Source organism: Brassica napus, chromosome C3, assembly GCF_020379485.1.
Source record: "Brassica napus cultivar Da-Ae chromosome C3, Da-Ae, whole genome shotgun sequence".
In the NCBI taxonomy this organism is placed as follows: domain Eukaryota; kingdom Viridiplantae; phylum Streptophyta; class Magnoliopsida; order Brassicales; family Brassicaceae; genus Brassica; species Brassica napus.
Window position 1 is genome coordinate 11046882 of NC_063446.1, and position 57593 is coordinate 11104474.

At 34.7% G+C, this 57593-nt stretch overlaps 8 protein-coding genes and 2 long non-coding RNA genes across 12 annotated transcripts; 5 read left to right on the forward strand and 5 right to left on the reverse strand.

Annotated features, from left to right (window-relative positions):
- Window positions 1–856: 856 nt before the first annotated feature.
- On the forward strand, window positions 857–7086 carry LOC106405549. The gene is made up of 9 exons (XM_013846069.3): window positions 857–1033; window positions 1645–4664; window positions 4759–4818; window positions 5167–5319; window positions 5773–5933; window positions 6018–6165; window positions 6250–6372; window positions 6489–6576; window positions 6682–7086. Exons 2-9 carry the CDS (start codon window positions 1794–1796, stop codon window positions 6873–6875), a joined length of 3798 nt encoding a protein of 1265 aa, XP_013701523.2. The 5' UTR covers window positions 857–1033; window positions 1645–1793; the 3' UTR covers window positions 6876–7086.
- A 6177-nt stretch (window positions 7087–13263) lies between these two features.
- LOC106405538 (probable arabinosyltransferase ARAD1) lies at window positions 13264–15335 on the reverse strand. Its single transcript, XM_013846057.3, has 3 exons — window positions 14456–15335; window positions 13857–14222; window positions 13264–13777 (listed from the first exon to the last, which is right to left on the reverse strand). Exons 1-3 carry the CDS (start codon window positions 15215–15217, stop codon window positions 13589–13591), a joined length of 1317 nt encoding a protein of 438 aa, XP_013701511.2. The 5' UTR covers window positions 15218–15335; the 3' UTR covers window positions 13264–13588.
- A 755-nt stretch (window positions 15336–16090) lies between these two features.
- LOC125584267 lies at window positions 16091–19508 on the forward strand. The gene is made up of 2 exons (XR_007321242.1): window positions 16091–18766; window positions 19146–19508. It is a non-coding gene; the product is annotated as an uncharacterized LOC125584267 (long non-coding RNA).
- A 2262-nt stretch (window positions 19509–21770) lies between these two features.
- LOC106404197 (glycine cleavage system H protein 2, mitochondrial-like) lies at window positions 21771–23172 on the reverse strand. Its single transcript, XM_048752486.1, has 3 exons — window positions 22828–23172; window positions 22286–22548; window positions 21771–22100 (listed from the first exon to the last, which is right to left on the reverse strand). The coding sequence occupies exons 1-3, from the start codon at window positions 22904–22906 to the stop codon at window positions 21972–21974; spliced, it is 471 nt and encodes a 156-aa protein (XP_048608443.1). The 5' UTR covers window positions 22907–23172; the 3' UTR covers window positions 21771–21971.
- A 204-nt stretch (window positions 23173–23376) lies between these two features.
- Window positions 23377–26737, reverse strand: LOC106405540 (protein NARROW LEAF 1). 2 transcript variants are annotated; one of them, XM_013846061.3, is made up of 6 exons: window positions 26482–26737; window positions 25227–25766; window positions 25003–25146; window positions 24691–24931; window positions 23991–24491; window positions 23377–23913 (listed from the first exon to the last, which is right to left on the reverse strand). In XM_013846061.3, the coding sequence occupies exons 2-6, from the start codon at window positions 25725–25727 to the stop codon at window positions 23564–23566; spliced, it is 1737 nt and encodes a 578-aa protein (XP_013701515.2). In that variant the 5' UTR covers window positions 25728–25766; window positions 26482–26737; the 3' UTR covers window positions 23377–23563. The 2 variants fall into 2 exon arrangements, with proteins under 2 accessions (XP_013701515.2, XP_013701514.2); XM_013846060.3 differs by having other exon boundaries at window positions 23377–23916.
- Window positions 26738–30228: 3491 nt separating this feature from the next.
- LOC106405541 (novel plant SNARE 11) lies at window positions 30229–32584 on the forward strand. 2 transcript variants are annotated; one of them, XR_007321243.1, is made up of 11 exons: window positions 30262–30641; window positions 30722–30814; window positions 30900–30993; window positions 31070–31107; window positions 31195–31289; window positions 31378–31457; window positions 31552–31608; window positions 31702–31794; window positions 31896–31970; window positions 32209–32386; window positions 32457–32584. XR_007321243.1 is itself a non-coding variant. In XM_013846062.3 (10 exons), the coding sequence occupies exons 1-10, from the start codon at window positions 30568–30570 to the stop codon at window positions 32296–32298; spliced, it is 789 nt and encodes a 262-aa protein (XP_013701516.2). In that variant the 5' UTR covers window positions 30229–30567; the 3' UTR covers window positions 32299–32584. The 2 variants fall into 2 exon arrangements, 1 of the variants encoding a protein (XP_013701516.2); XM_013846062.3 differs by having other exon boundaries at window positions 30229–30641; window positions 32209–32584.
- Window positions 32585–39197: 6613 nt separating this feature from the next.
- On the forward strand, window positions 39198–42266 carry LOC106405542 (protein HAIKU1-like). The gene has a single exon (XM_013846063.3). It carries the CDS (start codon window positions 40602–40604, stop codon window positions 41919–41921), a length of 1320 nt encoding a protein of 439 aa, XP_013701517.2. The 5' UTR covers window positions 39198–40601; the 3' UTR covers window positions 41922–42266.
- Window positions 42267–43638: 1372 nt separating this feature from the next.
- LOC106405543 (multiple organellar RNA editing factor 6, mitochondrial-like) lies at window positions 43639–45201 on the reverse strand. The gene is made up of 4 exons (XM_013846064.3): window positions 44448–45201; window positions 44281–44378; window positions 44131–44196; window positions 43639–43860 (listed from the first exon to the last, which is right to left on the reverse strand). Exons 1-4 carry the CDS (start codon window positions 44849–44851, stop codon window positions 43727–43729), a joined length of 702 nt encoding a protein of 233 aa, XP_013701518.2. The 5' UTR covers window positions 44852–45201; the 3' UTR covers window positions 43639–43726.
- A 191-nt stretch (window positions 45202–45392) lies between these two features.
- Window positions 45393–47810, forward strand: LOC106405544. Its single transcript, XM_013846065.2, has 9 exons — window positions 45393–45881; window positions 45983–46134; window positions 46204–46299; window positions 46366–46428; window positions 46510–46578; window positions 46669–46771; window positions 46850–46915; window positions 47229–47317; window positions 47421–47810. The coding sequence occupies exons 1-9, from the start codon at window positions 45536–45538 to the stop codon at window positions 47562–47564; spliced, it is 1128 nt and encodes a 375-aa protein (XP_013701519.2). The 5' UTR covers window positions 45393–45535; the 3' UTR covers window positions 47565–47810.
- LOC125584268 lies at window positions 47586–49279 on the reverse strand. Its single transcript, XR_007321244.1, has 2 exons — window positions 48803–49279; window positions 47586–48505 (listed from the first exon to the last, which is right to left on the reverse strand). It is a non-coding gene; the product is annotated as an uncharacterized LOC125584268 (long non-coding RNA).
- Between the last annotated feature and the right edge of the window lie 8314 nt (window positions 49280–57593).

Below are 57593 nucleotides of genomic sequence, written 5' to 3' on the forward strand. Positions count from 1 at the left end.
AAATTAACTAATGTCCAATGGCAGTGAGATGACGTAAGCTTTTTTTTTTCCGAACTGAAATTCATTCATAATCAAATTATCGATATTCATATACAAGCTGGCGGTAAAATGAAATAGTCCCAGAACCAAGAGTCCATAAGAAATGACAACTAGAACCCACACTAGAACGACTAAAATTCACATTGGGGTAACTTAAAAACAAACATAAAAAAAAAAACTAAATCAACACTAGCACTAAAAGCACGTTAGCATCCACGCAAGAGCCATATCAGAGCATTTAGCAGTTTTTAAAACAGAGTAAATGTCAATGGTCGGAAAATACTGCTGTTGCCTATAGTCCGCCATCCAGTACCCTCCACTTCTGCACCCAAACCACACTTATCGCTGTTGTCTCGCCCGCCAAACAATAAGACCAAAACCCGAGGACTTCAAAACTCGACAAGGGAACCCGCTGCTCGGTCCACACGCCTTGGATACATAGTCGCTTTACGATCAAAGAAAGAAGCTCACCCAACCACCAAAAAGATGAAGCCTTGCCAACCGAACCTCTCCAACAGTCACGGGAGAAGAACCAAATGACAGGCAACCAAACGACACATTACCCCTAGAACAAAGACTGCTAAGTCACAACCATCAAGACACTTACACTCATGGCCCAGAACGATCAAGACCTAAGCTTCTTACGTGTCTTTATGAATAAATCCTAAATTTGGGTAATGTACTAGAAAATTAGGCAAAATGAATTTCCGTCCAATAATTTGATTATGAATTTTTTTTTTTTTGTCAACATTTGATAAAGAATTTATTAATAGTTTTACATAAGTTTTGAATTTCGAATCGCAGATAAAATGATAGAAGCACAACGCAATTCTCATAAAATTAAAATTTTAAAAATATAATTACAGTACAGATAATAATATCTGGCAGAAGGCACAATATATTATTTTCTCAAAGGAAATTAGAGAAGAAATTAAAGGACTCGTCGTCGTCTCCTCCTCCAACTCATCGATCGTCAAACCCTCAGTCTCTCCTGGTAAAAAACCTTTCCTCACTCGCCTTCTGTTTTTGATCTTTTAGCTCTCGAAGATCTCTGGATCCGATGTTTTTTTCCGCTTGAATTTCGCGTGTATCTTCAAATGATACTCAGATCTTGCATTATTCGTAGTTTCAGCTGTTTTCATGCTTGATCGGCTTGGTTCTAGGTTCTTATCTCAAGTTTTGGTTTCATAAACGCCTATTTGAGGCCGTGATTGTGATTTTAGTTCGATCTGTTGATCAATCGATCGATTTCAGTTCAGCGATTCGAGCTACTTGTTGGTGCTTCGGTAGTCGAAGCTGATTCAGTTCTCTTTAATAGTTGGGTAGTCACTTAGATCATGATTAACCTCACTACTAAGAACCACTGTCTCTTAAAAATGTAAAAAAAAAAAATGTCTAATCATGAGTTAAGAGACGGGTCTAATCATGCACTTAGTTTCATGGTTGGAAGTGGATTTGCATGAGTAGGGCCCAAAATTTATTAAGAAAAATATATTAATTGATTATTTACTGTAAATCTCAAGGCTCTGTGCTTGAGTAGTGCCTTTTTTCCTGAAGAATATGTTTGATGCTCTAGTAAACTTACTACTCTTTCCTCCATTTCAGGCACATCAATGAGAGTCTGAGTTGTTCATGTTCCAAGTTCTATTCTGCAGCCAAAGCGCTGGATGTTTAACAAAGGATGCATATGCGAAGATTTTACTTGGGCTATGATATGTGGACTCCAAGCGTCTGTGAAGGAGCTGGTAAACTAGATGGATAAAGATAACATGGATCAAGCAAAGGGTTATGAACACGTTCGGTATACTGCCGCCCCTGACCCTAGGAGTGAGGGGATTGGATCTATGAATCAAAGGTTTTCTCAAGATTCTTCAACTAATGTTAACATGAATGTACGACCTCCAGATTATGCTATTCCCACCCCTGCTCGGCCAGTGCTGAACTACTCCATACAGACTGGTGAAGAATTTGCTTTTGAGTTTATGAGAGATAGGGTGATTATGAAACCGCAGTTCATACCCAATGTGTACGGTGAGCCGCCCAGTGGTATGCCTGTTTCTGTTAATTTAAGTGCTATGGGAATGGTTCTTCCGGTGTCAGAGAGTGGCTCTAACCCCACGGTGCTTAGCGCAGCAGAGAAACGCCATACCTTTGAGCAAGAGAGAAAACCTCCTGCTAGAAAGGAAGATAAGAGCTACCATGAGCTTGTCAAGTCAGACCCGGCTATTTCTTCAAGAAATGACACTGGCCAAAGGGTTCACAGTTTGGTTTCCTCTAGAGCTTCTGATAGCTCTTTGAACCAGGCAAAGTTCTTGTGTAGTTTTGGGGGTAGAATCATACCCCGCCCCAGAGATCAGAAACTTAGATATGTAGGCGGTGAAACGCGTATCATACGGATTAGCAAGGATATTTCTTTCCAAGAACTCATGCATAAAATGTCAGAAATGTTCCCTGAAGTACGTACCATAAAATATCAGCTGCCAGGCGAAGATCTTGATGCCTTAGTCTCTGTATCTTCTGATGAGGATTTACAAAACATGATGGAGGAATGTAACGTATTTGGTAATGGAGGATCTGAGAAGCCCAGGATGTTCTTGCTTTCAAGCAGTGATATAGAGGAGGGTCAGTTCGGTATGGAAGCTGCAGAGGGTGATTCTGAGGTTCAGTATGTTGTTGCTGTCAATGGGATGGATCTTGGTTCACGGAAAAGTTCCCTTGGTATAACTGCTCCAGGGAACAATTTGGATGAACTACTTCACAGTAATACTGACAGGGAGATCAGTCGAGCTGCCACAGAACCAGCCGTAGCTTCGGTTGCTCCCTTGGCTGGTAATGAGTCTTTATCAGCGGGCCAAACTTCTCAACCCGTGGCAGGTTTTTCTGCTGGAAATGAACCATTTTCACAGCCTTATCTAGGACAGCAAGTGCACTTCACCGGACTTGGTAACCACCAAGTTTACACATCAGCTCACATGGCAAGCATCGGCTATATAGATGAGAAGGGGTCTGCTCCGTTGCATGTTCAACCACAGCCTCATTTTATCCCTTATTCTGTGAATCCTGAAACGCCTCTTGAAGTTGTGGCGCCTCACTATCCACATAAACCAGATCAAGGAGTTTTGCATGATGAACAGATCTATCATGTACAAGATTCAGAAGCTTCAACAAAAGAGGCCAAAATGAGAAGAGATGACTCGTTTAAGAAGGTAACTGATCCTGCTAATGTATCTACTGTCGGGACCAGTCTTTCAGCAAAGGAACCAAAGATGAGGATAGAATCATCAACTCCAAGGGTCAGTGAGTACTCTGTTTCCTCTACGTCTGATTTGAAAGTCCCAGATCACGTCCTGAAGGAAGAAGCCCCGGTTTCCACACAAATATCCGATTCAACACCAAATCCAAGTACCTCAGCTTGTCCAGAGAAAAGTCGTAGAAAATCCCAGGATCATGTTGAGAATAATCTTTCAGCAAAGGAGCCAAAGATGAGAAAAGAACAGTCCACCACAAGGGCCAGTGAGTATTCCATCTCCTCTGTATCAAGTGATTCTATGGTCCCAGATCACACCCTCAAGGAAGAAGCTCCTGTTTCCATGCAAATATCCAACTCAACACCAAATCCAAGTTCCTTTTTTTACCCAGAAGGAAGTCTTAAAACACCTCAGGAATATGTTCCGAAAACGGCTGCCTTAGATACAGCAAATGAAGGCATAAAAATCCATCAGGACAACCAATTTTCTCTGCCTGGGAGAATCTCTGGATCGGGGCTTGTTACTTCAGATGGTGATTCATCGAATGTGAGTAATGTCGACCAGCAGATGCTTCATCAAAGGGTATTTCATTCTGAGCGCATTCCACGAGATATGGCAGAAAGTAAACGTTTGTCTAAATCTGATGATTCCCTTGGTTCCCAATTTGTAATGGCTAAGTCAACTTCAGATGCATTCCTACCTATTAGCGAATCAGCTGAAACTTTTCATGAAGCTAATATGGAGTCCCAGAATGTTCATTCTAGCGCACCAGTAAGACCAGCTCCTGAAAGTCTCTGGACAGCTGAGGGTAGTATCTCACAATCTGAAAAAAAGGACTTGGAACCTAACGCCCCAGAGCACGTAAGTCAGTCAGAGGCTTCAGTTAAGGCTGTTCCGCGAGGACACATAGAGAACGGGGATATAGTTGTTGATATTAATGATAGGTTTCCTCGTGATTTTCTTGCTGATATATTGAAAGTGAAAGAGTCTCTAAGCTTCCCTGGGTTAGGGCCATTGCATGGTGATGGAGCTGGAGTGAGTGTAAATGTTCAGAATCTTGACCCTAAAAATTGGTCGTATTTTCGAAATTTGGCGCAGGATGAGTTTGAGAGGAAGGATCTATCCCTTATGGATCAGGACCACCCTGGATTTCCCACTTCCCTTACTAATACCGACGGAGTTCCTATTGATTATAGCTACCCACCATTGCAATCTGAGAAAGTTGCTCCAACTCGGTCAAAACCACAAATCCACTTTGATGAGAATATCCAGCCGCATGTGTCCACTACTGTCGTGGCTGATTCGAGAACAGCAGACACACAAGAAGATTATGGTCAGTCACAGTTCAAAGGTGCTGAAACCACAGATGCAAATGTGGTACGCTTTTTTTTTTCAACCCAAATATGAAAAATCTAATAAAATTTAACTACCGGAAAAATACATGTTTCAACTAATATACTTGGATATGTAGAATACTGGAGTTCCCCTTATTGACCTTGCTGCTAAGGACAGTAGCCTCAGGTCTCTGCAGGTATGCCTTAGTTAGTTTATGGCTTAACATGTTTACTAGGTGTTGCATTTGCCGCTCTCTTTTTAACCATATAACATATTTACAACACAAGTACCAAAAGGATTTTATATTTTATCAACCAAGTTATGACTTTCCAATCAATGATTTAGCTGTCTTTCTATTTTTTGGTATTTGTGTGTTATTGTTTTAAGGAATTTTTTAGAAAGATCACAATGTACGCTGCTTATAGACTAGACTAGAGTAGTGCATGTCCCCATTGGCAGCTGAAACCATTGGAGCTTAGGAATTATATTGTCAATCTTGCTCCTGGTCTTCTCACTGATTGTATCCATTTTATTTCTGTTTCAGGTCATTAAAAATGACGACTTGGAAGAACTGAAGGAACTAGGTTCTGGTACCTTTGGAACTGTTTACCATGGAAAATGGAGGGGTACAGATGTTGCTATCAAGCGAATAAAAAGGAGCTGTTTCATTGGTCGTTCATCTGAACAAGAGAGACTGGTAAGTACATTTGCTATCCCGTGGTTCTCCCAAATTACATTATTTGTCTGCTTTATGGTCAATAGAGTACTGCTAGAAGACACCACTACTGTCCCCAGAACAGAGCCGTTTTGTTGTTCTTTTTTCTCTTGCATGAAGCGGCTGTTCGATGCTTGTTATAAGCACGAATTTGACATCATCCCCTGTATACTTTTACTAAATTTGTCCTCCACTGCAGAATAACGCTTCTTAATATCCATAAAACCGCATTAGTTTAACTGATTTTCATTTTCATAATAAAACCGCATTAGTTTAACGCTTCTTAATAACAAGCATGCTATTACATGCTTGTTAAGAGCAAGAAGTTGACATTCCCTGTAGAATTTTACTAAACTTTTCCTATTCTTACTTTCGGGACAGTTTCATTAGCTTAATTGATTTTCAGTTTCACTAACCAATGATTGAAAATTTCAGACCTCGGAGTTCTGGCATGAAGCTGAAATTCTTTCCAAGCTACATCATCCAAATGTTATGGCATTCTACGGCGTAGTGAGAGATGGGCCAGGAGGGACCTTAGCTACAGTGACAGAGTACATGGTCAATGGATCGCTCAGACATGTTCTGCTCAGCAACAGGTAACTATTTACACAGCTCTTTGGAATTCTTACTTCCTGAAAACAACTTTAGATGTATAACAGTTCACATTTTGGGAATTACAGGCAGATTGATCGACGTAAGCGACTCATCATTGCAATGGATGCAGCTTTTGGAATGGAGTATTTGCACTCAAAGAACATAGTGCATTTCGATTTGAAGTGTGACAACTTGCTTGTCAACTTAAAGGATCCCGCCCGTCCTATATGCAAGGTAATTTTCTCGGAGAGTTCGACATGTAACATTGCCATGCATGTTGTTTTGCTTATGTGATAAGAGGGATGATGGTTTATGCAGGTTGGTGATTTTGGTCTGTCAAAGATAAAAAGAAACACTTTGGTCACTGGTGGTGTAAGAGGAACCCTCCCTTGGATGGCTCCCGAACTACTTAGTGGCAGCAGCAGCAAAGTTTCTGAAAAGGTATGAAACCCAATGCTCTCACACTAGCGTTGGAAGATGAATTCAGTTTCTATTCATTTAGTTTCACTGCCCTTTAAATGATTTTCAAGTAATGTTTCGCCTTCATTTACAAACAGGTCGATGTGTTCTCTTTCGGAATAGTTTTGTGGGAAATTCTTACCGGTGAGGAACCCTACGCCAATATGCATTACGGAGCAATCATTGGTAAATTGCTGTCTCTTCTCTCGTTTACTCTCCGCGTTTCTTTTCTTACCAAACAAGGTTGAAGCTTAATCTGTTTTGGTTGTCTGAATCTTTTACCGGCTGTAGGAGGCATAGTGAACAATACACTGAGACCAACCGTGCCAAGCTACTGTGACCCGGAATGGAGGATGCTGATGGAGCAGTGTTGGGCTCCTGACCCATTTGTTCGGCCTTCCTTCCCAGAGATAGCCAGACGTCTCCGCACCATGTCCTCCACTGCGGCAAAAGCCCACGCCGCCAGTCACCAAGTCCACAAGTAATCTACTATATGTTCATTATTACCGGTACGTAATTCCTTCTTGTAAAAGTTTGTGTATAAAAAACATCGCTGCGTCTTCTTTCGGATTTGAGTGTTGATTTGTACAAGAATTCCTAAACATGTATCCATATTTGTATAGCCATTATTATTATTATTATTATTGAGTGTAAGTAAATTGGTTTTGGTACAATGGCATTACTCTTTTTCTGTAATTTTGAGTTTTTTTCTTCCAATGAAAAAGCAATCTAATATATGCATGATTTTTGGTATATTAGTTTTATACAAATATCTTAAGATTTTTTCATTTTACTGCATAAAACTAGTACACCATCAGCCATTTCTCCATTATTTAGTTTTTGTGTAATTTTGTGTAATCGAATATGAATTGGGAAAATCGCATAAAAAACCTTCAAGTTGGCAGCCACTTACACTTTAAACACTCAAAATATTTTACAAGCAGTTTAAACCTTCGAAGCGACACTTTTATCAAAAAAAACCTCCAACCTGGCATACTTGTCAAAACGGTAACCTGTACTATTCAAAATCGATAAACGTGTTAGCATTCTTTTTTTTTTGAATTTTTTTAAAAATTATTTTATTAATAAAATAAATATTAAAATAAAGAAAATATAAAAATTCATAAAAAAATTCACAAAAAAATCAAAATATTCACCAATTTTTTTAAAAAATTATTTTATTAATAAAAAAATATATAAACAATTCATAAAAAATTCAAAACAAATCATAAAAAGTCAATAAAATTCACAAAAACTCAAAAAATTCACAAAAAATGTTTAAATTATTTTATTATTATTAAAATAAATATAAAAATAATCATAAAATTTTACAAAAATAAAATATTCACAACAATATTTAAATATAAAATACAGAAAATATAAAAAATCATTAAAAAATCAAAACAAAACACAAAAATTCACAAAAAATCAAGAATATAATTATATGTGGTTTTACAAAAGCGACTAAGTAATAACGTGCATTGAGTGCTATAAACTGGCTATCCTCAAGCTATCATTAGTATACATTCTTGCCTTTAACAATCCTGAACTTTTCCAAATCCAACCAACACACACATAGAACATAACAGATTAAAAAAAAATCCAAAATAGCAGTCAGTCTCTGGGTTATGATTACTCTAATTCAGATTAGAAAAATTCATTATCTTCAAATGATTCTCGTGAATGATTTGTTTTAAAGTTTTTATGAATTTTTGTACTTTCTGTATTTTTATATTTATTTTATTAATAAAATAATTTAAAATATTCTTTGTGATTTTTTTTGAATTTTTGTGAATTTTATTGACTTTTTATGATTTGTTTTGAATTTTTTATATTTTTTGTATTTTTATATTTATTTTAGTAATAAAATAATTTATTTTTTTGGTGAATATTTTGATTTTTTGTGAATTTTTAGTGATTTTTATGATTTGTTTTGATTTTTTTTATGGATTTTTATATTTTATTTATTTTATACTTATTTTATTAATAAAATAATATAAATATTGTTGTGAATCTTTTATTTTTGTAAAATTTTATGATTATTTTTATCAATAAAATAATTTAAAATACTTTTTGTGAATTTTTTGAATTTTGTGAATTTATTGACTTTTTATGATTGGTTTTGATTTTTTTATAAATTTTTATATTTATTTTATTAATAAAATAATTTAAAAAAATTTGGTGAATATTTTGATTTTTTGTGAATTTTTAGTGATTTTTATGATTTTTTTTAATTTTCTTATGAATTTTTATCTTTTCTTTATTCTAATATTTATTTTATTGATAAAATGATTTTAAAAGAAATTAAAAAAAAAAAAAACCGACACGTCATCGATTTTGAACAGTACCGGTTATCGTTTTGACTTGATGTACAAGTAAGCCAGGTTGGAAATTTCTTCTGATAAAAGTGTCACTTTGAAGGTTTAAAGTGCTTGTGAAATACTCTCAGGGTTTAAAGTGTAAATGACTCCAGTTTGAATGTTTTTTATGCTATTTTCCCAATATATAGAATATATTATTTTTTATACAATGAAAATCTGACCAATAATCAAAAGGCTCTCTTGAGGAACATTGAAGATAACACTATGCTCTCTACAAATCTTTCTAAGAAACGCATACACATAGTCGATGGCTATCTTCTTGTAGAACCTAGCTTGCCTCCTCACTCGAATCACCGTGTTCCCCATTATGTGCACCACTCCCGCATCCCGGCACCTATTTATGAACTCCAGCTCGTCTACTCCACCGCTCATCTGGCTCGACGCTGTCACCGTGTGGCTCACCCGTTTCACCGGCGTAATGGACTCTATCGACTCAAATGTATCGCGGGTAAGAAACAGAACAATTTTTTCATTTTTTCATTAAAACAAGTTAAAGGTTCAATCGTGGGACGGATTACTTGGAATGATAATTGATTGTTTGTTTATGCTGTCGATGCGTTGTCGTGGCCCTCGTGGGTTCATTGGTTCGAAACTCTACAACGAAAAGTTTGCCGTAAAGACATATCCTGATGACCGATGTAAAGTTGGACAAATGTTTTCTCCTTTCCACCTTTCTTCTTTCAACAAATTAAATTAAATTAATAAAATCAGTTGATATTTCTATATAAAATCTTGATTTACATTTCAGTCGTTCTATAAGGTTAACGATAAAACAAATCTTGTTACTATGATATTTCAAGTTTCCTTTCCAATTTAATGATCTCATCATCAATTTAAAATATATTTTACGTTTTGATGATTCCACCATATCATCAAACTTTTTATGAAGCTATATTTTAATGGTGAAGAATAAAACAAAAGTAAGTAAAAAAAATTAAGAAGGAAATAAAATAAGTTGTGTTTTTACCTTTTACTTTAATGTTATGTAGCGTAAAATCGAAATCGAAATCTGCATTTCGATCCCCGTTAGCCACCAGATAATTTAACATTGTACTTATGGGATTCACGGAATAGTCGCTGGATACGGTAATTAATTCAAAAAAAATTCTTTGGCATGTGCATATATATACATTGAAAATATTTGATCTTTTCGTTTTTCTCGTTTGATTGGTACATTAGTAACATTATTAAAGGTAGTAAAGCGTATAACATTTTAATCCAATTTACTAGGTTAAGACTAGCGCTTTGTGCATGGTGAATGTATTTTAACGATAACAACATTACATATTAATAAATAGGTTGCAAAATATACAATTATAGATAAAGATCTACGTCTTGCGCAGGATGAATGTGTATATATAAAATAATAAAATTTAATTTATATTTTAATTTTTAATTTTTTATTATTGGACATTATAAAGAAAATTTAAAATATGTAAATTTTAATTATATACATATATTACATATAAAATGATTTGGGTTTTGAATTATATATTCAATTATCTTTATCTAAATATAGAGATGAGACATGTGGAACTTTGAAGATTAGATATGTTAATTAGTTGTTAAAAAAATGTTAATAATAAATGATGGGTTGATGAACTGTTTAAATAATCGTTGGACTTTAGCTATGTCAAGAGCTCACAGATTTAGTGGCTCTACTCTTTAAACTCATTTGGTGAAGTAACATATACTCGTATCTTGGTTGTTTTTATATAATTAGCTTAAGGTCTAATTTAAATATTAGATATTAAATATATAACTCTAAAATTCTGTTACATAATCATAACTGAAATTACCAAACGACATTCAAATAAGTTAAGAAAAGTGCTATAGGAGCAGAAAGTACTCTATAGTGTAATAAAAACTCATAATGTAACCCTGAACGTAAAAAAATCAAGAATATATCACATTCAAAAATGTGAACCGTGTGATGTTGTGTAAAGAATCGCCGCTGACCGCTAATATTAATAAATCAATATCATGAACACGGACGGAACATGACTTGACTGTTTGGTTTGAGAATTTAAATTTATATATCGAAGGTTTAATGGTATTTGTTAGACTATAAAAGGATTCTTTACGGGATTACTTCGGATTAGGCATGGGGGTTCGGTGGTCCGTTCGGTTTCGGTCCAGGTGATTCGGATTTTCGGTGGTATGCTTATAAGTTCCATTCGGTTTTTACTAACTATCGGATCATGTTCGGTTCGGTTCCTTCCGGGTTCGGTTCGGATCGGATTTAACCAATGTTTAAAATCGTACAAAAATATATTTTTAAAAACTTCGAAAATTGACCAAAAAAATTTCAAAATATATAAATTAGTTACAAATCTAATTAAAAATTAGTTAAACTATCTAATTTAACTAAAAAGTATTAAAAATAACAAATAAAACAAACGACAAAGACTAGTGCAATTAATGCTTCTTTAATTTGTTTAATTGTTTCTCGTTATCCTTGTAATAAATTTATTAATAAAAATTATATAAACAACACTAATGTTCTTACAAATATTATTATTATTAAAAAAATATAAATTATGTTTACATATAAAATTTAACAAAATCATATAAAAATATAAGTAAAAAGTAATAAAAATATAAGTAAAAAATATATAAAATTTAAGTAAAATATTTTTATAATGTGAGATTTTTTATTAACAATTGATTTTAGTAAATTGTGATTGATTATGGTGAAAATATTGGTGATGATATTAACAAATATTGCTATACACTTAATTTTATAAAATTATCTTTAATAACTATTAATGCATTTGAATTGGTTAAAAATTTAAAGTAATAATTTATATTATATATATATATATATATGTATATATATTTATATATGATTATTAAGAAAGAATATAAAAATATGTTGTTAAAAGTTTGGTTAGGGCATATAAACATGTTGGACCGAGTAGAAATGACAGTTAAAATGTTGATTGTAAGTAATTAAATATATCAGATGTTGAATTATTATTATTATTATTTATACACGTATGTAAAGGTATGCAGTAAACAAATTAACATGATTAATATGCAGAATCAAAACATCTGGGTTTGGTGGCTCGGAGTGATCCTTGACCACGGCATCGTAGAGCCCGTAGGATATTGGCCTGTAATACTTTTTAACCGCCTAAACGATTACGTAGAACGGGCGGAATGGGGCGGTGAAATCCTCAATCAGCAAAATCTCGGTCGGCATACCACGATCGAAATGGGATCCGGATATATGCCTGACAGCAGGCATGGGAAAGCCGCCTATATGCGGAACCTAGAAGTCGCATTGTCGGCAAATGTCTTCAAGCCGCTCGAAGACCTCTTCGTAAGATCTACTCACCCAGATTATTACCGATGAAAGAAGTCAAACAATTCTGCATCTGGGGCCAACTTCTATTACAGAAGTCCTAAACAACTCTTGCTCGCAGTCCATCTTAAGTTGCACTCGTCTCTTGTTTATATATGTTTCGCTGTGTGTTTTCTACTCTAGTTTCTTTTGGTTTGTTTGTTGTATTTTGTTGGGGAGTTAATATGTTATTTTGCTACATGCAAGAGTTTCTTATAGTATGAACGTCTAGACATATATTTTAACTCTGATGTAATGGTTTGTTACGTTTTAGTATGAACGTCTTACGCAAGCGGGCGGATATCGCTGTCCTTGACCTAACTTTTAAGTAGACATGCATGGTAACAGATTCATACGGAAGATATATTTTGAAATTCCATTAGTTTTATCGTACTTGATAGTATTAGTGTCAACTTATACGGACCCAACAGATATTCATTTTGAGCCCATTGTTACTCTATACATGTCATAAAAGTTTAACACACAGGCCTCAGTTGTTTGCTGCAGTGTTTGAGATAATGTCTTACTCTTTTTTAAAAAAAATTAAGCCTTGGTCACTGGTCAATTGTTCAATAGTTCATCAGCAAAATAATAATTGGAAATGGTCTAATTTCTGGAATGAACTTGACCAATCCAACACAGAAAAAAAAAAGAAACCGGTTTTGGAGACGCAACAAAGAAGATGAGAGGTTAACCCTGTTTGGTCCTCAATACCGGCGGATATTAACCGGTTTACTATATATGCAACTGTGTATAGAACCAACAAACCAAAACTAACTTAAATAACGGACAAAAAAACGTGACGGCAAGGCTCGGATCGGGAAGCTATCATGGTGGCAGAATGTGAATGTGTATATGTGAGTCAAATTGGTCTTGTGGATTTATCCATTCAGTAACTGAATAGAAACTCATTGGTGATTTCCAAATAAACCAAAGTTCTCTAATCCCTTCCGTTTCTTCTATTCAGTTAACTTGTATTCATCTCGCATATCTTTTCATCTAAACGTATGCTTAATTTCTTCTTTATCACTCTCTAAAAAGCATTTTAAATTATTATCTTGCAGTGATGAACTATCGAGCAGTTGAATAGTGACTAAGGCTTAAAATTTTACAAAGAGTAAGACACTATCTCAAACACTGGCAGAAAACAACTGAAGCCTGAGTTGTAATTCACTTTTTCTGACATGTGCATAGTAACAATGAGGTCAAAAAGAATAGCTGTTGGGTCCGTTTAAAGTGTGAAACTCTAATACTACCAAGTACGAGAAAACTAATGGAATCTACAAGCAAAGAAGTATTTCAAAATCTATCTTCCTTACGAATCTGTTACCAATGCGTGTTTACTTATCTGTTTCCCTACCGAAAAGGTTAGGCCACTTGAGGTGGATATCTCCTTCTGTAAGTCTCGGGGCCAAGAAGTTGAGAGAGTTCAAGCTCCTCCACAATCTGATGAGAGACGAAGCAAATTTGGTTATACGGAAGTGACTAGACCAGTTTGGTTTGTGCATAGACATGAGCAGTCTGGTTCAGTAGAATTTCTTAAGACAAGACGTTTTTCACGGTTACTCATTAGCTTGATGAGTGGCAGCTTCTGTGAGACTTGACGCCAGATCTCCTTCACTGCTCCATTTGGGTTATCATAATCAAAATACCGTCTTACCTGTATGCCCCATCATCATCCACGTGTGAGAAACGTCTACTTAAAAGAGGTTAGAAGTTGAATAAATAGAGAAATGTACCTGTTTCATCTCTCTTTGATACTCAAGAACCTTCTCGGTTCCTATTCTCCTCAGCATCCCAACCAAAAACCCTGGCTCCAGAGCTACACCGGCCTCGACGAAAATCGAAAACTTTCTGTAATCAATAACATCTTCGAAAGGTAACTCGATGCTATCGCTTACAATGACGGGCACACACAAGCTGACTATGGAGTCAAAGAGTCTGCATGCGGATGGAGTGTCACCCGCGGGGTTTAGACAGAACTTTGAAGTATGCATTCCTTTCGTAGCGGCTCGCCGGTTCTCTCTGGATTGAGTTCCATGTTTGATGGTTACATCTTCTTCCTTTTCAAGTACTTGGAATAGCAAATCACGAACTTTCCCGCCCTAAAGACAGCCCAAAAAAAAAAAAAAAACAGACAGAATCAAAGACTCTGGTTCCAAAAAAAAGACAGCAACTCATATTGTTCGTTTTGCTGACTAATCGCAAAACATTATATACATGGGTAAATATTTTAGCGATTTAAAATTAATTGTAACTAGTCCTGCTACGGACAAACAACATTTGATTGTAGATCGCAACGACATTCAAACCAACATGCCCATTGATTTAAACTTACATCTTTGCGGTATCGATTCCCCATGAAGAAGAGCAACGTGCTGCGAGCCTCCACGCCAATCTCTCCAGCGAAGAGATTGACCCTATGAGAGTAAGGTATCACCACATCTTTAACGAACGATCCTTGATCAGGCCTAAGCCTCCCAAAATCCGCCACCAGGAGAACCGCGTTCTTGACCCGGTCCAAGATCCGATACAGCGCGTTCGGATCACCCGCGGGAATCACGTGATCTCTCCCTTTGTTCCTCCTCCACCACTCTTGGCTCTCAAGCCAGTCCATCAACTCCTCCTGCATCTTCTCGTCGCTGTAACCCGACCCGGGATCCACGGGTCGACCCGCGTTCACGATTAAGCTGAGGGAAGAGAACACGGGGACGTAGAAGAGATCGGCGTCGGCAGGATCCGACACGCGGGTGATCGGAGACCCGGGTCGATCCGCCTCGGGTCGGTTTAGATCCGAGAAGAGGTACCACTCGTGCATATGCTGGTGACCCGGATACTTGAGCGTGGTGGGGTTCTTCAGCCCATTGCGGACGATTGCGTGCTGCTCGATTACACCGTGAGTGAATCTGTTGGGGAGATCGTACATGTAAACTTTAACTTTGGGATGAATCGGAGCACGTGGTTGTTCATCTTCTTCGCGGATGAGATCGGAGGAGGAAGGGAGGGAGGGGCTGACGGAGGCGTTGAGGATGACGTAGATGGCGATGACAGAGACGACGGCGATGGCTGCTCGTTTGAGGAGGGATGATTTACGCGCCATTGTTGGAAGCTTGTGTTAAGGGTTTTCAGGGGAGAAGAGATTGAAGAAATGTAACTTATTAGCAGCCCAAAGTCAAAGACTTATGAAGATGACTCGTCGTGATTTAGGTTCGGTCCAAATCTTCCATAACAGCTTATTTATTTATTTGTATCAATAGTTTTCATTTTAATATTAATTTATTTTTTCTATTAAAAATTGAAAAATTTTGGATAAATGCACTTCAATAAGAATATAATATAAAAAATACACCCTTGTTTAAAATTTTTAAAAAATACACTTATCTATATATAAATTTACCAAATTGTCCAATTTTAATAGTTATCAATTCCAATTAAACAATTTAAAAAAAAATTATTTAAAAAAAAAATCGTTAGAGTTAGGGAATTATTTGTGAATCCACTGTTCAGAATTTCTTCCAACTCTTTCATATACACATGAAAGTAATCTTTCGATAAGACTTCAATACAAACAACACCATATTTTTATGTGACTTTAAACTGTTAGTATGTGTTTGTTCTTCCTCTGCCTTTCTTTTTCCTTTACTTCCTTTTTGAATCTTGTACTCCATCTCTATATAAACAACATAAATTAAAAAATTTGTAAGATACACGAATCAAATCATTGGCTCAAACATATTTATTGGATTTTCATGACACGTGAAAAAAGAAGAACAAACCGATGAATAATAATCAGTGCAATTCTTTTTCATATTCAAAATAAAAAAAAACATATTCGAATACATCATATTAGCTAGAACTTACTTGGCTCCGGTAGAGAAGATGAAAATTTTGTAGAGACAAACTTGACTTGCTTTTCTTTTTTGACGAGATGACTTGTTTATGTAAGTTGGAGAAAATAAAATAAAGGGAAATCTGTATAAACATCATGATAAACATCTGTATAAAATCAAAACAAGTCATAATTCAAATGTTTATCTTTGTTATTGTAAAATTTAAATGGTAAAATAACATATTTATCTCATCACACATAATTATCTAATTTTAATGAAAGTATTTTATTAATTTCTATTTATATATTAATTTCGAATTATATCTTGGGTAAAAAGGTCAATTCATAATTAAGGAAGTGTATTTTTCAAAAGTTAAAATAGAAAATGCAATTATCAAATTTCAAATCATAAATAGGGTATTTTGCAAATTATCCCTTAAAAATATTCTACAAATATTTTTCTTAGACATTTATTTTTTTATTATGGACATTTACTTGTGATCATTTTACTTGTATGATTGTATCTAGTATGGGGCAAAAAAATCAAAACAAATACTCATTTTCTCTCCACGTCTGAACCTTATCTTAACGCGTGAACTCTGACGACCGGCGCGTGGTGGTTCGTTCAGCACCACCGCCAACCCCAGTCTCTGTATTTCTTCATCTTTGCTTAGTTCTAGTTCAGTTCGTGACTAAAACTCAGTTTTAAGAGATATGCTTTGGTCAAATCAATGAAACTTTGGATCAGTTGTAGACTTTTGATAAAAGCTCTGGATCTGATGATCCATGGTGTGGCTTAGCCACAAAGTTTTTGCTTAGAAATCTATGCCTAGATTTGGTGAGTTTTATTGTGTTGCATATCTTTGAGCTTCTTGTGTGGTACGCTCTTTATCTAAGTGGATGGAGTTTGTTGTGAATTCCTATGATCCATCTTTATGTCGTTCGTGGTATGTGTTCTTGGTGCTCCGGATTAGGTAGGCTTGGCTCCTAGTTTCTTGTTCAAATCTCCTGGAGATTTGATTTTGGTGTGGTTTCATTCTTTGGTGTTTCTCAGTCGTGTACGACTCTGCTGTTTCCGGGGTTGATTGAATCCGAAGGATTCTCCCTTACCGATTTGTGAAGCTTGTGTTACTTGGGTCCTGAGTTGTTGTCTCGTTGTACTAGGATGGAGTGGTTTACGGTTGTTTGGCCAGGGGCGTTCCCGTTTAACAGCTTTTATAGATTCTCTATCATTTAGATTTTTCTGTTTTGTTGGTGCTACCAGCGGTCCACGGGTCTTGCTTAGTTTAAAGTATTGGTCTATAAGTGTTAGTTTGTAATTGTTTGGGCTTCGGCTGCTCTTTATGGGTTTTAGGTTTCGCAGATATTGTGTTGTCTGTCGGTTTAGTGAACCACAGACGAAGATGGTCGTGTTTCAGGTTCATTATCGCAACCGAGCCAAATCCGAATGGATACCCGAGCATCCACCTCATATATTATAACAGAGATCATTTCTATATATGTAAAGAAAAATATATATAAATGTCAATATATATATATATATCCACATATTATATTACATAAAATAAAAAAGGCAAATTTGTCTATTATATATTGTATAATAGTTGTAAAAAAATTATTGTATAATATAATCTGAATTATTATAATGAAGATTTTGTAAAACAATGTATGCGCATAGTGCGGATATTTTCTACTATCAAAAAAGGCAGTAGAAGTAGAGAGTTTGAGGTGCGACAAATCAAATACAAGATTGACGAACAAAAGCTTTTAGAAAATGTTATGTGTTACTTTATTTTCTACTATTTAACTTTTTAGTTTATAACTAATATACTCAATTGTTTTTTTATTATTGATTTTATATGTTTATTATTTTCAAAGTAACAAATGTTTTATGGATTTTTAATTAATTAAAATATTATTATTTGTATCCAAGGTATTATATAAAATTATATAAAATGATTATACGTATCATTAAAGATAATTTCAGAGACTTTTATATATTTAAAATAATTTTATATAATATTATTTTTATGCTTTTTAAACTTATTTATTTGTATGCTATTTCAGTCACATATTAGTCAAATCACTTTTGGATTAATTTCAAAATATGGAAAAGAGTATTAATTATTGAACAATCAATGAGAGTTCGATAAATTAATATATCCCAATTATATTTTGGAAAATTAAAATAAATAGAAAATTGAAGTTTTTTTTTAACGTTGGTTCGTTATGATTTTACAATTATGAGAAATATTACATAGACGATCCGACAATCGACAATACTACCTGCCTTATAAGGATCTATGTCTAACTGCATCACCTGATCCGTCATACGAAGATCACGCCTGACTGAGTTTATTTGCACCATGTTGAAGATCCCTTGTAAGTCTTTCCTTCGTAATCTGCATAATTATTTAATAAATCGCCTTCTCCGAAAATTGAAACCTGAACCTGCTGGTGTAGAAGCATTAATGAACCCTTAGTCAAACCATTGGACTAAGGGGGCTTTCCAAACCAAAAAAAAATATTGAAGTTTTATGAGGTGAAAAATATATGGTGTCTATTAATTCTATTTTTGTTCTTTTAACAGTTTTGTAGGCATTTTATACGGACTCAATTTTCTATCTTTAGAAATAAAATTTAGCTATATACAATAACATGACTAGAGGTACATAAAAAATTCAAGCAATAAAGAATCAGTTAAAAAAATCAGTTTTTTTTTTAAAAAAAATCAGTTAAAAATAAAAGAAAACATGTCTAAGGGTGAAAATATTGTTTGTTTCATTATCTTCTTAGTGATATTTTTGGTGGTTTCAACAGGTAATTTTAACATAGTTTTTGAAGTCTCCCAAAAGCATGTCTTTGATTTCTAAGCATGATGTGTATTACATATGGGCATTCAGATTTTGGAACTAATTCAATTCGGTTTCTATCAGATCCGGAACTTTAGGTTTATAGATATTTGAAGTCAAATTGGAATTTATAAATTTTGTTTGGGTTTGGGTTCAGTTTCCACATTGTGTATTCTAATATTACAAGCTCTAACCTTTTGCATATAAAAGGTTTTTATTAGTCATCAATGTTTAACACAAAACAAAATTATTAAAAAAATTATAGATGCTAAGATGCGTTTGGTTTATGGTGTTTACAATGTAGAAAATTGATCTATATATGTTTTGTCATAATCACTTTCCAACAGAGAAAATAGCTGCTGAAAAACTGGACCGTGATTGTCGAGGACTGCCACTCCTTGTGGCACCGCCTAAGATTTGTGATAAACAGATTGAATGTGACCGTCATTGCAAGGCTCCACCGCTTAATTTTGTAAGAGGCGCATGTGTCATTCCCAAGAGGGCGAGTACAAAAGTTTGCACTTGCTATCGGAACCAGGCTGATTGCAAGGCACCACCACGCTGAAGAGAGCTACGGACTTGACAAGTGAACAGAAAAAAATATCTGCTTATAGTTTTCTAATAATTTACTTACTATTTTCTCTGTTTATAAATATTAATGTTTAAATATTTCACTCATATTAAGATGTAAAAATAAACTATTTTATTAATTATTCATTTTGGGAAATACACGGTCAAATCGGGTTATCAGGTAGAACGGATTTATCCAGATAGGAAGAGATCAACATTGTTGATTGGCCCCACAGTGAATATTCTGAAGGAGTTCTGTTGGAAGTTAAGGTGTCCATCAAAGTTAAAACATTTTCTATGGCAATTGGTGACAGGATGTATATCAGTAAGGAAGAATTTACAGGCAAGGGGGATTCAAGGGGATCTTTGCTGTGCAAGATGTGGAGCCCATGAGGAATCAATAAACCATGTGTTTTTTGAATGTCCTCCGGCACTCCAGGTCTGGGCTCTCTCGAAGATACCATCAAATCCAAATATTTTCTCAACAAGTTCTCTCTTCACAAATATGGATCATCTATTTTGGAGAGTTTTTCCGCAGCTGGAAGATCATCAGTTTGCATGGATACTATGGTACATCTGGAAAGCTAGGAATAATAAAGTCTTCAGTAATTTGGATATGGATCCCATGGATACACTTAAATTAGCGGAAACAGAATCAACACTGTGGACCGAAGCACAAATATTGAATGAACAGAGGATAATACCACAACAAGTGGATACGACATTGCCGTCAATTCCAGGAATATAGTGTTTCACAGATGGTTCATGGAAAGAGGGGGATATTTTTTCAGGACAAGGTTGGCTCAGCACCTTAGAAGGATTTGAGGGATTGTTGGGGGCAAGGAATGTGAGGGCTAGTATCTCTCCCCTTCATGCGGAGATGAAAGCGCTTCTTTGGGCAATGGAATGTATGAGGAATTTACGTCAGTTTCAGGTTACGTTTGCAACGGATTGTTCTCAATTGGTGAAGATGGTTTCGGAACCAGATGAATGGCCAGCTTTTGCAAATTACTTGGAGGATGTCAAGACCCTAAAAGAGAGCTTCACCATATCAGAGATCATCTATGTACCAATGACGTAAAATACAATGGCGGATAGACTAGCACGCAGTGCTAGGAAGCAACCGTCTTTTGTCGTTCACATGGATGCAGATCACCCGGTTTGGTTTACAGAGTCCATATGAATCTGTAATAGTTGACGATAAAAAAAATATTAATTATTCATTTTTATTTTATTTTTTCGTGACATGTAACTATCGTGTATACTAATATAAACCAAGAGTGACATGTAAAATTTTCGGAAAGTAAAATAAAAAGAGAATAAGTTTTTTTTTCTTTCTTTTAACACTACTGAAATACTTCGGGGGACCAAAAGGTAAAGGTTAGAGCATCTCCAACTCCTAACTATTTTCACCTCTATATGCTATAATAAAGGTAAAAGTGTTCACTTTCATCTCTATTTTCATCTCTAAAATAGAGATTACTATTTTTTCCTCTATTTATAGCGGAAAAAATAGCATTCATCTATCATACTTTTTTATTTTCAAAATAGTCTTTTGACTTTCAAATTTTTATAGTTTATAACCAAAATAATTATATTTATAGAGAAATACCGTTTTTATAGGAGTATAATAACATTTTTTGTTTACATAATAGTCTTTTAACAAAACTTTAGTTTTAAAAAATTCATAAGTTTATGAAAATATTTTAAAAGTTAAAAATAAATAGGGTTAGTTATCAACTTTTATAAACAAAATGTATCTTTTGTAAAATTAAAATAGAATTTTTTGAAAATATTCTTTTATAGAAGCAAAAATAAAATATATTGGAGAGAAACTCATCTATATTTTAGAGATTCCATATTTTAGAGATAAAAATAGGGGAATATGTTGGAGATGGTCATAGGGGAGTAAAACCCCAACGGAAAACATAAAAGCCAATACCAGCAGGCACCAGGAACAAAACGAACAAAGAATTGAGCACAGCAGAGGCTCTCCTGACAGAAGCAGAGAAAAAACAAATGCGCTTGTAGGGTGGTTGAAAGATAAGTTTCAGAGCTTTGACGAAATGAGGATAAGTCCATAGTTTCTAAAAAACAAAATGAGGATAAGTCCATCATACTCGGTAATTCTTTAATTTCAGGAAAATAAATAAAAACTAAGATCAAAGATGATTTTGATGGCAACAAATAATTAACATTACCTCTATAAGACTATAAAAGCTTTTAGGTATAATCATTGCCAATTATCTTGGAATTACTGTGTGAAACTGTATGTTTCAGTTAATAATTAGTGTTTCTTACGTTTTTGCTTATGTCATCCTGGCGATTGCCTAGATTAGTACTTTCCTGAAGTAAAGAAACCAAGTGAGAAACAAAGAGTCATAACTTCATGAAAGATCAAATCAATGCAACTGCCAAAGCTTGTTATTTTGTACCATTATTCAAACAATAGAGAGTTCAAAAACATAAAAAAGAGAAGCAGAGATGGAGATCTTCAGGATTTTCTTGATTCATCCATGTTACATAGATCAAGATTTCATTTAAGAAAACAACAATCTATGTTGCAATGGAAACTTCCAGAAGAAAAGGAAAAAAAAAAAAGCTCAGTGCTTGGCGTCTTCTTCTTCGCAGAACTTGGAGTACTTGTCAGAATCCATCAGCTTCTTTGCCTCTTCTGCATCACTCAGCTCCACCTTTATGATCCAGCCATCTTCATACGGGCTCGTGTTCACCTGTGAATCCCAACAAAACAATCTCAGCTCGAGACCACATAATCAAGAACCTCCAAGCTCACAATGTTTAACAATCATATCAGTCGATGAACCAAATATCTACATTTTTTGACAGTGACATCAAGTTTCTCAAAGTTTAAGTCTTTCACATCAGCTAAAACATTCCAAGAATCAAATGAACTCACCAATCCAGGGGACTCGCTCAGCACCTCATTGACTTCAACCACCTTACCGGAGACGGGAGAATTGATATCACTGGTAGCTTTCACACTCTCAACCGCTCCAAAGCTCTCACCTTGTGACACGGAACGTCCCAAGTCAGGCAACTCAACATAGACCACATCACCCAAGTGGTCCTGAGCGTGATCCGTTATACCAAAGGTTGCTTTGTTCCCATCAATCTTCACCCATTCATGTGACTCAGCATACTTCAGATCCTTCAAAACAACTATAAACAAAAAGGGACCAAAAAGAGAATAACCAAGTAACGTTAGATGGCAAAGATTCAAACTTTTCAAAAAGAAATGGTCTCAGAACATCTTGTTTCAGACAGAACATAGTTCCACAACAAAACCAATCATTACATCACGGTACCGATCTTACAAAACGACCAAAGATCAATACTTGCAATAAAAAAACAATCTCAGATTCAACCATCAGAGAGAGAGAGAAACAGAATAGATCATCAAACACAAGAGAAACGAATCAGAAGGAGACAGTGATTCACCTGACGCAAACCCTCGTTGGACGATGGAGATCCTTAGATGAGAAGCGACCCTGGAAGCCCACAAGAATCTTGCAGCCATTTTTTTCGTGGAGATCTCGAAGCACAGAGAAAACGCAGATACACACAACAACTACAGTGAGAGAGGGAGTGCACTCACCGACCGGCTTATTAATATTATTATACTCTTTAGGAGAAAGGGGGTTTGGTGGGTTTGCTTCTTTTTTTTTGTTCCATAAAATAACACTTTCTGAAATGATTATGCTCGTGGGCCAATTTACTGTCAACAACCCCACTACAGCAACATTTGTGGGATTGCGACACTAGACCATATAGAATAACATGAATATTTGTACATTCTGATCATAAAAATCCAAACTTTATTAAGAAGGCACGGTTAAGGATGTATCCATTCGCTTGGGGACAAGAGAACTCACATACACACCTCCTTATGCGTTGTAATCTGTTCCACTTTGATCCTCACTACAAGAAGCCAAAAGAAGCGATGAAGATGTTGTATATATGCTTATATCTCTGGGGTTTAATGTCCCATTTGGGTAATGGTATAATTACCTTTGAATTTCATACAACATAAAGCTTATGCAATCTTGCTACAATCTCGATACGTGTCTAGGAAATGTTATTACCGTCCACAAAGAATAATAATACTACATATGCACAGTTACAACATAATAATTTGGCTTTACTTCCTCAGAGTACTATTCCACGTTGCTCGGCTTCAGCTAATATAAAACTTTGGTTTCTTTAGTTTCGGCTCACCTAGATGCAACGATACGCTATCCTCTTCATTGGAACTGTTCTTCAAAGCGACAAGATCATTAACTTCATGTTTCTCTTGCGCTTTACTACCAGAAGAAGCAGATTCGTTAAACAACAAAGGGGTAATGAAGAGATGCTCCTCTACTTCAGGTGTTGGTTTGATAGCTTCTTCTATATGAAACTCAGGCGGGATAAACGGCTCAAAGTTTTCATCTTGTTTGTCTCCTGATGGAACCGGGTCGGGTGGTGATGACTGGCTAATGGTTGAATCAATAGCTGTAAGAGAAGGGTTTCTCTGTTCTCCAGCAGCTGCTTCAGCACACAAAGCCACTTAGAATAAGTTAAAAAAAACTATCTGAGAATAGCTGAGAAGAAGAGTTTAAAACCTTCAAGCTCATGGTTAGAGGTGATGAGATCAAGCTCCAAGAGATCCAAAAGCCGACCAAGATCAACTCCACTTGTCCAGTTCTCTGGCTCTCGACCAGCTATTAGTTTAAGTCTCCCTCTGTTAGCTGTCCCTCCCCAAATGATCCCAACCGGTCGTGGCTTCTGACCGTTCGGACTCGTTAAGAGTATAAGGCTTCCACTGTCACCTTCAAGGTCAAACGTTTGCTGGTTTTCACCGATGACCAGAAAGTCCGTGAGGAAGCATATCCCTTTCTCGTCATTGTATTCCAATGCATAAGCCATTACGGTTCCAGTGGTGTATCCAGAGCTTCTTCCAACTTTCACAACTTGTTTCCCAATAAGGCTATCAATAGGGGATTGCAAGTCTATGGCTTGGACGTTGCCTATCTCACCTATGCCTTTTATCACCGTGGTTACATTGCTCGTATCAAAATCTTCTGCAAATGGAATGAATGCACCATCTGCTCTCACGAATGTTTCTGCATTGGAATATAAAGAGTCAGAGGTCCAGATATACAGGTTGCTATTAGAATTTAAGGAAATTTTAAGTAATATATAAAAGGTTAATTAGGGTCAATCCACTTATTATCAACTGGTTTTAAGTTGGAAGCCTATGATAAACCCGAATTTAACAGTTCCTGAACAGAACGATACAGAGATATAGCAATGACATTGTACCTGGATTTGTGCCAGCGAATATGCCGTACCACTGGTCATCTGTGATGAAAGATGTTGCTCTCTCGACTGCACCGAGGTAGACGCCCGGTCCAAGGCTTGGAGGTAAAGGATGAAACATTTTCTGGTTTGGATAGTCCAAATCAACTGCGACGTGTCGTTTAGTAAGGAAACCAACCTGATGGTTACCGGTTTTGCTTTTAACAATAGCCCCCAAGGTTCCGTACGTTTCTTGGCTTGCAACCTAAACAACACAGAACACACAACTGAGACTTAACGGTTTGCAGAAGAGGGAGAACAGAGAAAAAACCATACCTGAGAACCAGAGCCAATGCAGGGATCACTTCCTCTCAAGCCATCTACAAGTTCATTATAAACCTGTTCCTTTGGTGTAGCAGCAGGTGCACCGTAATATTGAAACTCCACAACATCTACATCACACCATACCCCTCCAGGACCCTATTAAGACAACATATTACTTACCATATAATGCTCTGATCAAATATCTGAAAAAGGCTATGTGTTGAAGATAACTCAACCTCAAGAGCAGAAGGAAGGCACTGCATTGGATTCAGCCATTGCCTATTAACTTTCCTAGCAACAAAGACAAGAATCGCTGGAGTATTCGTTAACACACCACGTGTGATCCGGAACCCAACCGCTGTACCGAGGCTAAACCGGCGCAGGATCTTACTATGAAACGCTCTGATGGTCATGAGCTCAAGCAAGGTGGTGGCTTGTTGTCCTGAAGGCAACCTCCCAACAATTTCAGGCAAAACTTCTTTCTGGAGATTACCAAAGTAGTTAGCTCGGTCTTGTACGGCGTCGTTGAGGCGGGTGAGAGTAGGCCAGGAGAAGTAAGGGGCATTGCTCTCTGCGTGCTGGATGTTGAGTGTGAATGAGTGGAGAGGAGAAGGGCTTGAAGATGATGGGAAACTCATGTGATTACAGTGATGGTTCCTCTCTAAGTCCAAAGCAGAGTCTTCGGATTCAGAAGAAGCTGGTTGGATGAGTCTCTGACCCCAACCTCCCAAAGTCATAGCTGTTACTAAAGAAAACACCACCGTACTGTTTCAGCTCTGTAACACAAAACAGATTCCATCAATGCACTCGTATTTCGAGGGATATAAGAACTTTAATAAAAAAAAAATTTAAATCATAATTTGAGGACTTAGACGTGTATATTTATATATATAATTTCCGAAAAAAAAAAAAAATGCATATTTAAGCGGCAAGAAATATAACTGAAAGTCATGAAAACTGCTTTAGATCCGCTACTATCAACTAGTTATGATTTATATAGAAAGATAAATAACTTTGTAGTCGTGTCAAAAAATCGATACAAACATTTAAGCGAAGAAGAAGAATATTACTAAGGTAAAAGTCATGAAAACTACTCCTAAGTTTGGGTGAAGTGTTCTAGGTTTGTTTTGAAGCTAGTCCAATCCATAGATTCATCAATCATCTTTGAGTAAGTCAGCGTGGTCATTTCAAAGATAGCCGAATAAATGTTTCTTTCACTTTCACTTTTGGATTGTTTATAATATAATCAAAACTGTCATAATTATGCAGATTAATCACAACAATAAACAGAAAATAATTCAAACCTAGAAGTTTCTGTAAACCTGTAGAACCCATGTTCGAATTTCAAAATTACAGAACGAAATAACATAAACACAAAGGAAGAATCACCTTCAAATCTGACTGAACCTAGAATCTACATCATGCATAAACAAAAATATATAAAATCAAACCATATATAAAACTATGATTCAGGGAAGGCGCGAGACTCACCGACAAGACGATTGGTGGGAGTAGCAGCGAGAAAGTTCATGAGAAAATGGGAGCTAAAGAGGGATAAGAGAAAGAGGTAGCTGCATTTAGTGGAGAGAGTGAGAGAGGGAGAGAGAAATGGATGAAGATGACGACGGGGAGAGATGATAGCAATGGCTGCTGCTTAATAATTTCTTTGTAACTGTTGATGGTAGTTGTGTATACAGTACATCAATTATCTTCTTCTTTCCTTCTTTTTTTTTGGTCGACGCTTTGATAATTATTTTCTTATTTATATTCTTGTGTGTCCGCCAATAAAAGCTCTTTTTCTTTTGGGTCAACACCAATAAAATCTCTTTTTGAAACTATTCTTGTACCTTCAACTTTATAGTATTTTCTTTTTGCAATTATGTTATTCTTACTAGGTCTCTTTTGGGTTGTTCTTTTATATAATAATTTCTAATGAGAAAATTTTAACAAAGATCAAATTACGATTTTATTTGAGTATAAGAAAAAAGTGCTAAATCGATGCTAAAGTGGTTGTTCTTTTTGCTTCTACGGAGGCTATATAAACGTCATCCGATGCTGTTTGCAAAGGTCTTACATCATCTTAAGGAACTCAATTACTAATATAATACCAAGAAGACAATCTGGTGTTCCGACTTGTATTCATACTCTTCTTCTTCTTTATTGTTCTTTCATTTTAATATGTTCAGTGAATTAGTAATAAGCTAATAGCCTTGGTATTAGTCTTTCTCCTATAGTCCTTTTAGCTGCATTGTTCAACTCTTGTGTTATTTCACTGAAACTCACCATGAGCCAAGTCTTCCATGTTTTTTTCCTTTTTCATAAACTGCATTGTTATGTACTACAAGGTTGCTTGCAGCTATTTGTTTTGTGTGTGTGTATAACAATTATCTAGAACCTCAAATTCCCACATCTATTGTCTATGGAATGCTTTGTCTGAATCAAATCCATGATCTTACAATCAATCTTCATCCACTTGTTCATTGATTATTTTCAAAAATGTTCAATGATGATGTCGATGGATCTTGATCATATTGACAGACAACAATAAATTAGGAACGCCGATATGTCTTAATTGTCGCTTAGGCACCAGAGAATCGTTTAACTCTCTTATTTGTGTTTGTTTGTAGCTGTACCAAACCCGTCTCACATTTGGTTTGATTTGTAATTTCATCACAGAAAGACATGACATTATAATTGTTGCTATTCCAGGATTGGCTAACATACCAAAACAGGCAGCTACTTGATTTTAGTTCTGGGATCCACTACTTTGTTGATTTTCATATACTGCTTTCTTGATGATTCGAAAATTATTCTACAATGCTCTTTTAGCTTTTGATCTATATATATCCCCTAATTTTTTAAAAATAATTTACATTTGACATATAACTCCAAATTTATTAGATTATCTATAACTCGTAAAACTTCAGGGTTGTCCCAGTAAGAGTGTATATTTAGTAAGCAGAATCTAAGGAATTGTATTGACTATGACATTTGGTGTAATAGTTTTTGCTAGTGTTATTGTTGTATCACTAATGTCATTAAAATTGGGACAAATGAATCCATTTCCATTAGAACAACTGAAACTGTTAATTTTCAAACTGATTAAAGTTTTTCTTTTCTCTCCAAGTTTGGTTTAGATTCGGTTTTATGTAGAGGTGATAAAAACAAAATAGTAGTATACATTAATTAAACATTGAGAAAACTGGTAAATAAATACCAAACTTTTTCAAATTCTCCAAATAGAATACAAACTTTTCATTAAGTTAAATAAATCATAAACAATAGAGAAGTTTGGCCATATTGGATACATGTTTGGTTAATTATTAATTTTTCGTTAACCTTTAACGTTATTGATACAACCTTGTTTTAAGAATCCACTCCTAGAACCCTAACTCATCTCTTGTTTCTCCTCTCATTCAAACTGAAACACCAAATCATCTTTTCTACAAATCGATTTCATCTCTTTTCTTCTTCGTCTCCTTCGTTCTTAAACTACAAATCGTTTCTTCCTGATATGGTGATCAGGAATAAGCTTCCGCCTTCCGCTACGTCGAGGCAGAGGTAGAGAATATGAAACTCAACTTGTTGTTGAAGGTGAAGAAATAGGGTTGAATGCATTTAAAGACAATGACGGAGATGAATGTTGCAAAGAATGATGTCTAATTCCCCGCACCTCCACCTTCTTTCTCTCTATTCGTCTTATATTTGTTGGACACGAATGATGCTTCTATTCAGCATCTGAAAATAAGATTCTCTGTAACCTACTCTTGATTATAAATGATTTTATGTTATATGTTTGTGCGATCTTTCTTCTGAACCTCTCATCAATCTACCTTTTTGTGATGGCTTTTGTATCCGATGTAAGGTTGGCTTGTATAACAAGTTTTGAGTTTCTCAGATTATTTTTGCTTCATTAGTTTCTTATTCACAGAGACATGCGTCATATTTTCTCAGTTTAAAGAACAACGAAAAAACGAAAGCTACTGTAACTATTGTCATTACTAGGAAATATTTCACAATTAAATCAACAAAATAAATGTACACATATCTAAAGAATGACAGAGTAAACAGTTGAAAAACAAAAACCAACTCTGTCCCGGAAAGCACCGCTTCTTGAGCTTCCACGACCGTCTCCTTTACTAGAGATTTATTGGTTAGAGTTCTCTGTACATCAGGCTTCCAGTCTCAAATGCTATCAATCCTCTTTCAACTCCTTAATGTTTTCAGAAGTAACGTTGAGGGTTATGAACGTTTGGCCGGTTTCAAATGACATTTTCTATACGTCGAACTTGAGGAGGCTGATATCTTCCTTGGCGTCAAGTGATCTTATGAGAGTCTCTTTAGAGTATGGTTTCCGGGTTTTGACCAGTAAAGCTACTCAAACGTGCAATAATCGAAGGAGAAAAGAAAGAAGAGATGAAATAGATTTGGAAAAGAGATGATTTCTAGTTTCTAGAGATTTATTGGTTAGAGTTCTCTGTACATCAGGCTTCCAGTCTCAAATGCTATCAATCCTCTTTCAACTCCTTAATGTTTTCAGAAGTAACGTTGAGGGTTATGAACGTTTGGCCGGTTTCAAATGACATTTTCTATACGTCGAACTTGAGGAGGCTGATATCTTCCTTGGCGTCAAGTGATCTTATGAGAGTCTCTTTAGAGTATGGTTTCCGGGTTTTGACCAGTAAAGCTACTCAAACGTGCAATAATCGAAGGAGAAAAGAAAGAAGAGATGAAATAGATTTGGAAAAGAGATGATTTCTAGTTTCAGAACGAAAAAGGAGAGATGACGTTAGGGTTCTAAGAGTGGATTAGAGGTATCAGTTAAGGATTTTTACCTCTTTTGTTATATTATCAAAACGATGCCATATCAATAACTGTGAATCTTAACGGAGATTAGACAACAAATTAAGTTGACCAAAAGTGTATCTAATATAAGCCCGGTCAATGTAAGTTTGTGATTTATTTAGTTTAATGAAAAATTTGTATTTTTTTTTTAGAGAATTTGTGAAAGTTTGGTATTTAATTACCGGTTTTCTCATTAAACATTTGATTTGGTTTTAGCTTAGGCAGATTTATCTTGTTATCAAAGTCAAAATGATGGAATAAGCTGCACCTGCAAGAGAACTAGCCGTTGGATGTGGAGAGGTGACGAATCCGACGTCCCAGGGTAAAATGAGTTTCTCTACTGATAAAACGACGTCACTGATTATTAGTATTTGTAATCGCAATTTTTCAAATCTCTTTCTCGTCCCCAGGAAAAAGAAAAAAAAAAAAAAAAAAAAGGAAATCTGCTTTGTAAGGAAAAGAGTTGGTGCTCGTGATATTTTGATTCCTGTCTCTTCGTTATCGATTTTAAGACATCCACATTGGTCGTAGATCTGAACAAAAAAAGATAAAAAAAAAAAAAAATCCCACGGATTGGATATTACGATTACCGCGTCTATCGAGATTCGATTGTTGTGTTCGAGGGTCACGACGAACGAGGAGCGTGTTGATTCGATTTGGATTGTCTGGTGTTTGGCTTTCCGGATCTAACCGGGGCGGGTCGACATTGTTAGGTGGATCTGAAGAAGAGAGATGGATGTATCGGCGGTTAGCGAAGAGCTGGCTGAGCTCGAAGGACAAATCAATGACATCTTCCGTGCTTTGTCGTGAGATTCCTCTCTTTTTTCCCATTTGTTCGCCTGTTGTTAAGTTTGTGTCTTTTTTTTTTATTTTATTTTGCGACCAGAAACGGATTCCAGAAGCTGGAGAAGATCAAAGATGCTAATAGGCAGAGTAGGCAGCTCGAAGAGCTCACTGACAAAATGCGTGACTGCAAGAGGTCACAAACCCATTTCGTATTTATATCTGTTTTTGATGATTTGATGATGATGATGATGATGATGCCTTGTTCTTTTGCATTGCAGCCTTATTAAAGATTTTGATAGGGAAGTCAAAAGCTTGGAAAGTGGAAATGATGCCAACACTAACCGGATGCTCAACGACAGACGACAGTCCATGGTTGACCAATTTCGAGTTTGTTCAGTAGTTTCGAATAGTGTTTTCTAATCTCAGGTGATGTTGTGTGTTTGTGCAGGTTAAGGAATTAAACTCATATGTTGCTCTCAAGAAGAAGTACGTGACACTTACGCTTATTCTCTTTTTTTTTTGTTGGAGTTGTTGATTGTTATCATGTTTCTGATGATGAGGATGATTGTACAGATACTCATCCAATCTAGCAAGCAATAATAAGCGAGTAGATCTTTTCGATGGACCTGCCGAAGACCACATGGAAGAGAATGTCTTACTTGCTTCAAGTAAGTTCTTTAGGATCGATCGTGCAATGAGATTGCAATAAACATTTCTTGTATGAATAGACCTACCTAATCCCTTATTCCCTTTCAGACATGTCCAATCAAGAACTAATGAATAAAGGAAACTCCATGATGGATGATACTGATCAAGCCATTGAAAGGGGCAAAAAGGTTACTACTTTTACATATTATCTGAATATACTTTTGTCCATTTTTACAAAAGCAAACTCTCATTTCATTTTGTTTTGTGGCTTTGACGTACCAGATTGTTCTGGAGACTATAAATGTGGGAACAGATACTTCAGCAGCTCTCAAGGCTCAGGTTTGTCTTTATGCCACACCATCGCTGCTTCTGTTCTGAATCTCAATTCTTTTTCATGAGACCTAAAGGTAAGTTTACCTTTTCATTGTTCAGACCGATCAAATGAGTAGAGTTGTCAATGAACTCGATTCTATCCATTTCTCACTCAAGAAAGCCTCCAAGCTGGTCAAGGAAATTGGTAGGCAGGTCAGTTCCCAAAATCTCCCTTATGTATTCTTTATACACTTCCTATTTCTCTGCAGCTCCCACTTGCGCCTTTTACTGACTTTCTGCTCTTCTTCTCTCAGGTGGCCACAGACAAATGTATTATGGCATTTCTTTTCCTTATTGTCATTGGTGTCATAGCAATCATCATCGTCAAGGTACCTGATACCTCTCAATTCCTTTCTTATTCAAATAATATAAATATATGTATATATAGAAACACTTGCATAGTTCTTTCTTCAGTTTTCTCCTGTAAATTTGTCTCCTCTATGATTGTTAATATCATCTCTCTTCTACGCTCATCTTTGCTATCTTTCCTTTCATAAGCTATTTGTGCGGTTATTGTTTTCACATTATCATACTGGTAACATCTCCTTTTCTTGTCTTTTTGGATAGATTGTGAACCCAAACAACAAAGACATCCGTGACATACCTGGCCTAGCTCCACCAGCCATGAATAGACGTTTACTCTGGAACCATTACTGAAAACAAAGATTTCTCATTTCATGCATTCAAAATACAGGTTTGTTGTGCACGCTTCTTGGTCCTTCCCCCTAAGTCCATGTTGCTGTAGATGAACCCGCCTCACTTGAAAAAATTAATCAGTATTTATTCCCATGGCTATTGGCTTCTGCGCATTTGAGAAGTCACATGAATCAAATTCATTTTCTTTACAATCCCAGATTCAAAAACCATCAATTTGTTGTTCATGTGCTTTGTATAACAATGACTCTTTTTGTGTTATATCATATGTGTCTATTTTTTTTTAAAACGTGGTCTATGTTTTGTGTTCTGGTAATAATTTACTTCCTCTGTTTTCACTGGTTTATGTTGAAAGTTAAAACTCAGTTATATTCGATAAACTTGTACAACTGGATGACTCCCATCTTTTGTCTGTGGAAAAAGCGTCTTTGGTTACTGCGAAGAGTCGCAACATCAAAGATATCAGAATAATTTATTTACTTAGTAGGACAATCGTTAAGGATCAGAAAGCTGCTGCAGCTACTCTCTTGTTTGTGTTTATCAGAAAGATGACAAAAGTATGACGGATTAATAGCAGATTCCCATTCCAAATACTACATATTTTATGGCGGTTATGATACTTGCATAATATGCGTCATGGCACTCTACAGCGATCACAGTGAACAATGTCGAAAAATCTACTGCCTATCACTGCAGAAATTGTAGGAATACCTCTCTTCATGTTCATCTTTAGGCGTGATCAAACCTCCAAAGATTGCAACACCTCATACAAGACGAAAACCAGGAATAAAAAAATGCATAAAATAAATACTCGTAAATTAATTTACAAAGTATTTGAACCACTACAAATATTTTCGTGATAAACATAAGTATTCTTAATTAGTCTCGTGAATACTCGTAAATTAATTTACAACCCCCATTTTCAAATTAAATTAAATTCATGGCCAAACCCATTCATGCGATACTATCTTTTTTTTTTTTTACTCTAAGATTCAGATTTTTTATTTTTTTTTTTAATTAGAATTCAAGCAATAAATTGATTCAAAGCGATTAGTGGATATTCAAGTTATATTAATTCATGTCCATCCCTTTCATGCAATACTAACATTTTTGTGCCCTTGCTCTGTGATTCAAATTCTTTTGTAATTCAATTCAAAGTGATAAATTGATTCAAATCTATTAATGGATATTCAGGCTATGAATATGGAAGAACTATTCAATATCGATCATGGTAAGAGATAAATGTTTTGATTGGTATTTTGGTTTAGTTTGATTCCTAATTTATGTCTAGTTGCATATTTTCAGGATGATGTAATCATCTTCACACTTGGATGACTGAGTATACTCGCTCTCACCACTGATGATTGGATAATATCCTTCCAATAAATGTGGGAGGTGACTTCTATCAGTTGAGAATCATCGTTTTATTGAATCCAATGGATAAGTTATTCAATGGAATGATTGTAACTTCTTATTCTATACAATCAAGTATCTTGAACCCAAAATATTGAATTTGCGCAAATTTTGTTGTTATACAAACTTCCATTGTATAATCTTCAACATGCTAGCATCTTTTAGCTTGACATTTCATCTTAGCATTTTAAGTCTCTGGCCTCAGTTTTCCATAAAAGCCCAAATGTGTTTTATTTGTTCTTTACAAACTTGACAATATCACGTTAAAAATTCAAATAGTATATTCAAGTAGAACTGAATTGATGATTTTAAATATTCTACAAAACCGTTAGACCACCAGTTACTTGCTAAAACATGTATATTTGGGGGGGGGGGGGGGGGGGGGGGGGGGGGGTATCATTGATAATTGTTATATGTGTGTCAGTGTGTACAACGTTGTGGCGAAAACTTCATATCATCAACTTCTTAGATATTTGTGTTTGATGAGTAAAGTACTAACCGATGAACTTGACTTATAAACCTTAGTGGAATATGAAGATACTGAAACTACATACACTCATGAGTAAAATCAGAACTCTTTTATTTAGAAAGAAAGAATAAGGACTATTCGAACATTACTTTCAAGAATGATTCTCATTAAATTTTAAGAATACATGCACCTCTCTTTTTTGTCACACATGCACCTCTCACAGTCAATAAAGAAGATTTTCAAGATACAAAAAAACATGGATGAAAGAAGAGCCAGAAATATATTTGAAAATATGATAAGATATGAAACATAAGCTTGTTTTCAGAAGGAAATAACTCGTAATGCAATTAATATATTTGTTAGTTCTAGGCATTCGGGGTCCCAATCGGTTTGGGTTCTATCGGGACCGGTTTGGGTTCTATCGGGTTCGGATCGGAGTTAGTAAATTTTCAAAGAACCGGTACAATCTGATGTACTTTTGAATCCAGGTCCCAATTGGTTCTTCGGTTTAAAAGTATCTGATTTGTATCTACTTTGTAACCAAAACATAAGTAAAATCGGTTCTTCGGTTTTAAAATACATGATTTGTATTTTATAACCAAAATCATAAGTAAAATCGATTCAAAAATAAGAAAGAGACATCAAACGTGATCATTCAAAATCAAACGAAAGATAAATTAGTTATTGATAGAAAGAAAACCAAACAAAATATAGCATAAAACGAAAACCAAATTCTCATGAAATGAGAATATTATTCAATGAAAACAAAATCAAAATCTAAAAACTTCAAGCTTCAACCGCCACCTTCAACCATCAAACATCAACCTTCATGTAATACATAATTATTTTAGATGTTCAATAATATCTTAGTGCATTTTGAATACATATTAGGAATCAAGATCATGTTTGGTATAAATTCTTTTTTGGGATTTTGAATGTTTCGGGTTCTATCAGGTATCCATTTATGTTCGGATTCGCATAATACTCATAATCCGAAATACCATAAAACAAGATCCATTTGGTGTTTTTGTCGGGTTCAGATCAGTTCGGATTCATTTTTGTTGGAACGGGTTCGGTTTGAATTTTCGGGTCGGTTTAGTTGCCCAGCCCTATTTTTCTTAGCTTTTCCAAGGAAAAGAGGAACAAATCTCTAATATAAAATGAGAGAAGTCATGAGAGATAAAACATCTAAATTAATTCATACGACCAAACAAACAAAACATGCTAATGTAATTGCTTTCATAGTGATCGCATGTATCTTGTTCAGGAAATTGGGAAATCTAGAGTTACCATTTACGGTGTAAGATTAAAATCGAATTAAGCATCGAAGCATCTACCGATAAAACTCTGTATTATACCGGCTCGTGACTCATATTATAATTGGTCCCTTACTATGGAGTCCTTGATCTTGTGCGCTCTCTACAACCCATTAAGTTCATCTCGAGTAACACTCTCCTTTGCCTCCGGTTTCAGTTCTTAATCGTGTTTTCCTTATTGTATTTTGTTGTTGTGATAGTAGTTTTTTTTTTGGTGTTTGTTTTCTGCTACTAGTATCTCTATGTAACTTCTCTCACAAACTTGAAAATTGGTAATGCAATTTTAACATGTTTACCAAAAAAAAACTCTGTCTTATCCACCAAACTATTAGACGCTAAAAACAAACTATTTATTCACTATTCAAAGAAAAACTATATTTTTTACACTCGCCTAAGTCCTCAACAACAAAACACAATCAAAACCATCAAGAAAGGTTTTCATTTTGGACTCAAAGAATGATTTCTTGTTAATCAAGCAACCACAACCCTAGACGGAACATCCCCCAAAGGTTGTCATTTGGGAAGTGAGTTTTCCTTGTCACACCACAAAGCATGTTCGTAAATGTTATCCCGTTTCTTATCAGTACAAGCTAATCAAACACCCTATAAGGATAACCTTGCAAGATCCTCTGAATACTTAGCTCGTGAAATTTATTGCAAAATGATTCAAGTATTCATCTTCCTAGATTTTGCTTTAATTCACATTTCTATGAGAGTAAGTTATGTTCATCAAGTGAATCCTCCTATTGTCTTTTTATCTCAACCATTTGATGATTTAGCTCTGCCTCTGGCCGCTCGGCTTTATTTGTAAGCCACTTTATTTGTAAGCCGTTTCCTCTCACGATATTTTCATGCCTTTCTCGGTCCTTCATGTTACGGATCATGAGGTTGCTGATTCCTCTTGAATCTTCTTTGTTCTTATCCATGGACAAAAGTATATAGACGTTTTAGCACAGAAACTAAAACTGAGCATAATAAATGTGTTTATACAAGTCTAATTGTAACGTTTAGCTTCTTCCTCAGTTTCAATACCACAAAAAGGATATATGAAAACCTAAAGCACACTAGCTTCTTCTTCAGGTTCAATACCATAGCTTTTTATTTTATCTTACTCCAAGACCCTGTTAATTAGCAGCAACAGGAAATGGTAAATGCAGGAACAGAGAGAAAAACTTTGCCAAACAATACAAGTGAGCAAGTGAGATTACTAGCTCCAACATGTTGATAAATTAATTATAGAGATAGCCTGTTTATGTAAAACTCAGCAATTGGGCTGGTGGCGCAGTTGGCTAGCGCGCAAGTCTCATAGCTACTGAGTAATCCAGAGGTTGAGAGTTCGAACCTCTCTCACCCCATTTTTCAGTCTTTTCCCTGACATGCCTTCAATAATTTTTGTGTTTACTAGTCAAATAAAAAACGTTAATGAACACTGGTGCTCTGTTTTCTAGGGTACCTAATGGGTTTGAATGAGTTCGGATTAGGTATTTCGGATTTCGTAGTTAATTTTTAGAAAAAATTCCTTAAAAATACACGGACTAATTTTCATTTGATAATAAAATACACTAACTATTTTGGATCCACGTTTAATACACGAACTAATTTTTTTTGTCTATTTAATACACAACCTTTTGAAATTCACATGTTTTACACATCTATTTAGACGGCGTTAACTATATTTAACGGCAGTGACGACATCGTTAGTATTTAATTAACACGTGTTAAAATTTTTAAAATATTTTTTAAAAAATACACAACTATTTTTTATTTGCTAATAAAATACACTAACTATTTTTGGATCCCCGTTTAATACACAAACTAATTTTTGTTTTCTATTAAATACACAAATTTTTAAAATTTGCAAATTTTACACATCGATTTAGACAATGTCAATTATGTTTAACAGAAGTGAAGACAATACTTTAATTAAACAAGTGGTTTAACTGTGAAAATCACGCTCACCCTCAACCAATTGAAATTAATTTGAGTTAGTTTCAATTCAGAGGTTGAGAGTTCGAACCTCTCTCACCCCATTTTTCAGTCTTTTCCCTGACATGCCTTCAATAATTTTTGTGTTTACTGGTCAAATAAAAAACGTTAATGTACACTGGTGCTCTGTTTTCTAGGGTACCTAATGGGTTTGAATGAGTTCGGATTAGGTATTTCGGATTTCGTAGTTAATTTTTAGAAAAAATTCCTTAAAAATACACGGACTAATTTTCATTTGATAATAAAATACACTAACTATTTTGGATCCACGTTTAATACACGAACTAATTTTTTTGTCTATTTAATACACAACCTTTTGAAATTCACATGTTTTACACATCTATTTAGACGGCGTTAACTATATTTAACGGCAGTGACGACATCGTTAGTATTTAATTAACACGTGTTAAAATTTTTAAAATATTTTTTAAAAAATACACAACTATTTTTTATTTGCTAATAAAATACACTAACTATTTTTGGATCCCCGTTTAATACACAAACTAATTTTTGTTTTCTATTAAATACACAAATTTTTAAAATTTGCAAATTTTACACATCGATTTAGACAATGTCAATTATGTTTAACAGAAGTGAAGACAATACTTTAATTAAACAAGTGGTTTAACTGTGAAAATCACGCTCACCCTCAGCCAATTGAAATTAATTTGAGTTAGTTTCAATTCGAGTTTGACACTCTAATCTGTTCCAACCTCCTTTATTTTCTAAACTATGTTTATTTTCTTTTTCTTTACTTTGATTTCCCTTTATATTGATTCGAAGTGGAGTCGATTTCCATGTTGTATAAAAGGACGAAGAAAACTATGTAATTTTAAACGAGTTTCTGATTTTGGAATTAGTTTAGTGTTATGCATTTCTAATTCTTGTTCTTCGCTTTGATAGTAGTGATAATGATTCGAGGTTAATTTACACTATGATAAATAAGTTTAGTGTTATGAATTAAGTTCTACATATATTCTTTTTACTATGATTAAAAAATTTGAAATTTCATCAAAAAAATACACTATAGAAGCGTAACGGAGAAGAAAACTAACAATATAATATATTGAAGGACTTTTAAGGAATTGTTTCTTCATAGTTTAACCACATGCTCAATTAAACACTAACATTATCTTTACTTCTGCTAAACATAGTTGACATCGTCTAAATCGATGTGTAAAATCTGAAAATTTTAAAGTTTGTGTATTTAATAGAAAACAAAAATTAGTTTGTGTATTAAACGGAGATCCAAAATAGTTTGTGTATTTTATTAGCAAATGAAAAATAGTTTGTGTATTTTTAAGAAATTTTCTTTTCACAATTTAAACACGTGTTAATTAAACACTAACACCGTCGTCACTTCCGTTAAATATAGTTAACGCCGTCTAAAATAATGTGTAAAATCTGCAAATTTCAAAAGTCTGTGTATTTAATAGGCAACGAAAATTAGTCCGTGTATTAAACAGGGATCCAAAATAGTTCGTGTATTTTATTAGCAAATGAAAATTAGTATGTGCATTTTAAAGGAATTTTTACTTATTTTTTATCAAATGATTTGTCCTATTCTAATAAATTTATAAGTACAGACCGGATTAGAATATAACACATCAACTTCGATTTTAATTTGTATCACATCCTAAAATCTATAAAATAACTATATATCATTTGGATTCGAATTATATTCGGTTCACATATACTCAAAATAAATTTAATTTTTTAAAAACATAAGAAATAAATAAATATATAACTGATCCAAATTAAAGATTTGTGCACAGATCTAGTAACACTTGTCTAAAGAGTGTGGAATATGTGTAGATGATAAGAGGGAAACATGAATAGACTCTAGACTGGCCTGCTATATTTGCTAATTATCAACAAGAGAATCATATATAAGCTGTCTTTGCAAATTTGTTGTTGTTGTAAAGTTTTATTTTTGCTAACTGCAATATTATGATTTTTTTTTCTTTTTCCATTTTTTCGTATAATTTTAAGATAAACCAAACTATAACATGAATTAATTAAAATGTTGATTGTCAATGTGAGAAATAATATTAAATTTGTAAAATTTAGACTAATTGTCCAAATATTGACTTACAAATTTTTTAGTCACTAAATTTTATTTGTAGTATATGACTTCCAAATTTAGACTAATTCGGATATGCATAATTTTTTTTTAACGCTGATTTATTATGATCTTACAATTATGATATAAAAAAGATTACATAGACGATTCGACAACCAACAATAGTACCTGCCTTATGAAGACCTACGCCTAACTGCATCACCTGAACCGTCCTATGAAGATCCACGTCTGGCCAGATTTACTTACACCTTGTTGAAGATTCCTTGTAAGCCTTTCTTCCGTAGTTTGCATAATTGTTAATAAATCGCTCTCTCCGGGACTTGAAATCTGAATTTCCTGTAATCTGCAATAAATCACATAGTCTGAGATTCGAACCCCAGACCTGGGTGTAGAAGATTTTAAAACTTAACCAATAGGCTACAGTGCTTCCACACATAAAAAATTTGTAAGTCATATACTACAAATAAACTTTAGTGACTAAAATTTTTTTTTTTTTTCTGAAAGTAAAGATACCATCTTATATTCCCTTCTTGAATTGGAATGGATTAAAAAAATTACAAAAGGAATATAATCTTTTCTTAGATGAGGAGAATGCTCCATTTGCATAGAAAAACAAACCTTTCTACTTTAAAAATGTGTACAGTTGTTTCCCTTCCTATTACATACACCAATCAGACGTCATCAAAAACAATCCGGAAATGTTCGTTGGAGACAAGTGTGACGCCATCTCCACATCACTACTCCAGTCTGTCAGGACACGAACTAAAAATAAATACAGCGAACCGAGTCTAAAAGTTCATCTCACTTCTTCTTCTTCTTCTTCTTCTTTTTCTTCTTCTTCGTTGACAGAATCAGTGTTCATCTTGATTCTCCTTCTTACAACTTAAAGATTTGATTGACAATTAGGCTCTGGACTCTTTTGTTGGGATTGGGTAATCAATAGATAGAGGAAGAGGATTAGCTGCTAAAGGTTTGTTATTGGATACTGTTGGATGTTTTCTGGATTTGTAGTGAGTTTTTTTAAAAAAATTTAGCGAAGATGGATAGGCCTCGACAGAATGATCACTTGGGTGTGAATAAGATTGGGAAGAACATCAGAAAGAGTCATCTCCACCAACCCAGTGTCGCTGCTCATGCTAACTTAGCCGCTGCGGCTGCGGGGCCTCAAGCGCAGCCTCAGGTTTATAACATAAACAGGAGCGACTTTAGAAGTATTGTTCAACAACTTACTGGCTCTCCATCACGAGAAAGCCTCCCTCGGCCTCCTCAGAACAACTCACCAAAGCCTCAGAATACCCGGTTGCAGAGAATTAGACCACCACCCTTTATGCAAATCAACCAGCCTGGGGCTCCTGTACATCATCATCATCCTCACAGCTTAATGAGACCACCTCCACCCCAATGGCATATGCCACAAGTCGCACAACAACAACCAATGATGGGCCAGGGGGACCAGTTTGGGTCTAATACAACTGAATCTCCCCTCTTAGGTTATATGCCTTATCTTCAAAGTCCACTTGGTGATGCAGGTCCTAGTGGTAACCAAATGCGGCCGCCAGGTCATGAACATCAGCCTTATATGCCGGCTCATGAACAACCTCCATATATGCTAGCTCAGCCTCAGCCTCAGCCTCAACCATATATGCCAGGTCACGAAAATCGGCCTTATATGCCGGCTCAGGCTCAGTTTCAACCTCAGCAATATATGCCAGGTCACGAACACGGGCCTTATATGCCAGCTCAGCCTCAATCTCAACCTCAACCTCAGCCATATATGCCAGGTCATGAACATGGGCCTTATATGTCAGCTCAACCTCAGTCTCAACCTCAGCAATATATGCCAGCTCAGCCTCAGACACAACCAGATCCATATATGATGCATGGATCGCAACCTCAAATGAATATGCAGGGGCCACTGCAACCTAGTCAGTATCCACCACCACCGGGGCTAGTTCCTAGCCAAGTGTCTCGTAATCTTCCTCCCCCTCAGTTCAATGGTCCTGTACCTGTGACACCCGCTCTACCCTCGCCAAGTTTCAATCAGATGTATAATGGTTTTCATTCTCCTCAGTATAACGGTTTCGGATCACTACAGTCACCTACATCTCAGTTTGGTCTGCCATCTCCTACCTACCCGAATATGTTATCTCCTCGATCACCTTACCCATTGCTGTCACCAGGAGTTCAGTATCCTCAACCACTCACCCCAAACTTCTCGTTTTCACAACTAGCTCAATCAGGAAGTAGTGGACCTGGTGCTGGTCCAGGTCTTCCTCAGCCACCTCCATCTCCAGGGCTCGTGTTCCCTTTATCTCCAGGATTATTCCCAGTCCCAAGTCCAAGTTGGGGTGATTACTAGGCTGTGCTTCTCTATCCGTAAATCTCATCATGTTTTTTTTGTGTCAAGTCTGCCTAGGTTAGTCTGTACTATGAAAGAAGCTTAATCTTGAGAGTCTACAGTAGAATAGACGCAGCCGCATAGACGTGTGAAACGCAAAAAGGTGCTTTTAATACATTTTTTCCTCTGTTACTTTTGGGGATTCTTATAGGTAAAAGCTTTACTTAAAAATCATAGGATGATGAATTGATGACGATCATTACATTTCTTTTGTTTTTCACAGAATTTGCTGTATTGTGGGAATTTGTACACAAAGTAGAAACAAAACTCTGTCAATTTATATGATTTTTTGGTGTTTCTAAAGTATGTATCCCTGTATTTTTTACTTTAAAAAGTCATGATGAATATAATTATAATTAATTTGTGACAAAACAAAGAATGATCAATACTAATATAATAAATTCGATAACTGCTAACGATTAATTAAGCTTCACGTACCCAAAACATCATCCACCATGATCACAAATTTACATTATTCGTACAGAGAGTGGAGGATAGGTCCCTTGCCAAGAGATATCAATGTTGATCTAGAAACATGTGATTTGATACCAATTAAGGTTCCTCTTCAAATCAAAGAGAATTTGCCAAAAACAAACTAAGAACACATTTTTCTTTGGGTAGTTAAGACTACCTCTTTTTGTTGTTTTCATTGATTTAAATAGAAAAGATACATGAAGCAAACTCCTACAAAACGTGAAAGGGAAAGTGAATCACTTTTCTCCTACATAACAGGAAGTGGAGTCGTGATCTTTTTATTTGCATAAACATAGGAAATAACTTGAAGACTAAGTCATAATACTCTGTCCTTGAACTTTGGTTTAGCGTACTCTCATCAATACTCCGGCCGTCGGAAAGAACCTTGTCCTCAAGGTTCGTGTCGAATAGGGAAAAACTTGACTTGAATTGCTTCTCGTCCTTTCATGTTGTTTCCTCGAGTCGTAGATGTTTTTCAACGAGCTATACATCCACCAAGACCAATACCAAATTGTTTCCATGGCTTATTATTGGAAATAAACTTCTTCTTTTTTTTAAATGACAAAGAAATATGATTTTTTTTTTTTTTGAAACCTGACAAACAATGGAAGAATTATAGATTTTAATCCATAACAAATGAAAGGATGTTGAACTTGATCAACAAACCCGAAAAGAAGAAAATGATAAAAAGAAAAAATCTTTGGATAGATCTCGATGATCGTTGATTCTGAGAATGGCCGTTCGTCGAGGATTCTTGATAACCGTTGATTCATGAAGAATACCGATAACAAGGAAGATGAAAAATATAAAGTTTTTGATACCACAAAGTGGTCCGGATCAAAAACAAAACATGCTTTGATACCACTGATAGGTCCCTTGCCAAGAGATATCAAATCTAGAAACATGTGATTTGATACCAATTAAGGTCCCTCTTCAAATCAAAGAGAATTTGCCAAAAACAAACTAAGAACACATTTTTCTTTGGGTAGTTAAGACTACCTCTTTTTGTTGTTTTCATTGATTTAAATAGAAAAGATACATGAAGCAAACTCCTACAAAACGTGAAAGGGAAAGTGGATCACTCTTCTCCTACATAACAGGAAGTGGAGTCGTGATCTTTTTATTTGCATAAACATAAGAAATAACTTGAAGACTAAGTCATAATACTCTGTCCTTGAACTTTGGTTTAGCGTAGTCTCATCAGTGGAGCAAATAACATAGAAAGAAAAGGCCAATACAATCAAAGTTCAAAGGGAAAGAAGCTGCTTGGGCAGACTCAAGAGAATTGGGGGCTAAAGCATGCTCTCTCTCCCCCGGACATTTCTGGTTCGGTCATTGTACCTCAGTATTGGAGTCATGAACCTCACAATCCTCCTCTGTCTCTCTGGAGGACGTGGAACTACTTCTCCGTTCAAAAACAACTCACCTGCGTTTAGCAACAACATTCACCAAAGACTAGATCAGCTAATTACAAATAACCACCTGAAAAAATATCATTTTACACATGAACAAAGCATCAGAGAAAAGATCTTTTGAAAGACGCAGAACAAGTGTCTAAGGGCAGGTACTGGTCAAAGCCGAATGAAACATTCGCCTATAGTTTCCAAATTTTTTGAAGAAATTACATAAACACAAGTTCTCAAGTTTGTAAAATAAAAATCCCATGGCTAATACTGCAAGTGTCGATGAACTTTACCTCCGTAGTCTTTGTACTCTGGATCAACATAAGAGTCTGGAAGCACGTAGCGAACACCAGGTATTCCTGAAAACTCAGAAGAGCCAAAGACGCATCAATTACACAAACCACATCATCTGGCTCCCAAGTTGTGTCGGAAAAGAGACGTACCTTTAAGTCTGTTTGATGTCTCCTCATCGATCTCACATCCAAACGCAAAATACTTCTCGCAAGAAACATTGTAGATATTCCTCTTAGCTTCTTCCTTACTGATAAAACAAAACCAACACTAACCTTGCTTGCAGTACAAGAAAACTCAAAGAAGGGAAAAAACTTACCTGCCGACAATTTTGGCTAGGGTTTGAACATAGCAACCGATCATTTGCTCTTTACTAGCGTACTCTCCGCCGGGCTTGTCTATGACGATGAGCCAATGCTTGTAGTCGCAGCCAGAAGGCAGCGGCGATATCTCAGTAGTAGGTGGTCGGCAGCTGAATTTGGATCTGGACTTGCGGGGTGAATGCCGTTCACTGGACCTATGCACCACCCGGGGCCGGATCTTCTGTGTCTGTAGGATGTCGTCCAGAGTGGATGAACTGGGGTTGAATCCGACGGCGTGGAACAGAGTCTGTGAGGATCGGTGGGAGATGAGGTTAGATGGAGAAGGAGCGAGGGATTTGGAGGTGGAGAAGAAACGGTTAGCGACTCGCGAGGCGGTAGAGCGGGAGAGGGTATTTGCCATTGAGACTGGTGCGTTTCCTTGGCGATGACGAGACCAGGGTTTAACGATCGTCTGATGAAAATAAATTGGGCTTGAGGTTTTGTTAATGGGCTCTTATATGGGGCTGATTTGAATGAGCGAAGGTAATTCAGTTAACGAACCAATTTTAAGATTTTTTCAGGTCATTGTGTCTCACTTTTCCTTGTAATGATTTTGTTTTGTTATTTGGTTAGAAATGTTCAATTTTATTTTTTTTTGTCAACATATTCAATGTTTATTACTACATAATTTTCATTAAAAATAAACTTACAGATAATACAATAACATAAAGCACTGTAAATATATTTTATTAATTTAACTTATTAAAACTAAAATAATAATTTAAGACAAGACAGAGTTACCTCCGTTGTGAACAGATTCTGATTCCGCTTATCTCTACGTGTCAAAAACTGAATGGTTGCACATATACGCTTCATCAACATTAGCTATCCTCCTAACCGTTCGATTAAAATCCAACGGACCAAACAAAACCTTATCCCTCCAGCTTCAGATCCTGTATAAATTCAAAGACACGAACAAGCAAAGGGAACATGCACAGAAGAAGAAGTGAAAGAGACAAATGAAGAAGACGATGTACAGAGAGACTTCACCGGCCGGAGATCACAATTGAGCTTCTTAGTCTCGGAGTACCTCGACGAAGCTGCAATGGAGCTTCCGTTACTCTCTTACACGAACTCAGCCTCGTTTTCTCGGACAGGCTTATGCTCTTATTCTTCTTCCTCCTCCTCCTCAACTAGTATTAATGAATTCTTAGAGAGAAGAAGGAACTTGAGAATGATATTCAATGGTGGTGAAACGTCAAGAAGCGTTAAAGCTTCCGCTGGACGAAGCAGCGAAGGGATCGAGAAAACAGACGGAGGAGGAGCAAGACAGTTCGCCGGTCCTGCCATGGAGGTCACTACACTTGATCGTGGCTTTGCTAACTCCAAGACTGTTGATTTCCCGATCTGGGACAAGATCGGCGCCGTGGTTAGACTTACTTACGGAATCGGTGGGTTAGAGTTACCAATGATATTAATGTGTATACTTACCCTAAGTATTTATTCATTAGGTTTGGATCAAAATGTTAAATGTGTGTGTTTGGATGGTTAGGAATATATGGAGCAATGGCTGTAGCAGGAAGGTTCATATGTTCAGTGACTGGGATTGACTCATCTGGTGGGTTTGATCCTTCTCTTGATGCACTTCTCGCCGGACTTGGCTATGCTACACCACCTATCATGGCTCTTCTCTTCATACTCGATGTGAGCTCTTATGATTACTCTAGAGTTTGTTTGAAATGGTTTTTTAAAGAATTGTATGTTTGATTTCAGGATGAAGTTGTTAAACTTTCACCGCACGCAAGGGCTATTAGAGATGTGGAAGATGAGGAGCTAAGAAGCTTTTTCTTCGGAATGTCTCCATGGCAGGTAAAAAATATTGAGGTTTTCGTTTCTTGGTTTTTGAGGTTTTAATTTATGGTTATGTGTTTTCAGTTTATACTTATTGTCGTGGCCAGTTCGGTAGGAGAAGAGCTCTTTTACCGTGTTGCTGTACAGGTCTGGTCTCATTGAACACCTAGAATCATTGATTAGCAACTTTGATTGAGTTATGGCTGATCAAATCTCTGATACTCACAGGGTGCTCTTTCTGATATGTTCTTGAGAGGGACACAACTGATGACAGATTCTAGAGGCATGGCATCTCTGGTAAAAAACTAACTCACAATTTTTCTACATGCATATATAAATTCTTCATGGATTTTATATATTGTTGCTGTTTTTGTTGTTAACCTCTAGACCGGAGTCTTTCCTCCATTTGTACCATTTTCTCAAGCATTTGCAGCTGTGATCACCGCAACACTCACAGGCTCTCTCTACTTTCTTGCTGCTTCTCCAAAAGGTTTTAGTATTTGATCTCTTAATCTTCTTGTTTCTCAGTTGATTCTCTGTCCTCTCTCATCCTCGTTTTCATTTTCAGACCCGATATACATTGTTGCCCCAGTCCTAAGATCACGCCGCGATGATTTTAAGAAGCTTTTGTCAGGTACTAGCTACTTCTCCTTTCTTCTTCGGATCATATTGTTTCTGAGATATAGGGATCTAAGAAGTGATATTGTTCTCCTAAAGAGAGTTAGTGTAAAATGATTTGGACCTCATCGTAGGAAATATAGGAGGAACCTTCAGGACCAAAACCTCTAGACATTAAAAAAAAAAAAGGATAGGGTTTGGAAAGATAGCTTGATGAACAAGAAAATGTAAACTGGTTTGGTACAAGAGAAAGAAAGTAGGGTTAGGTTTTCATACTATTTGAACCGCTGGTTTTTGACATCTTTCTTTTGGCATTGCTTTGTGCACAGCTTGGTACGAGAAGAGACAGATGAAGAAGATTTACTCTCCTCTCCTTGAAGGACTCTTAGCCCTCTACCTCGGTATTGAATGGGTTCAGGTACAATCTCCGGTTCGGTTTAGTATGCAATAATACCAAAACTCAACACTTTGATCAATTTAAAAATATTACCTCCCTCATTCTTAATTATTTTCATTTCCAGACGGATAATATTTTAGCACCGATGATGACGCATGGTATATACTCGGCGGTAATATTAGGGAATGGACTGTGGAAAATTCACGATCACCGTAGAAGATTACGTCAGAGAATTGAACGGATTAGATCGGAGAGTGGAGACCAGTGAGCAGCTTTTAAATTATCTATAGATTTTAATTGGTGCGGGTGGGTGGGTGGGTGGATGTGTGTATTTTTGTGGTAAGGGGTCGTATAGTATTTACTATTTAGAGAAATTAGGTAGGACCTCTTCCATAAAATTTAGACAGATGTTGCAATATACAGTAGAGAACTTATAGATATATGGTATACATAAGTTTGTATTTACTCTCTTTGGCCCATATATGTTTGTTTGAATAGAAAAAGCAAGAAACCAGATGGGAGATTGAAGAACAGAACAATAATACGAGCATTTAAAAGAGTTTTTATAATTTTAGTTTCAAACTTTTGATTTGGAGACCAAATTGTGGATGTTAAAATCCACAGCAGATATTTTATAATTGGTTGTAGGAAATTAGGAAAATGAGGTAAGAAAATTTATGAATAAAAATTTAGTATATATAATGAAGTAAAGATTTACAAGAATGATCAATCGGTCTGATGTGTTTTAAACAAGCTAGCTGAGCGTACAATGTAGTGTGTTTATCAAATATCAGAAATGTATATGTGTGTGTTTATCAAATAGCAGTCTATTTTTCATTTTGAACTTAAAGTTATTTTTATAGCTTCAATCGAGATCAACCATTTGACTTATATCTTGTATATATGCAGCATCTAACTTCTCAAATCACAACCATTGTTCGATTGGTTCAATATTTGCTATGACTTGGTATTAATTGTTTTGGAGTTCACTACCTCCAATTCTATGTAGTTTATAAGATACATGAAATGATTGGGCGTTGATCGATAGAATCACGGATAATGTGAAACCTACTCCGTTCTAGATAAGTTTTAAGTAAACTGGATTTAGGTATGAAATCCTGCTCAACACTTATAACGGCACGTACGCCTACGTGCTTACTCTTGTTCTTAAGCTGGGCTTCAAACTTGAGCTTCACACTAACGAAACCACTAAAGGGCTGTTCGTTTGGTTGCCGCAGGTACCGGCGGCAGCGGCAGCGTCAACATTCTGCGTCAACTCTTGTTCGTTTCGTTGACGCAGGAAATTGCGTCTGACGCCGCGTCCGAACGCCGCGTCCTGCGGCTGACGCCGATAAAATCTGCGGTCGCGATATAGTATGCGGCAGCGTCAGCGGCAGCATCAGCGTCTGCGAAACGAACAACAACTGTCTTCATTGACGCTACCGCCGCCGCTGACGCTGCCGCTGCAGCTGACGCCGAAACCTACGACAACCAAACGAACAGGACTTAAATTTTCTTGTTCCTTTAGAGTGTTGATCTACGTTACATGGAAGCGTCCATGGAAGGGCGATTCTCGCTTCTGAACCGGAGTCGGATACGGAAGCGCGTGAAAACGTCCGGAAGCGTGAGAAAAGCACGACTCCAGAATACCTGAGTTCGAAGCGCATTTGAAGCGAATGCTTCCAACTTAGAAGTGTGTTTTCGTAACATTGGAAGCTTTAAAGTTGGTCAAATGGAATATAGTTAGTGTTTCAATATTGACAAATGATTTAACTGAAGAGACAAAGACAAAAACGTTGCTGAAAAAAAAAATCAAAGCTAAACGAAGTTTCGATGGTGGATGGTGGAGAATAAATTATTGAACGAGTTTTGCTTTTTGTTTTATTTGGTGTGTTCTGAGCTTTAACTAAATTCAAATATTTTAAAAGCTTTTAAATATTTAATTCGATTGTAACTAGATTTTATATTTTCATAATATACTAATACTATAAAGTAAACATAAAATAGTCTCATTTAAAAACCTATAAATACAATTATTTGAATCAATTAAGATTTTCTTTAACAATATATTTCATTTTTTTATATTGCATATATAATACATATATATATATATATATATATATATATATATATATATAATATAACGCTTCCAATACGTATGCTTCCAATACGTATCTGATTCCAATTTTTTTTGGAAAACTTGATTCCACGTTTCCTTATCCGCTTCCTTGTACATTAAGGATATATTTCTAGTAAAATTCATATATACAATTATTTTCCTTTTCTTGAATATGATTTGATAAAATTTTAAGTAAATATTGTTCGAAACAAAAGAATTGTTTTCCGAAAAAAAGAGAAGTGCGGAGGTAAAATATGAATTCGATGTAATTAATCAATAATTTGGTATCCGAAGATTGGTCCAAGCTTAGTATAATTAACCACGGATGGAAGAGAAGAGGATTAAACTAAATAATGACTTCAACTGCTGGAAGCATGTCACTTTTTTTTGTCAACTGAGCTAATGTCTTCTTAACACACTCAAATCTTAATTAATTTTCAGAAAACGACAAAAGAAGGCGGTAGTGGGTAGGCATCTTGTGGAGGAGCAAACCTTATTATTATATACTGGTAGCTAGCTGTTAAGAAAAAATAATACTATTTCAGATTTTCTTATTTTATTTATCTAACGTTCAGATGATTATTAAACTAAATTATTCGGAACACCAACTCGAACAAAAAGAAGGTTATTCTTTATAGAAAAATAAAATTACATAGTTTTCCACTAAAATTATATTGACATTGAAAACTTTTCCTAAATTAATTATATATATACATAGCTGAAAATTTTGCTAAAACTAAAAAAATGGTAATTAAGTATTGTATCAATTAGCATGGTTACACCAAAGAACAATAATAATAAGAATAACTCGTTATAAACTTTATAGTTGTTTGTTTGATTTTTTTTAAAAGCACATCATTTTATATTCACAATATCTTTAGTTTGTTATCTATGTGGAGAAAAAGATTCCAAAAATGTTGGCATACTAAGATGTTTTGCATCCGTGGGGTTTATTAAACTAAGAACTGTTACATTTACGGTCTTATTCTATATTTCCTAATCATCAGATCAGATTAAAATCTCTATATAGAAATTAATGCATATCGCTTATTGATAAGTTATTTACATGACACACTTGGGCGTAATCTCAAATTTCTGAATTTATAAATAACTAGGTTAAGATCCGCGCCTTGCGTGGAATGAACATTATATATAAATTATTTTTAGGTATTATATATTCTTTTACATATTATGAAATAATAAATAATAAATATATTAAATATTAAAATTTGGTAACGATTACGTATATTATCAAATTGATGCAAACATATAAATTTTATTAATCAAAGCAAACACTTTTTTATTTTATATGGTCTATAATTAAATTTAAATGATATTAACATAGATATATAGTATATTTTAATATTGATATTAATTAAATATTTTTTTCTACTCATATTATTTTTTGATCATTTGTATCTTTGTATAACAAAAACTTTGAATCACTGGTAACAAAAGTTTTCATGGTGTGATGTTTAATTATTTTTGTAATTTATAATTTTTAAAAAAAATCAAGGCAAAGTTTAAAGTTTAAAATTTAACTATTAAGTTGTCATTATTTGTTCGAAGAATTTATCAAAAAAATTTGTTCAAAGAAAATTTCCGAATTAAAATATTTATGTATTTTATATGGTATATAGTTAATTTAAATGATATATATATATATATTTAATTTTAATATTTATTAAATAAGTCTTCATACTTATATGATTTTGTAATCATTATATTTATATGATTTTATAATAATTTGTATTTTGTCATAACAAAAAAAAATTAAACCATGGTTCACGAAAATTTTAATGTGAGATTTTTAACAATTTTAGTAACTATAGTCGTTTTTAAATTCAAAATATAACATATACGGAAAATCTAAATGTATATTACATGCTAATGTGGTTGTTTAATTTATTTTAATAAGTTAAAATTGAAAAAATGATAGATGATACACTAAATTTTATCAAAATTTTATTATTCAAAATCATTAATTGTCATATATATTTTATTCACATTAGGGAATTCCGTAATTTTTATTTATGGAAAGAATGAAGAATATTACTAATTAATTTATGGTTATCTGTATACGACATATTTTAACAATAACATAATGCGAATTAATGATCGGCATGTATATTAAGCATGTTGTCTGTCGCAAAGCCAGCAAAAACACTAACAGAAGACTGTTCAATTATAACACGAAAATTAAAATATTTGACGTTATATATGATCTAAATAAATTAACTCCAAAGTCCATGCAATTAAATCAACTCTTGTATTAGATTGGCAATTGGTGGAATCATATCCTCTATGTATTAATAGAAAAACATTTAAAAAATTATAACTTGTACTTTGTATTAATTAAAAAAGTGAAAATACTGAGTTGTCACGTAATTAGCATGTTAATTTTGCTTACGTGGCGGTTTAAAAATCAATTGAGAAATTTGTTAGTCCAAAATTAAACTTTTAGAGAATGTTATATTATATAGTATGTCAATTATGAATCATTCATTTATCAAATTGAATTCTTTCCTTAAATAAAACCTACAGAATTATCTAATGTGATAAAGATATATATATGACAATTAATGATTTTAAATAATAAAGATTTGCTAACAATCTGTATACTTTCTATCATTTTTGTTTAATTATTTATTAATAAAATAAATTACATAATTACATTAATCATATAATAAAAATTCAGAATTTTTTTGTATATGTTGTATTTTGAATTTTTTAAAACGAGTATAAATTACTAAAACTGTTAAAAGTCTCACGTAAACTTTTGTGATCAAGGTTTAAATTCTTTTTTATAATAAGATACAATGATTATAAAATCATATGAATAAATAATTTTATTTTAATAGATGTTTATGTTAATATATATATATATATATATATATTTCATATTGTTTAAATTAAACTTTATATATCATATGAAAATACATACTTATATTTTGATATCTACGTTGAACATATATTGAAAAGTTAATCTTTTAATTTTGAAATCCTCATTGTTTTTTTAAATAATTATAAATTATGAAACCACTAAACATTCCACATTAAAAAAAAATTGTTGGTATAAGATTTTGTTGCACAAATATGCAAATAATCATAAAATCATATGAGTAGAAACCACATTTAATAAATATATTAAAAGTAAACTATATATCTATACTTGAAAGTTGAAACCACTAAACATTATTAAAAAAAACTCGTTGGTGTAAAATATTTATTGTTTTTTAAAATGATTATAAATTATTGAAACCACTAAACATTATTAAAAAAAATTGTTGGTGTAAAATTTTGTTACTCAAATATGCATATAATCATAAAATCATATGAGTAGAAACCTTATTTAATAAATATCCATATTGAAACCACTATAAATTATTGAATTTTCATTGTTTCTTTTAAATGATTATAAATTATTGAAACCACTAAACATTATTAAAAAAAATCGTTGGTGTAAAATTTTGTTACACAAATATTCAAATAATCATAAAATCATATGAGTAGAAACGTCATTTAATAAATATTCATATTAAAAGTATATTATATATATCTATGTTAATATCTTTTAAATTTAATTATATATCATATACGATAGATAAGATTGATTTATTTACTCTAAAATGATTGCGAATAAACAAGAGCGGTCGTTTGTTTTATATGTGCACGCCAACTTATTAAATAATAGTAACTGATTTCTTAGTCTTTTAATATATAATTATTATTTTATTACTTCATAATATGCAAAAAACATAAAATAAGTAATAAATATAAAATATTTATTTTGCACAAGGGGCAGATCATAACCTAAGTATGTATTTCTTTAATAATTTTAAATCTTAAACTTTTTCTAAATCTCAGGCCAAAACAAAATAACGAAATGATAATAAACTCAAAAATCAATATTTATATCGAGCAATAACCAAAATGAAAAAAACGACACAAAAATGAGAAAAATATTGAAGATAGATAGGATTGACACGTGAACTTAAACTTTTCATAACCATAATAAACTTTTAAATTGCTAAATCATGATATAAAATCGAGATGACATAGTTTCATTGTAACCAAATAATAGGCCTGAAATTATTCGGCCTAAACGTTAGGTTCTTATGCGATAAGTGACTTTTTTTACTTAAAATATTTTTAAAAATGGAATCAGCTCATCAGTAAACAAATTATGTAATTAACAAAAAAAAATTTAAAATTATTTAAGGGCCAAAAATATTAATTCGATCAAGAATATAAATTTTATTTTTCCGTACAATATTTCTTAAATAATGTTCATATAAATTCACCATGCGCAAGGCGCAGGTTTTATCATAGTAATTATAATATTAGATGATCATTTTTAATAAGTTTGGGTAGAGTAGAATTTATAATTAACAATGCTAATTAATTATTAATGACGGCTTCTTGATTTATTATTAAAAATTGCTCCATCGCTAAATTAGCACAAGAAGCCGTCACACGTTGTCCGCCCTTGCTGTCAGTCTACCCCTTTCCGTATAATCCGTTGTTCTTAAATTATTGTTTCTTCGTATAAACTATTGCTTTTGCCATTCGTAATTTAGTTTTAATAACTAAATTTTCCTATTATTTAGGAAGATGTATAGTTAAAAATTAAAGCAATGTTTTTGATTTCCTTAATTTGTCTATACACCAGCATTCTGTCCTCTCAAGATGGTTGCAACTGGAACCCTAAGTCCTACGTATCCGTAGGTGATGGGTAAATAAATATAAACAAACCTGTTGAAAATGGAGCAATAAGGTATGGTAGCAGACTGCTATGTGGGCTTGACGTCTCTTGGTTCATTATTAGTTGATGATCGAGGTTTATCTTCGTCCACGGTTGATTTGTCAATTCGAATTTTTTTTTTGTTTTGAAAAACTGTCGATTCGAAATTATTAGCAGATTTGTCAACTTAGTTGATCACTAGGTAGGAGTTAGTTTCTTTCATGTTTTACTGTTAACCGTTAAAGTTTAATAAATAATTTAGTTTTTGTTACGAAATTCAACAAAAACAGAAAGAGCAGTAATGTTTGAAATTATAAAAAATATGGGACCCGCTGCACTATTTGCACAGTAGATTTTTTCTCTATATATACGATCGAGTTCGATCGTTTAGAAGTACATCATTCACTCTTCTCTTCTCTCTGATAATAATCTTTCTATCAGTATTAAATATTCTACGGGTATAATATTTTGCCCTTATTTAAATTCCTGCGATACAATAAAATTTCAGTTCTTTTCATAACACGTTATCAGCACGATCACTCTGCGATTCGAAATACAAATGGCAAAAATCGAGAAACTTCAGTTTCCGGCATTGGAAGTAACTGGGACAAACTACACGGCATGGGTTACAAACATGGAGCTTCATCTAGATTCCGAGGAAATACTCGGAACAATAAAAGACGGCAATATATCAACCTCTCATGAAAAGGCTAAGGCCGTGATATTTCTGAGAAGGCATCTAGATGAAAATCTTACGCATGATTATGCGAGAACCAAAGATCCCTTAGATCTTTGGAAAGCTCTGAAGGAGAGGTTTGATAACCAAAAGAAAACTACTCTCCCCCATGCAGTCGATGAGTGGAAAAATCTACGATTTCAAGATTTTGAAAAAGTGGAAACGTACAATTCCGCTATATTGAGAATAGCGGCGCAATTAGATTATTGCGGTAAACATGTCTCGGAAGCAGAAATGCTCGAGAAAACTTACCAAACGTTCCACAAAAATCATTATGTTCTACAAGAACAATATAGAAATTGTGGGTATACGAGGTACTCTGAACTCGCTGTGGCGCTTATAATAGCGGAGAGAAATAATGAACTCCTCATTAAAAACCACAATGCCCGACCCACGGGAACCAAAGCATTTCCTGAGGTAAATGCAACGGATATAAAAAATCCGGAAAAAGGAAATTATTCATATCGTGGGCGTGGTCGTGGCCGTGGTCACAATCGTGGTGTTGGTCGTGGTCGTGGTTATCGATTTAACCGCAACCATGAAAGGAGTAACAACCCAAGAAGAAGAGGATCCAACACATGGAATCGATCTGATCGGGTAAAAGGGAAAGAAACCCAAGAAAACCCTACTCATAAAAATGAGAACGTCTGTTACAGATGTGGATCGAAGGGGCACTGGTCTCAAGTATGTCGAACTCCTCGTCATCTATGCCAATTGTACCAAGAATCTATTAAAGGCAAGGCAAAGGAAGTAAATCTCAATGAACACCTTGTGGGTACAACATCGACATACCTCGAATCCTCTGACTTTATGGGAGATTTCGACGAGGCCACTCATCAAAATAATTGAAGTGCTTGTACTGATCAAGCTTAATAATGCCTAGTGATGCCATAAAATATTATGTATTTCACTTTCAAAATAATGTTGTATTTCAAAATATCTAATGTATAATTATTGAGTACTTGTTATTGATGAATAATATGTTTAATTATGAAAGTTTATTTTCTTTATTAATATTAACTGTGTGTTACAGAAATGGATAAGAAAGCAAATGGAACAACAACTAAACAAATTGGTAGAGAAGTTTGCATACCAGATAGTGGCACAACGCACACTATACTGAAGGATAAGAGATATTTCTCTACTTTAAAGTCAGTAAAAATGACTATAAACACAATATCAGGTCCTACAGACCTGATCGAAAGAATTGGCAAGGCGAACTTTATGTTGCCTAATGGAACAAAGTTTTCCATAGATAATGCCTTATATTCTCCAAATTCTAAGAGAAATTTGTTGAGTTTCAAAGATATATACCGTCAAGGGTATAACACTCAGTCTGCAACTGAGAATGGAAAGAAGTATTTATATATAACTTCTGAAAAATCAGGCAAAGGCCTTGTACTGGAAAAATTTCCAGAACTTCCTTCTGGATTGCATCACACTTATATTGATGCTATAGAATCACATCTTGTGATCAAAAGAAATCCAGAAGATGTTACATTATGGCATGATCGTCTTGGTCATCCACACTACAATGATGCGAAAAATCATTGAAAGCTCACATGGTCATTCAATAAAAACCCAAGATATATACCAAAGTAATAAAATGACATGTGATGTGTGTGCTCTTGGGAAATTAATCATAAGACCATCACCAACCAAAATTGACAAAGAATCACCAAAGTTTTTGGAAAGAATCCAAGGTGATATTTGTGGACCAATACATCCACCGTGTGGACCATTCTACTACTTTATGGTATTAATTGATGCATCGAGTAGATGGTCACATGTTTGTTTGTTATCATCTCGAAATATGGCATTTGCGAGATTTCTAACTCAGATAATCAAATTAAGAGCACAGTTCTCAGATTATCCAATTAAAAGAGTTAGATTAGATAACGCTGGTGAATTCACATCCCAAGCTTTTAATGATTATTGTATGGTATCAGGGATTGAAGTAGAGCATTATGTTGCTCATGTTCATACACAAAATGGTTTGGCAGAATCATTAATTAAACGGCTGCAACTAATTGCAAGGCCATTGATCATGAGATCAAAACTCCCAACATCTGTATGGGGACATGCTATTCTGCATGCAGAAGCACTAATTCGGATAAGACCAAGTGCATACCATAGATATTCCCCATTACAGTTAGCATTTGGAAAAGAACCAAATATCTCTCATCTAAAAATCTTTGGTTGTGCGGTTTATATTCCAATAGCACCACCGCAACGTACAAAGATGGGACCGCAAAGACGGTTGGGAATATATATTGGCTATGATTCTCCATCAATAATAAGATACCTAGAACCACAAACTGGTGATGTGTTTACGGCACGATTTGCCGATTGTCATTTCAATGAGAAAGAATTCCCAACTCTAGGGGGAGACAATAAACAAGTAGGAAAAGATATCAAATGGTGTGTACCATCATTATTACACCTTGATCCTCCTACGAAACAGTCAGAACTAGAAGTTCGACGTATCATGCATTTACAAAATATAGCAAATCAGCTACCTGATGCATTTGCTGATACCAAAATGATAACTAAATCACATATACCCGCTGCAAATACTCCTGCTCGTATTGAAATACCACAAAATGGTGGAACAGCAGTTGATACACGTGAATCAGAAACACGTTTAAAGCGCGGTAGACCTATTGGTTCAAAGGATAAACTTCCTAGAAAACGTAAG

Bases quoted from the DNA above. Each gene is read 5' to 3' on its own strand.
- LOC106405549 (XM_013846069.3), top strand. From the start codon at position 1,794: ATGGATAAAGATAACATGGATCAAGCAAAGGGTTATGAACACGTTCGG. The intron at 4,665-4,758 runs GTACGCTTTTTT...TTGGATATGTAG, and splicing joins AAACCACAGATGCAAATGTG to AATACTGGAGTTCCCCTTAT. The intron at 5,320-5,772 runs GTAAGTACATTT...TGAAAATTTCAG, and splicing joins CATCTGAACAAGAGAGACTG to ACCTCGGAGTTCTGGCATGA.
- LOC106405538 (XM_013846057.3), bottom strand. From the start codon at position 15,217: ATGGCGCGTAAATCATCCCTCCTCAAACGAGCAGCCATCGCCGTCGTC. The intron at 14,223-14,455 runs GTAAGTTTAAAT...GGCTGTCTTTAG, and splicing joins GGAATCGATACCGCAAAGAT to GGCGGGAAAGTTCGTGATTT. The intron at 13,778-13,856 runs GTACATTTCTCT...TGGGGCATACAG, and splicing joins ATCAAAGAGAGATGAAACAG to GTAAGACGGTATTTTGATTA.
- LOC106404197 (XM_048752486.1), bottom strand. From the start codon at position 22,906: ATGGCTGCAAGATTCTTGTGGGCTTCCAGGGTCGCTTCTCATCTAAGG. The intron at 22,549-22,827 runs GTGAATCACTGT...TTTTGTTTATAG, and splicing joins CCAACGAGGGTTTGCGTCAG to TTGTTTTGAAGGATCTGAAG. The intron at 22,101-22,285 runs GTGAGTTCATTT...TGGGATTCACAG, and splicing joins TGAGCGAGTCCCCTGGATTG to GTGAACACGAGCCCGTATGA.
- LOC106405540 (XM_013846060.3), bottom strand. From the start codon at position 25,727: ATGACTTTGGGAGGTTGGGGTCAGAGACTCATCCAACCAGCTTCTTCT. The intron at 24,492-24,690 runs GTACAATGTCAT...ATTCCAATGCAG, and splicing joins ATTCGCTGGCACAAATCCAG to AAACATTCGTGAGAGCAGAT. The intron at 23,917-23,990 runs GTTTTAAACTCT...TGTGTGCTGAAG, and splicing joins CTCTAACCATGAGCTTGAAG to CAGCTGCTGGAGAACAGAGA.
- LOC106405541 (XM_013846062.3), top strand. From the start codon at position 30,568: ATGGATGTATCGGCGGTTAGCGAAGAGCTGGCTGAGCTCGAAGGACAA. The intron at 31,108-31,194 runs GTACGTGACACT...ATGATTGTACAG, and splicing joins TATGTTGCTCTCAAGAAGAA to ATACTCATCCAATCTAGCAA. The intron at 31,795-31,895 runs GTCAGTTCCCAA...TTCTTCTCTCAG, and splicing joins TCAAGGAAATTGGTAGGCAG to GTGGCCACAGACAAATGTAT.
- LOC106405542 (XM_013846063.3), top strand. From the start codon at position 40,602: ATGGATAGGCCTCGACAGAATGATCACTTGGGTGTGAATAAGATTGGG.
- LOC106405543 (XM_013846064.3), bottom strand. From the start codon at position 44,851: ATGGCAAATACCCTCTCCCGCTCTACCGCCTCGCGAGTCGCTAACCGT. The intron at 44,197-44,280 runs GTACGTCTCTTT...CTGAGTTTTCAG, and splicing joins GACATCAAACAGACTTAAAG to GAATACCTGGTGTTCGCTAC. The intron at 43,861-44,130 runs GTAAAGTTCATC...TGCTAAACGCAG, and splicing joins AGAGTACAAAGACTACGGAG to GTGAGTTGTTTTTGAACGGA.
- LOC106405544 (XM_013846065.2), top strand. From the start codon at position 45,536: ATGGAGCTTCCGTTACTCTCTTACACGAACTCAGCCTCGTTTTCTCGG. The intron at 46,579-46,668 runs GTAAAAAACTAA...GTTAACCTCTAG, and splicing joins CTAGAGGCATGGCATCTCTG to ACCGGAGTCTTTCCTCCATT. The intron at 46,772-46,849 runs GTTTTAGTATTT...TTTCATTTTCAG, and splicing joins TCTTGCTGCTTCTCCAAAAG to ACCCGATATACATTGTTGCC.